The 70,251-nt window shown below is 50.3% G+C and overlaps 3 protein-coding genes across 4 annotated transcripts; all 3 read left to right on the plus strand.

Moving 5' to 3' along the window:
• The first annotated feature begins 9,080 nt into the window (after positions 1–9,080).
• LOC102462463 (trypsin-like) lies at positions 9,081–23,198 on the plus strand. The gene is made up of 6 exons (XM_075906921.1): positions 9,081–9,222; positions 10,144–10,232; positions 11,659–11,824; positions 14,985–15,238; positions 21,530–21,666; positions 22,147–23,198. The coding sequence occupies exons 2-6, from the start codon at positions 10,187–10,189 to the stop codon at positions 22,303–22,305; spliced, it is 762 nt and encodes a 253-aa protein (XP_075763036.1). The 5' UTR covers positions 9,081–9,222; positions 10,144–10,186; the 3' UTR covers positions 22,306–23,198.
• Positions 23,199–32,586: 9,388 nt separating this feature from the next.
• On the plus strand, positions 32,587–44,495 carry LOC142819471 (trypsin-3-like). Of its 2 annotated transcripts, none has more exons than XM_075906926.1 (6): positions 32,587–32,633; positions 33,552–33,640; positions 35,769–35,934; positions 39,182–39,435; positions 43,233–43,369; positions 43,945–44,495. In XM_075906926.1, the coding sequence occupies exons 2-6, from the start codon at positions 33,595–33,597 to the stop codon at positions 44,101–44,103; spliced, it is 762 nt and encodes a 253-aa protein (XP_075763041.1). In that variant the 5' UTR covers positions 32,587–32,633; positions 33,552–33,594; the 3' UTR covers positions 44,104–44,495. The 2 variants fall into 2 exon arrangements, with proteins under 2 accessions (XP_075763041.1, XP_075763042.1); XM_075906927.1 differs by lacking the exon at positions 32,587–32,633 and adding an exon at positions 32,640–32,795.
• A 14,605-nt stretch (positions 44,496–59,100) lies between these two features.
• LOC142819703 (trypsin-like) lies at positions 59,101–69,473 on the plus strand. Its single transcript, XM_075908262.1, has 5 exons — positions 59,101–59,131; positions 60,760–60,925; positions 64,112–64,365; positions 67,796–67,932; positions 68,476–69,473. Exons 1-5 carry the CDS (start codon positions 59,101–59,103, stop codon positions 68,632–68,634), a joined length of 747 nt encoding a protein of 248 aa, XP_075764377.1. The 3' UTR covers positions 68,635–69,473.
• Positions 69,474–70,251: the final 778 nt, after the last annotated feature.

Consider the following 70,251-nt stretch of genomic DNA (forward strand, 5'->3'; position numbering starts at 1 on the left):
GCCACTGCCTCAGAGACAGGGCCTAGGTGAATTAGCCTGGTAGACTTACAGATTCCTTGTCCTTTCACATAATCAACCTGGAACCATTCCTGTTTCAGCAACACACACTCCCCAAAAAGCAGGTCAAACTCAGGGTACGTCTACACTACAGCGCTAGTTCGAACTAACTTAGTTCGAATTAGTTAATTCGAACTAAGCTAGTTCGAACTAACGCATCTAGAACTAAAAACTAGTTCGAACTAGCGTTTTGCTAGTTCGAACTAGTAAGTCCACATTGAGTGGACTCTGAACAGGGCTTAAGGCTGGCCGGAAGCAGTGCCGGCAGGGCATAAAAGGAGGACTTAGAGCATGGAGATGCTGTCTCAGGCTAGCCGAGGGCTGCGCTTAAAGGGTCCCGACCCCCACCCCGGACACACAGTTCTCAGGGGTGCCCCGCTTGCAAAGAAGTTCTGGCTTGGAGTGCCCTGAGTGCCCACACTGAGCACATCACACCACTCGGCCATCACCCCGGCTGCACTTGCCGCAGGCTGCCATCTGGGGAGAGGGGGTAATTGGGGGGCAGCAGGAGAGCTTCCACCCCCAGAAGCCCGCAGAGCCAGCCCAGTCCTCGCCATCGGGGGCTCGTACCCCATACCTCCCTCACCTCCTTCCACTTACCCTTCCCTAGCCCCCCTTCTTATTGATGTACAAAATAAAGATAACGTTTCTTCCAACATTGACTCTGTCTTTATTGAACAAAACTGGGGGAGACTGGGAAAAGGAGGTGGGAGAGGGGAAGAGAAAGGCTGGGAGAGGGGAGGGCAACTAACATGATCAGGGGTTGGGAACAGGTCCCAGATGAAGAAAGGCTACAGAGACTGGGACTGTTCAGCTTAGAAAAGAGGAGACGGAGGGGGGACAGGATAGAGGTCTCTAAAAGCAGGGGTTGGGTGGAGAGGGTGCATTCAGAAAAGTTCTTCCTGAGTTCCCATAAAGAAGGACTAGAGGACACCAAAGGAAAGGAATGGGTAGCAGGCTTGAAACTAGTAAGAGAAAGTTGTTGTTCTTCACAAAGCAAATAGTTAACCTGTGGAACTCCTTGCTGCAGGAGGCTGTGAAGGCTACAACTAGAACAGAGTTTAAAGGGAAGTGAGATCAAGTCATGGAGGTTGGGTCCATGGAGTCCTATTAGCCAGAGGGTAGGAGTGGTGTCCCTGCCCAAAGTTTGTGGAAGGCTGGAGAGGGATGGCACGAGACAAATGGCTTGGTCATTGTCTTCGGTCCATCCCCTCCAGGGTCCCTAGGGTTGGCCGCTGTTGGCAGACAGGCTACTGGGCTAGATGGACCTTTGGTCTGACCCAGTACGGCCATTGTAAGCTCAGGGCTCAGTGTCGGGGGTCTCAGTGGACCCCCTTGATTTTCATGCACACCTGGTCCTGGGTGGCCAGGCTGGCAGCTCTCCTGCCCTAGACGGCCACTTTCCTGTGCCTAGTGCGGAGATCGTGGACGAGGTCCACGATGTCCGCACTAGCCCAGGAAGGTGCCCGCCTCTTGCGGTCCAGGGCAAGCTCCCGGGAGCCGCCAGCCTGGTCCCGGCAAGAGGGGGTGGGCTGGGGGGCATCGGGTGGGTGGCTCTGTGCCGTGCCAGGTGCAGGGTCTGCTAGCTGGGTGCTGGCAGGCTTGCACCTGGCACGGGCACCGTAGCCAGCCCGTGCCCCTTTAAGGGGTCCGGGGCCGGGAGGGGGGCATAGAGTTTCCCTGGTGTTGGCCAGAGTGGCCACCAGGGAAACCTGGGGAGGGCTAGCCTCCCACTAGTTCGAACTAAAGGGCTACACAGCCCTTAGTTCGAACTAGCTAGTTCGAACTAGGCGTTAGTCCTCGTAAAATGAGGTTTACCTAGTTCGAACTAAGCGCTCCGCTAGTTCGATTCAAATTCGAACTAGCGGAGCGCTAGTGTAGCGCATAGGAAAGTTAGTTCGAACTAACGTCCGTTAGTTCGAACTAACTTTCTAGTGTAGACATACCCTCAGTTACTTGGTCACTAGAGGGCTGTTTCATCTCCCTGGCTGCTTCCACCCCACCTGAAACACCCTCCAATACCTCTGCAACTTACCCTTGTCCACACAGGATCTTTCTAACTCCAAGTCACCTTCACCCCCTTCAGGCACAGCAAACTGCTGGCCAACCTCACCATAAGGATCCCCTTCCTTATGGCCTTCTGTAAGCAAAAACTCACCTTCCCCTGGCCCTGAAGTAGCATCTCCCTGCTGAGCCACCACCAACTCCTCCTGAGTTCCCTTAACCTTCTGAACAGGCAGGTCTCCACACAGCCCCCCTGCAGGAAAACACACAGACTCATCTGGGGGAGATCAGAGACATCTCCCTCCCCCTCGCAGCTTTCTAGACTGCTACACGCGTCCATACTGTCTGTAGGTACCACACTTACCACACTCTGCTGCTCCCCGGGTTTCCTGGCCAGGGCAGTACCCTCTTCACACAGAGTCACTCTCCTCCCTCCCAGCAACACACCAGCAACAGGAAACACACAAGCATCAGACTGGTCTGATCCCTGGGATCCTAACATGATGCTGACTGGACCCACCCCAGTCGCAGCATCACTCTCCCCAGCACACACAAACCGAGGGGCCTCTCCTTTCTGGGCTTCAGCTGTCAGCTGGCCCAGGGCAGCACAATTTTGCAGGACCCCCTTTTGGAGAAAAAATAGAAAAAGGTGTCAAATGCGCAAAATGAAGGCTATTTTCATATTAAATGTGAATTGTGTAAATTTGATAGAAACTTAATGTAGATGGATAATTTTTATTTTAATTATATTGTAAGTCATTCTTAAACAAAATTCTGCCTTAATAATTAAAAATTTTCATTTGTATTTAAGTCTCCTCCTTCTCCTGCCTCATTCTCTTTCTCTCCTCCTTCCCCTCCTGCCTCGCACACTCTCTTTCTCTTCTCTTCCCCTTCCTGTGATGCTCCAGCGCCTCACTCACCCTGCCCTATATCCACCGCTGCTGAGCTCCCTTAAATAAATCACCTTCAGCTTGTGCAGGTTTCATTTTACACCAGCCAACAACTCATCCCTCTCCAGAACTTGATCTTTTCCCTCAGCTAAAACTTCACTCTGGCCAGCCACTCCAGACTTCCCTGCTTACTGGGCTCTTCCTGCCCTGTGTCTGATTCCAGCCTCACCTCTGAGGCTTCAGGCAGACAAGCAGAAATCATACTTACAGCCACACAGCTCTCTCCCTCCAGCAAACCTGGCTCCCAATAGGACTGTATAGCCACAGAGAACATCTCAGGATCACACTCACCCCTTTCACAAACCTCCCTGTTAGCTACAGACAGCACAGAAGATTCACACTCATGCATGTTCTGGGGCTGGATTAAGGTATCAGCCCGATCACACATAGTAGCCACGCTATAATCACACCCCATACCCACACCGCTATACACTGAACTCCTGGAGGATTCAGTCTCTGTTGGTCTTCCACTCTCTGGGGCTGGAGTTTCCTGGGTTATTGAACAGTGACTGGAACATTCATGGGAGTAGGGTGGTTGGTTGGAACGTCCGGCTTCTTAGCTTTCACCATTTCAAGTGTGGCCTTCACTTTAGCAAGCCTCGCCTGTGCTTCCGCTTCTGCTTGCCTTCTCTTGGCCTCTCGTCGCTCACGCTTCTGCTCTGCTTCCACTTCTATTGCTGCTAGTTTTGCTTGTTTTCCTGCTTCTATTTGTGCTAGCCTTGCCAGATGTTCTTGTTGGGCGCTTTTCTCCTCGGCCTGTATCTGTCGGAGAAACTCCATCGCCTTCTCAGTTAGAAGTCTGCCAGCTACCTTACAGGCACTTCCTGCATAGAAGGCATTGGTGAGGGCAGAGGAGGGCTGCTATACCTTGCTCCTACCCTCTCCTTGGGGGTATGAATCTGCCCTAGAGCTGGACATCATGCCTTAACTAGCCTAGCTATCCAGTTATCCCTAAAGCTACAATAAAATAAACCTTTTGGGTAGGATGGTCTGTGTCTGACTTAAGCTTCACCTTCTGTCTGCCTCTCCCCAAGGCAGCACAGAAAACAAAAGCAAAGAAAAAAGAGCAAGAGAAAAAAACTGCAAAGCTTGCAACTCAAAACCTTTTAAAAATCCCGGGTTCTCAAAATAATTCCACAGCTATGCCACCGTGTCAAGTCTTTTCCCCCACTCTGGCATGATAAATGCAGAAGTGGGGGCCCGCAAAAGTACCCCAAAGCCTTCTTTCCAGGCTTTGGTATAAAGTTTCCCCCCCAAATCTTAAAACCCTAGATTTTGGGGATAAAAAATCCATTGCCACCACCCAAGTAATAATAAAGAAACCTGGGGAAATCTCAGCCCCCAAAAGTAAAAAACCAGGACACAGAAATTAACCAAGATCAGGTTCATAAAAAGAAAAGAGAAAGAACTTTTATTAGCACCACAATATTCCTGTGGCAAGTGTTGCATAAAAAAGCCTCATCCTGAGCTTACTTGATTTATTTACATGGATTTTCTGAAACTACACCAAACTGTAAGGTCTATCCATCTACACTGGCAGCTTTTTGCACAAGAACTCTTTTGCGGAAGAGTTCTTGTGCAAAACCTCTTCCAGAAGAGAGCATCTACACTGGTATGTACTTTTGCGCAAGAGCATCCTTGCCAGTGTAGACGTTCTCTTGCGCAAGAAAGCTCCAATGGCCATTTTAACCATCGGGCTTTCTTGCACAAGAAATTCATGTTCCCTGTCTACACTGGCCTCTTGTGCAAGAACAGTTGCACAAGAGGACTTATTTCTGAGCGGGAGCATCATAGTTCTTGCGCAAGAAGCATTGATTTCACACATTAGAATGTCACTGTTCTTGCGCAAGAACTCCCCGCCAGTGTAGACAGGCAGCAAGTTTTTGTGAAAAGCAGCTGCTTTTGCCCCAAATCTTGCCAATGTAGACATAGCCTAGGAGACTAGTTGCAAGCTGCTGAGCTGACGTCACTGTGGGCTAATGGTGCACTAGCACTGAGGCGCCTCCACCGTGAGCTGAACTTGCTGAAGAGCTGACGTCACTGTGTGCTGAGGGGAGCCTGGAGCTATACTGCTGAAGAGCTGACATCTGCTATGAGCTGAACCCACTGTTGCTGTGGGGAGCCTGACACTGTACTGCTGAGCTACTAGCAGAGCGGCTGGTGGGGACGAGTGGTGGGCGGCCGGTAGGAGCGGCAGCAGGCAGCCATGGAGCAGCTGCAGGAGCAACCAGCTGGCGGCCAGGGTCATGGGCTGAGATGGCTGGCGGAGCAGGGTAGTTTGAGGGACGGCTGGAGCGGCTCACGGGATGGTCTCCAGTGAGAATATTTTTGGGGTAACAACAAGCATAATGACTAGATGGAAAAGTCACAAATTAATATACTCATGGAGGGACCTCCCTCCCATGGGCTAAGACTTTAGTGGCAAAGGAGAGGAAAACCCATTTTTTAAATGCACAGACATCAGATTCCCATTCCAAAACCATAAAACAATAAAACCTAATGGATTTATCTAAACTTTACCCTACTTACACATAGCGAAGAGTCTTTTCTTGGAGGTAGACAAGATGTCTGTACCCCTTAATACCTGGAGAGAAACTGCCCAGGGACAAAGGAGGGAAAAAACAAAAGTTCTTTGGTCCCAGTTTGAAATTCATACCTACATTTCTATTGGCCGACTCTACCTGGCTTAGGTATAGTTAACCCGTTAGTCCCCAGGTTGCTGGCCATCTCTCATGATCATGACAGTCTTTTACATAGAAACATTTGTCCCTTTCTGATAAATTTTGATCCACACACATCCCAAATTTTCACGGGCCACACCCTGAATGAAAGGCGGCAGTGATTTTCCATGTTAAATGTTGGTTTTCTTAATATGTCCAGGAATGGTGATCGGTGGAATAAATAATTAAATTTTTCATGAGCTGACTTCCCATAGATACCACTGGATAGATACTACCAGTTAGGTTGGGGTGTACAGTGATTTCACATGCTTGGAGAAGCATTTCGTCTTTGTGTAGGGTAAAATTTGCCAACTTCCACCCTGCCATTAATTGTCTCTCCCTGTCTGTAAAGTTTTCCCTCAACAGTTTCCTTATTTCCAAAGGCAAATTTCTTTGTAGACCTTTCCAGATGATTTGAACAACCAATTGCTGGTTTATATCCTGGGCCTCTGTACAGCCTAATGCTAGGGACACATTTATATATGGAGATGTACCTATCTCAGGGTATGTCTACACTACAGCACTAATTCGAACTAACTTAATTCGAATTAGTTAATTCGAACTCAGCTAATTCGAACTAGTGCATCTAGACCTAAAAACTAGTTTGAATTAGCGTTTTGCTAATTTGAACCAGCATGTCCACACTGAGTGGACCCTGAACCGGGGTTAAGGCTGGCCGGAAGCAGTGCCGGCAGGGCATCAGATTAGGACTTAGAGCGTGGAGATGCTGTCTCAGGCTAGCCGAAGGCTGTGCTTAAAGGGACCTGACCCCCACCCCGGACAGACAGTTCTCAGAGGTTCCCCGCTTGCAAAGCAGTCCTGGCTCTGAGTGCCCACACTTGGCACATCACAGCACTCGGCCATCAGCCTGGCTGCACTTGCCGCAGGCTGCCATCCGGGGGGGGGGGGGGGGGCGGTCAATCGGGGGGCTGCAGGAGAGCTTCCACCCTGAGGAGCCCGCAGAGCCACCCAAGTCCTCCCCATCGGGGGCTCGTACCCCATTCTTCCCTCACCTCTTTCCACTTACCCCTCCCTAGCCCCCCTTCCTGATGTACAAAATAAAGGACACGTGTGTTCAAAAATCGAAACTCTCTTTATTGAACAAAGCTGGGGGAGACTGGGAAAAGGAGGTGGGAGAGCGGAAGAGAGAGGGTGGGAGAGGGGAGGGCAACTAAAAAGATCAGGGGTTTGGAACAGGTCCCATATGAAGAGAGGCTAAAGAGACTGGGACTTTTCAGCTTAAAAAGAGGAGACTGAGAGGGGATATGATAGAGGTCTATAAAAACATGAGTGGTGTGGAGAGGGTGCATAAAGAAAAGTTCTTCATTAGTTCCCATAATAGAAGGACTAGAGGACACCAAATGAAATGAATGGGTAGCAGGCTTCAAACTAATACCAGAAAGTTCTTCTTCACAAAGCAAATAGTCAACCTGTGGAACTCCTTGCTGCAGGAGGCTGTGAAGGCTAGAACTAGAACAGAGTTTAAAGAGAAGTGAGATCATTTCATGGAGGTTGGGTCCATGGAGTGCTATTAGCCAGGGAGTAGAAATGGTGTCCCTGGCCTCTGTTTGTGGAAGGCTGGAGATGGATGGCATGAGACAAATGGCTTGATCATTGTCTTCGGTCCATCCCCTCCAGGGTACTTAGTGTTGGCTGCTGTCGGAAGACAGGCTACTGGGCTAGATGGATCTTTGGTCTGACCCAGTACGGCCATTCTAAGCTCAGGGCTCAGGGTCGGGGGTCTCAGTGGACCACCTTGATTTTCATGCACACCTGCTCCTGGGTGGCCAGGCTCGCAGCTCTCCTGCCCTTGACGGCCACTTTCCTGTGCCTAGTGCGGAGGTCATGGATGAGGTCCACGATGTCTGCACTAGACCAGGTGGGTGCCCGCCTCTTGCGGGCCCAGGCAGGCTCCCGGGAGCCGCCAGCCTGGTCCCGGGAAGAGGCAGAGGGCTGGGTGGCAGCGGGTGGCTGGCTCCAGCTGTGCCAGGTGCAGGGTCTGCTGGCTGGGTGCTGGCAGGCTTGCACCTGGCACAGGAACCGTAGCCAGACATGCCCCTTTAAGGGTTCCGGGGCCGGGAGGGGGGCAGAAGAGTTTCCCTGGTGGTGCCCACAGTGGCCACCAAGGAAAGCTGGGGTGGGCTAGCCTCCCACTAGTTCTAATTAAGTGGCTACACAGCCCTTAATTCGAACTGCTTAATTCGAACTGGGCGTTAGTCCTCATGGAATGAGGTTTACCTAGTTTGAATTAAGTGCTCCGCTAATTATAATTAAGTTCGAACTAGCGGTTTGCTGAACTTTTGTTGCCCAGCCTGGCCTGCAAAGACGTCATCGACGCAGGGAAGGGGGTATTACTCTGCACACAACACTGACCTTAAAAGTGACCTTAAAATCTCTGCAAATCTGGTATTCGGACTCCATTTCTGTGTAGGTGCTCCAGGTCAGCTTCATCTTTTGGCCTGATGGCATATGGCACAATTCTGGCCTTCAGATATTTTGGCTGGCTGCTGGGTTTAATGTTCAGCTTCACAATGATTCCCCTCGTACTTCCCCGATCCTCTCCAAAACCAGCAGCATATTTCTTTAATACATCGGTCAGACCCGCTTCTGCTTTAGTCATCCGGTGCACGTCAGCGGGATCGTCCTACGCCATCATCTCCCCATGAAGGCTGGGTAATGGCCTTTCACCACAAACAGTGGCAATTCAGCCGTCTGTCCATTGAGCTCCACCTTAGCATCAGTAGTGCTCTGGAGGGGTACTGCTTCTCCCGCATACGTCTTCAGAACGATCTTTGTTGCCTTAAGTGGAAGGTGCTTTAGCTTTTCCTTATACCTCGTGTCTGACACCAATGAAACTGCTGCTCCGGTGTCCACTTCCATGCGTACAGGTTTGCCACCCAACAATGGGGTTATCCCGAATTCATGGGAGCCCCTGGCCAAAGACAAAACATCGCAGGGCCCTTCTCCTTCAGACGGGGTGTAACCTTGGTCATCAGGAGTCTGTTCGATGCAAATTTTCCTTTTTGTCCCATCAGACGGGGTGTCAGCTTGGCCATCAGACAACAGGCCATTTATCAGGAAGCAGGGCCTGGTTACCACAGTCGGGCCAGGCCAGGACACCAGGAAGGGAGGAGGAAAAACACATTCTGGAGCAGGGCGGGAGGTGCAGGGAGGCAGGTTTGGCCACTGCTGTTCCGAGAAGGTGCCGTTCCGAGGGCTTCCTGCCGGGTTCCCAACAGAGATGGGAGGAAAATCTGGTTCCCTTCCCCACTTCCCGGCACCAACCGATGGCAGCCAGGTGGCTGGGGGTGGAGGGAGACACCCAGTGGATAAAACATTGGTCATTTGTTTAGATCCACTGAGGACAGTGACTCACAGGGACGGCCTTTTCCCCAGCATATAAATGGACCCATACAGGAGGCTTCTCAGCTTTTTCCAAGTCACAACTGCTGGGGACTCGCTGGTCCTGAGGGCCCTGCCAGGAGCTACAGGTAACACGGGGCCCCTCCAGCCCCTGTCATCAGCATGTCTGGCGGGGGCGGGGGCATGTCAGACGGGTGCGCAGGAGGTTGCTGTGGCTTGGAGAGTGGTGCAGGGAGCTAGTCCAGGACATCCCGCTGTTACTGAGAAGATCATGGGGAGGCATCTCACTGCTATGAGGGTGATTATGGGCTGCCAGAGCATCACCCCATTTTCAGAGGATAGGGGCACTGCTGTTATTGGGGGTGGGGTGGGATGGGTTGCTCAGGGAGGACGGACGGTTTGGCAGCTTAACGGCTCTGCCGGTACTAGGGAGACATGGCTTCTAATCGCTGGGCTGCTGCTGCCTCCCTGTCGGACATCGGCCAAGTCACATAGCTGTTCTGTGCCTCAGTTTCCCAGCAGTGCAATGGGGACTGTAGCCCTGCCCAGCCTCACAAACAGTTGTGGGGTAAGCACAGCACCTGACCTGGGGTGCTGCCGTGATGGAAGCCACCCGGCACCAGAGAGCTATTCATTTCTGTGTTGTAGAGCTGCTGGGGGAAGTGGGGGCTCTGTTACTGTGGCAACGCATGAGAAGGGGAACTAGGAGGAGAGGGGTGGGCTCAGGCCAGCTCATGGAGATCTTTGCCGGCTGGCTTAAGATTTCATCCCTCCCCCCACAACAGATCAGAAGTTTCCATGGAACGTGCCCCTGGGGAAGCCTTGTGGTCGATGGAACCGAGTTGGGGGACACAGGCCCCTGAACCTGTTTTCCCAGTGTGTTTATCCATGTGGGGCTCTGCTATCGCCCTACGGTACAGGCAGGGTAGCTGCGGGGCAGGGAAACAGCTTGCTCACTCCTGACTCCTAGGCGAGCCCCTTACCTGTGTGTCACCCGTCCTCCTCAAGACACCCCCAGCCAACGATTCCCTGTTGCTCTCTCCCTGCAGTAAACCAGCGACGTCGACGACTCTTCCCATCACCACGGCCGCCATGCAGCTCCTGATCCTCGCCACGCTGGTCGCCGGGGCAGCAGCAGGTAGGGAAGAGCCTGGCGAGAAGCCACCGTTGGGTGGGGTGGGAGGGTTCTGCAGTTTCGACACAGGCCCTACAGGAGTGTCGCAGACATGGCACAAGAGAAGTTGCTTTTCAGGAAGCGCAGAGTTCCAGGAAGTGCCTAAATCGGTTCCACTGGTTGCGAAAGGGGATTAACATAGACAGGCCTCCTCGCTGATGAGCCTCCATTGCTTGTGGGGCCGTCTGGGAGCCCTGATTTCACAAGGGGTTTTCGTCCCGCGTCAGGACAGAAGGGAAGAATTTTGAAATTTCCCACAAACTGGAATGTTTTTGGGGGAGAAAAATCTGCTTCTCTGAGACGTCAATGTCTTTACATGCAAAGCTTTTGTAAAAACATACAGAGCAGAGCGCCATTTCGAATAGGACGCTAATTCTTTTAAGAAAAAAAAAATCATGCGTAGAAAACTATTTTTAAAATATCAAAATGGCTTTTTTCCAGTAATGTCAGATACACATCCCATGACTCACCAGGCACCACTAGATAAGGAGAAGCCAGTGCATCATGGGAGTCCCGGGCTAAGAGACATCCTGGGAGCTGTAGTTTGATTGTGGAGCCCGGCCCAGAGAGGTTGATTTGTTTGGATCTGATAAAAGAAGTCGCCTGGCTACCAGCTCATTTCCAGACATTTTCAGCTTCAGCCAAATGGCATTTTCCAATAGGAAGAAAAAAGTTTCAATTATTTGTTTTGCGGCAAAGCCGAGAAATGCCACTCGGTGACCGACTCTGGGCAGTGCTGAGCCTGTGCTAACGGTGATTTCCGGAGACCGATCATTTGATCAGCTTTTTCTTGGGTGCTTTTTCTTGGGAACAGCAAAAGGCGCTTTCCTGACTTTAGGGCCGCAGTTCCCAATCACTGGTCCACAGAGCGGTGGGGGGCCATGAACCCCTGCCAGGCCACACCCCCAGCTGCTAATGAGCCCCGCCCACCAGGGAGCTCCATTCCCTACAAGGTGCACACCTCTGTGTCCGCTAACAATTCTCCTCCCTCCCTCCCTGTCCCTGCCGGGCGAGCCTCACCAGGGTCTTGGTTCCAGCTCTGGCAGCAACCACACGGCCTGGCTGATGGGGCTGCATGGTGGGCGGCTGCCCCGTGTCCTTTCTGCTGCAGGGCCGAGCGTGCCAGGGGGAAGCACATCAGGAGAAAGACAGAGCCGCTCTCCCTGCCCCATGGCAAGCTGCGCAGAAATGGGGGTGTTGAACCCTGTGTGGCCTATGAGCCGGTTCTACCTAGGACAGCCTCAGGTCACCTCGTGCTCTGCACGGCTGTGCACAAGTGGCAGCTGACGGATGCTCATGGCCCTTCTGCTACCAGTCAATTCATTCGGCCGTGGCTGATGCTCACCCGGCCCCTGGCCGGCTGCTGGCTGACGTGAACCTCTCTCCACAGCAGCCTTACAACGAGTGGAACGCATAGTCCCTGGTGGGATGCCCTGCATCCCCGGCTCCCGGCCCTACCAAGTGGCTCTCGTGAAGGACGGCCACATCCTCTGCAGCGGGAGCCTGGTAGACAGGAAATGGGTGATGACTGCAGCAAGCTGCCGCAGAAACATCTGGTAAGTTGGCATGGAGGTGGGGGGAGGAAGGAGGAGGCCATGTCCCCAGTTCTTATCTTCTCCTTGGGGTCCCCCCGTCTGTGCCGACGTGTCCCACTGCCCCTCCCAAATCTCAGCCTAACCCTCCCGTTTTTCCAGCCCTTGCACCATTTTGTGGCTCTTCTCTGCACCCTTACATGTGGCTGCCCAGCCTGGAGGCGGCAGACCCGTATGGCTCTCCCCAGTGGTGTGGGCAGAAGGAAGCTCACCCCCCGGCACTTGCCAGCATCAGTCCTTGGAGCATCCCCCTGGTTCTTCAAAATACAGCACTATTCCGACCGGTCCCGTAACCCTCATGGTGCGGAATAGCGTACCCAGTATTTTGAAATAGATCTTGAAATAAAAATGCGTTTAAAGACACGGAATTGCTATTTTGAGATTCTTCTGGAATCCCAAAATAGCTCCGCTGTCTGGAGGTCCCCTCGCAGAATTCAGCCCAGAGGGGAGGGGAGAGTGTGAAGGACAGAGCTATCTTCAGGACAGGCCGTGTTTACAGAGCACTAGAAAGGTCACCTGCATTTTGAGAGCGCTTCCGCTTCAGCCAAACACCACACATTCATTCCAGGGATAACATTGTCATCAACTATTCCCCACATCCCCTCTCCATTCGGGGGTCTAGGCTTGGGCTGTGGGCTGATAGGAGTGTGATATCATAACAATGCACCTTGCACACAATTTTCAGAGGGGGAGCGGTGGGAGTCTGTCAGCAAAAACACCGAGGAATCATGTGGCACCTTAAGGACTCACCTTGGGAAGGCTCATGCCCAAATAAGTTAGTGAGTCTTTAAGATGCCACAGGACTCCTTGTTAATTATTCCTAACATTCTATTTACGATTTTATAGTCCTCAATCTTATCCCCTTCTTACTCTCCTCTTTTCTAAGCTAAAAAGTCCCAGTCTTTTAATCTCTCTTCATATGGGATCCCTTCCAAACCCCTCATTATTTGTTGCCCTTTTCTGAACCTTTTCCAGTGCCAATAGATCTTTTTTGTGATGAGGGGAGCACGTATGTACGCAGTAATCAAGATGTGGGCGTACTATGGTTTTATACAGAGGCAATAAGACATTTTCTGTCTTATTCTCTATCCCCTTTTTCATTATTCCTAACATTCTGTTTACTTTTTTGACTGCCGCTGCACACTGAGTGGATGTTTTCAGAGAACTATCCACAGGGATTCCAAGATCTCTCTCTTGAGTAGTTGTAGCTAAATGAGTCCCCATCATATTGTACTTGTAGTTGGGATGATTTTTTCCAAAGTGAATCGCTTTACATTGATCAACATTTAATTTCATTTGCTGTTTTGTTGCCCTTATGTGTGTGCACAGGTACCTTTTGGTCTCTGGGGTTACGGACATTCTCCATGTAGATCTATTTCAAAGGTGTTTGCTCCTGGGGTAACATCCTACAAGGCAGTTTACTTCCCGTCTGGCTAGCACCTTGTGAAAGGGCCAGTTTTTCAGGAGCCTTAGGCAGCCGGGTAGTTCATGTAAGCCTAGGGATGGAATTTATGATTTTGGGTGAAAACGGCTGCTTTGGTAATGAAAAAATGCCCCATAAATTCAGGACGTACTCAGCCGTGTGGGCTGGTTTGCCTGAGGACGGGCTTGCACATCACTGTGGGTTCCTCTCTGGGCTTCTCTCTCCTGTCCATGGAGGGCTTCTCCCTGCCTGCCCCCGCACTCCACATCCGACTGCTCTTCTCTGGCAGCAGCATGGGAGGGCCAGACTGGGGCCAGAGAGGAGCTCCCAGCCTCTGCAGCTCTGCTCCGACCTTCTTGAAGCCCCCAAGCAGCATGTGGAGGGAGGAGGAAAGAAGCCCCAAACCTCAGGCCACCAGGAGAAGCTGCGTGGAGGTGGACACCAGGGTAGCTGTGTGAATGGAGGTTGGGTGCTTGGTTATATACAGCTCCATCTTTCATAAACTGATCGGGGATCCTTTGCCCCTGGGTTTTGGCTTGGAGGGACCAGATGTCCCAGCAATATTGGGATAATCCCACTATAGAAGGTCTGCCCTCTGTATGCAACCCTACCCCCACCTGAAAAAACATGACCTGGCCTTTCACACTGTCCTCGGCTCCCCCTACTCATGAGACCCACTAAATATGGTTCGTTTTACTTTTGACTCATCCAGTGCACTATGGTCGCTCATCCCAAGTTACACCTCCATGTGGTAGCACTGAGAATGGCAAAGAGCAAATCTGGGTTAAAGAATTTCTACTTCTCCAGTAAATCCGAATGTCAGAGGAGAAAAGTTTATTTTGGTTGTTGCGAAAATGTTCTCAAAATAAACTAACAGGGCCCTCTGAGAGAAATAGGCTCAGAGGCAAATTATGATTAGTATGTTTTCATTTATTATTATTATCAGGGATAAACAAACTATTGAATCTACTCACCTGTGGCGAGTAGATTTCAACCTGGAGTCCCATTTACCAGCGGTGTGTGCATGCGCAGTGCGGGGCTGGCGAGTGGCTTTCGCCGCCGTTTGTCAAGCTCTGAATATTAATTATTATTATTATTCAAGTATGATAATGCCTGTTTAGCATAACTCAGGATGTATCTATACTGTACCCTTAACTGGAAATAATCTACACAACTTACATAGCTTATTTCGAGGTTATTTCAGATGGGTAAAGCTGGTCAGAAGAAACAGCCGTGTCAGCAACAGTGGCTAAGAATGTGAGGAAGGGGATTCATCAGACCAGGGAACAACTAATGAACTATATTGCGTAGGTGTGGCAGGAGAACAAAGCAGTTTATGTCCAGCCATTGGGCCTAAAAATAACTGGACCAACTATGCAGTGCACAATACCATGGAAATGGAGAACACATGCATAGGGTGAAACTTGTGTATAAAATAATCAATACTTGTATTTTTGTGTCTGTGGCCTGCCCCTTCCCCATGGCTCTGCTCAGTTCTGTGAAGGTGAAGTGTGTGCCAAGAAAAAACCAAGATCAGATGTCTCTTGAGTCAAACTGAGTCATACGGGACCCAAGATGGGGAGGTCTCAGAGGTCGCCTCTGCCCCAGGAAATCCACTCGTGGCCCAACACTACTTGCTTGCGTGCCATGAGCTTTGACTCGCCTCCCCTTGATCTCCTCCTTTGCCCTGTCTCCACGCAGGTCAGTGCGGGTGCATCTGGGGGATTATAATCTGAAGACGAACGAAGGCACAGAACAGATTCGAGGAGTTAAAAATATCATCGTGCACCCGGGGTATAATAGCCACCTTAAGGACAACGACTTCATGCTCCTGGAGTTGGATGAATCGGCTGAACTCAACAACAACGTGAAAACAATCGGCCTGGCGACCCAGTGTCCTGCGCCTGGAACAAAGTGCACTGTGTCAGGATGGGGCACCATCACGACCCCGCAACGTAAGGAGCCTTGGGAAGTGGAAGGGAAGGATTGAGGTTGGGCTCAGCGTCGGGAAGGGGGTTGATGATCGTTAGGGAGACCTTGCTAACGGGTTGTCAACAGTCTTTGGCTTCTCACACGGGACATTTTTTCAACTTGAAACAATTGTTGCTGCAAAATGGAGCTTCGACAACACCAACATCTGGGGAGATCTCACAAGAATATAAGAACATAAGAACGGCCAGACAGGGTCAGACCAAAGGTCCATCTAGCCCAGTGTCCTGACTGCCGACAGTGGCCAATGCCAGATGCCCCAGAGGGAGGGGTCACCCCAGGTAATCCTCACATGATCCCTCCCCTGTCACCCACCTCCAGAGAAACAGAGGCCAGGGACACCATTCCTACCCATGCTGGCTAATAGCCAGGGCTCGACAAATTGCTGAATCTACTTGCCCGTTGCAAGGAGATTTTAGCCGGTCGTGCTACAAGCCCCATTCACCAGCGCTTTGCGTATGCACAGTGCCAGTCTTGCGCATGCGCAGCGCGGGGCTGGCAAGTGGCGCTGGCCAGGGTTTGGCTACCCTGCTAATAGCCCTTGATGGACCTAACCTCCATGAATCTATCTAGCTCTTTTTTGAACCCTGTGAAAGTTCAAGCCTTCACCACATCCTATGGCAAGAAGTTCCACAGGTTGAGTGTGCACTGAGTCCAGAAAAACTTGCTTTTGTTTGTTTTAAACCTGAGGCCTATTAATTTTATTTCATGACCCCTAGTTCTTATATTGTGGGAATAAGTAAATATCTTATCCTTATGCAAATTGTTTCCATACCAGTTGTGATTGTATAGACCTCTATCAAATCACCCTCTTAATCTCCTCTTTTCTAAGCTAAAACGTCCCAGTCTTTTAATCTCTCTTTATATGGGACCCGTTTCAAACCCCTCATCATTTCTGTTGCCCTTTTCTGAACCTTTTCCTATGACAATAGATCTTTTTTGCGAAGAGGTGAGCACATCTGTACGCAGTATTCAAGATGTGGGCTTACTATGGTTTTATACAGAGGCAATAAGATATTTTCTGTCTTATTCTCTATCCTCTTTTTCACTATTACCAACATTCTGTTTACTTTTTTGACTGTCTCTGCACACTGAGTGGATGTTTTCAAAGAACTATCCACAAGGATTCCAAGATCTCTCTCTTGAGTAGTTGTAGCTAAATAAGTCCCCATCATATTGTACGTGTTGTTACCAGCAAAGGTGCACTAGTAAACCAATTTAGACTGGGGCCTGCTGACTATGTGGTAGATGCCTTTGTCCCAGAAGGAGATCCGGCCTGGAACCCACTGTATCTATCACCAGTGGATCTCTCAGATGTTAATAAACACAGACTCTGCTCTTATGTTTGAAAAATACAAACCTGTATTGAATACAACAGGTAATAAACACAACACTAAATCAATAACCAACCCCTCACCCTCTGAAAATAAAAGAGGACAGGAACAAAATACCTGTTGTACTCAGTCTGTCAGTGGTGGCTGATGTTCAGGACCTGCAACCCTTTAGCTGAGGTAGCTGTCAGGGGAGGAGCACTGAGGTGTCCTTGGTGAGGTATAGATGCTTGATGGTGTTAGCCTCTGCTTGTAAGGCTGACAGATGCGCGACTTGACCGAAGAGCAATGTTGAACACCAGGAGGGCCTTCACCACAGCTGATGCCGAAGGCTCTATGCCATCCCGATGATGTTGGGTTGGCTATCAGGTAGCTAGGGCTCACAGTACTGGGCTTTCACCATAGTGTGGGCCGAAGCACCCTGAAGGCGGCAGGAGTAGAACCAGGCAGGTTAGACTGGGCCTTCACCACGGTCTCCTCTGTGACATGACTCCTTCTTCTCCAGGTGTAGTGAGAAACTGCCGACCAGATCTTCTCAGGCTTCTAGGTTTTATGGAATCTAAGGCGGGAAACTCCCATGGTCTTGAGTGCAATCAGGGTGTAGTGCTGTGTGCAGACACGTGGTGCTGGGTGCAGATGACTGGTGCGGTGTGCAGGGACACGTGCTGTGTGCAAAGGGTGTTTTGGTGGCAAAAGTCCTCACAGTCGGTTGGGTTCCATTTTAAAGTCCCATCATGCACCAGAACTCCATTTTGGATTGTCCTTTTAGATTCAGTCTCCATTTTGTTTCAGTGCATTTTTGTTGTTATTAAATCCCTACTAACAGTGTAGTTGGGATTGTTTTTTCTAATATGCATAGCTTTACATTGATCAACAATTAATTTCATTTGCTGTTTTATTGCCTTATCACTTAGTTTGGTGAGATCTTTTTGAAGCTCTTCACAGTCTGCTTTGGTCTTAACTATCTTGGGCAGTTTGGCATCATCTGCAAATTTTGCTGCTTCACTGTTTACCCCTTTCTCTAGATCATTTATACATAACGGCTACGTCTACACTGGCCCCTTTTCCGGAAGGGGCATGGTAATTTTTGAGATCGTAATAGGGAAATCCGCGGGGGATTTAAATATCCCCCGCGGCATTTAAATAAAAATGTCCGCCGCTTTTTTCCGGCTTTTAGAAAAGCCAGAAAAGAGCGTCTACAGTGGCCAGATCCTCCGGAAAAAAGCCATTTTCTGGAGGATCTCTTATTCCTACTTCAAAGTAGGAATAAGAGATCCTCCGGAAAAGGGCTTTTTTCCAGAGGATCTCTTATTCCTACTTTGAAGTAGGAAAAAGAGATCCTCCGGAAAAGGGCTTTTTTTCCGGAGGATCTGGCCAGTGTAGACGCTCTTTTCTGGCTTTTCTAAAAGCCGGAAAAAAGCGGCGGACATTTTTATTTAAATGCCGCGGGGGATATTTAAATCCCCCGCGGATTTCCCTATTACGATCTCAAAAATTACCATGCCCCTTCCGGAAAAGGGACCAGTGTAGACGAGCCCAACTTGAATAGGATTGGTCCCAAGACCAATGGAGGCCCCCACTAGTTACCTCTCTCTGCTCAGAAAACTGACCATTTATTCTCACCCTTTGTTTCCTGTCTTTTAACCAGTTATCAGTCCATGAAAGGACCTTCCCTCTTATCGCATGACAACTCACTTTGCTTAACAGCCTTTGGAGAGGGACCTTCTCAAAAGCTTTCTGGAAATCTAAGTACATTACATCCACTGGATTCCGCTTGTCCACCTGTTTGTTGACCCCGTCAAAGAACTCTAGCCGATTAGTAAGGCATGATTTCCCTTTACAGAAACCATGTTGACTTCCCCCAACAAATTACGTTCATCTATGTGCCTGACAATTTTATTCTTTACTAGGGTTTCAACTAATTTACCCGGTACTGACTTTAGACTTACCGGTCTGTAATTGCCAGGATCATCTCTAGAGCCCTTTTTAAATATAGGCGTCACTTTAACTATCTTCCAGTCATTAGGTACGGAAGCTGATTTAAATGATAAGTTACAAACCAAAGTCAACAGTTCAGCAATTTCCCATTTGAGTTCTTTTAGAACCCTTGGATGTATGCCATCTGGTCCTGGGGGAAGCAGTCATTTAAGGTATCAAGAAATTGTACCTCTGCATCCCGTCCTGAGGTGACGTGGACCCAGTCAATATGGGGTTAGATTAAATCCCCCACTATTAGAGAGTTTTTTCTTTTGATAGCCTCTGTAATCTCCCTCAGCATTTCATAGCCACTATCACTGTTCTGCTCAGATGGTCTATAATATATCCCTTCCTTTATATTTTTAGTACTGGAGCATGGAATTACTACTCATAGGCTATGTCTACACTGGCGCGATCTTGCTCCAGAGCTATGCAAATGAGGCTATGCATGGAATATCACCGAGCCTTATTTGCATATCTAATGAGCTACCATTTTTGCAGAAGAGGCTCTTGCGCAAAAAGGAGCTGTCTACACTGCTCCTTCTTGCACAAGAAAACCCTCTTGCGCAATGCTGCTACAGTGATTATTTTCAGGAATATCGTCAATGTGCAAGTGGGTTTTCTTGTGCAAGAAGGGGCAGTGATGACAGCTCCTTTTTGTGCAAGAACCTCTTCCACAAAATGGCGGCTCATTAGATATGCAAATGAGGCTCAGCAAAAGTCCACACTTAGCCTCATTTGCATAGCTCTGGAGCAAGATGTCGCCAGTGTAGACATAGCCCTAGAGATTCTATGGACCATCGAAGGTCCTTTAAGATTCTTACTTCATTTGATTCTACCTTTTCTTTCACATATAGTGCCACTCCCCTCTCCCCAAGCACGACCTGTTCGATCCTTCTGATATATTTTGTATTCCGGTATGACTGTATATCTCATTTGTTTCAGAAAAAAATTACACACATACACACACACACACACACACACACACACACACAAACTTTGCATTTTGAATGCACAGAGACACAATGGCAGTTTTTTCTATACAATACATTTTCTTTGGAAATTTCCATTTGATTTCAGAGCAATTGTAAAACATTATGAAGTCTCATGTTATCTGCAACTTAAAAGCCCACTTCTTTGGGCTTAACTCACAGAAACTCATGACACTATGTATTTTTGGAAGTCTCTAATGTGCCGGAGGACTACTCGTTGGTTTTAAAATGTCACAGACATGTTTCTGGTCACAAGGAAAACTAAAATATCGCAACATTTGGTATCCCAAAATAACGACTTGTTTGACCTGAAAGGAGGGTTTTTTCTGGCTTTCTGTTAGTCAAATATCTCCTGTTTTAGAACAGGAATATGGGCAGATCCCAGATAGGTCAATGGGCCATAGCTCCACTGGAGTCAACTGGACAGATCTCAGCTGGGGTCAGTGGATGTTATATACCTAGACTTTAGCAAGGCTTTTGATACGGTCTCCCACAATATTCTTGCCAGCAAGTTAAGGGATTGTGGATTGGATAAATGGATGGTAAGATGGATAGAAAGATGGCTAGAAGGCCGGGCCCAGCGGGTACTGATCAATGGCTCAATGTCAGGATGGCGGTCGGTTTCTAGCGGAGTACCACAAGATTCGGTTCTAGGACCGGTTTTGTTCAATATCTTTATTAATGATCTGGATGAGGGGATGGATTGCACCCTCAGCAAGTTTGCAGATGACACTAAGCTGGGGGGAGAGGTAGATACGCTTAAGGGCAGAGATAGGGAAAAGAATGACTTAGACAAATTGGAGGATTGGGCCACTAGAAATCTGATGAGGTTCAACAAGGACAAGTGTAGAGTCCTGCACTTGGGATGGAAGAATCCCAAGCATAGCTACAAGCTGGGGACCAACCACTTAAGGAGTAGTTCTGCAGAAAAGGACCTGGGGGTTACAGTGGATGAGAAGCTAGATATGAGGCAACAGTGTGCCCTTGTAACCAAGAAGGCTAATGGCATATTAGGTTGCATTAAGAGGAGCATTGCCAGCAGATCCAGAGCTGTCATCATTCCCCTTTATTCAGCTTTGGTGAGGCCGCATCTGGAGTATTCTGGGCCCCCACTACAAAAAGGATGTGGACGCATTGGAGAGGGTCCAGCGGAGGGCAACCAAAATGATTAGGGGGCTGGAGCATATGACCCATGAGGAGAGGCTGAGGGACTTGGGTCTGTTTAGTCTGCAGAAGCGAAGAGTGAGGGGGGATTTGATAGCAGCCTTCAACTTCCTGAAGGGAGGTTCCAGAGAGGATGGAGAGAGGCTGTTCTCAGTAGTGACAGATGGCAGAACAAGGAGCAATGGTCTCAAGTTGTGGTGGGAGAGGTTCAGGTTGGATATTAGGAAAACTATTTCACTAGGAGTGTGGTGAAGCACTGGGATGGGTTACCTAGAGAAGTAGTGGAGTCTCCATCCCTAGAGGTGTTTAAGTCTCGGCTTGACAAAGCCCTGGCCAGGTTGATTTAGTTGGAATTGGTCCTTCCTAGAGCAGGGGGCTGGACTTGATGACCTTCTGAGGTCTCTTCCAGTTCTATGATTCTATGATTCTAATGGGCTGTAGCTCCACTGGAGTCAATGGGACAGATCCCAACAGGAGCCAATGCAGAATAGCTCCATTGAGGATAATGGGGCAGATCCCAGCTGGGGTCATTGGGCTATAGCTCTTATGGGGTCAACAGAGCCAGATCCTAGCTGGGGTTAAGGGGCTGTAGCTCCATTGGAGTCAATGGGCCAGATCCCAGCTGGGGTCAATGGTCCGTAGCTTCAGTGGGGTCAATGGAACCAGATCCTGAGCTGGGCTCAAGCAGCCGTCGTCCCATGGGGCTCAGTGGATCTATGCCAGTTGAGGGCCTTACACTAAATTTAAGTCTCTTGCACCCTACTCACAAGTGTGTTTTCCTGTCATTGCCCAGAGACCTTCCCCGATGAATTACAGTGCGCGGATATCTACAGCATCAGCCAGGACAGCTGCAAGGAGCGTTACAGGGGCTTGATCACAGAGAACATGCTCTGCGCCGGCGTGGAAGAGGGCGGCAGAGACTCATGCCAGGTAAGGGGCAACCTTGGAGATCGGGGCAGGTGCCGGGTGTCGGCGCTCACAGGGCTCGGTACTGTCCTATCCCCGGCGACCTCCAAATCCTTCCAGGCTGCTGCTGAGGGGCAGTCGTCAGTTCGTCTACTTGCCCCCTGGAAGAGCAGCCAGTCTGCCCCCCAGCTGCACCAAGGCCTAAATGCTCCAGTCACTTCTTTGGCCTGCCCTGACCCCCAGCACTGGTGGAGAAAACTGGGTTCACCCAAACCCATTTCTGCTCTTTACACCCTTCCTGTCTGTATGTCCCTGCTGCCCCATGTGGTATGTCTGTCTGGCTGTCACCCTCTGCTGAAGGGGATGGGCCTGTTGTGTGTCTGTGTGTGTGTATGTGTGTGTGTGTGTGTCTACTTCCCCCTGCTGGAGGGGCCGGGACCTCCCTGCTGTGCACATACACTTGGGTGTCCCTGTGTTTGCTGATACCTCCGTGTTTCTTTGCAGGGTGATTCCGGAGGCCCACTGGTCTGCGAGGGGATGCTGCAGGGCGTGGTCTCCTGGGGAACAGCCGTCTGTGCCCAGCCGGGACTGCCTGGGGTCTACGCCAATGTCTGCAAAGCCGTCCAGTGGGTGAGGGACACCATAGGGAACAGGCCCACTTAATAGGATGGAGGACTCATAGCACATCACGCCTGCCACAGTAACTCACCAACCCCCTCTCTCCGCCCCCGTCCCCGCCATGCCTTGCCTCATCTCACCACAGCACCCAGGGAATACCGAGTCAGGTGTGGAGAGATTGCTTGGATAGCACTGCGCCTGGGGTATTGTGGAGTGGCCAATCCAAAGCAGCCAGCAGTTACAACACAGACCTGACACAATCTAGCAACTGGATGAAAAATGTGCAAGTGGCATAAAAAGCCCAAATCAGCCTGGAGATTGTGAGATTGGTTTAGAAAACACGAGATCAGCTTGAAATTCTCTCAACTGGTTTCCAAAAACCATAAAAGCCCTGAATCAGCCTGGAGTGAACAGGAGCAGTTCAGAAATCCAAAGGCCGACTTTAAAAATCAAGAGATTTGCTTTAGAATCTCGGGATTGGCCGGACAACCACAAAACCTCTGTACTCATCACGAGATCCACCTGACGCCTGTGAGGTGGGTTTCCAGATGAAGAGAATGGATTAAACATTTGGTCCTGGTCTACACTAGGACCTTATTTTGAAATATCTGCCCCCATGGTCGAATTCCTAAGTGCTGCGCCCACACTAAGGGTATGTCTACAATGCCATCCTATTTTGAACTAGGGTAGCTAATGTAGGTATTCGACATTGCAAATAAAGCCCAGAATTTAAATACCCCGGGCTTCTTTTGCATGTTCTCGGGCATTGCCATTTTTAAATGCCCCGTAGTTCAAACTACCTGCTGCTACAGGCGGCATGGAGTAGATAGTTCAAATTAAAGCTCCTAATTCGAACTACTGTTATTCCCCATGAGGCTCCCATTCCATGAGAAAAACACACTTTTTGTGGGAGAGAGGGAGGGCGGATAGAGGGAGGGAAGGGGAGAAGGTGGGGGAGGGGAGAAGGAGCTCCATTGTGAATGGGTGTGAAAAGCTGACATTTTTAACCTCCAGCACAGCGAGAATGCTAAAAAAAATAAAAATGGTTTTGCTCATGGTGAAACGTTGCAGGTCTACAATAAAAGAATTTTATTCCTATAACCCTGCCTCCTTTGGCTGCATAAAATGTTTTGCAAAGGAGAAGAACCCATGCTTCAGGGCAGCGTTGGCATTTTGAAACATTAAGTTTTGGTTTTGATGTTACGTGAGGGTATGAAACCTAGTCTAAGAGAGAAGGAAAAACTTTCCAACTCTAAGCTGCAGCGGGGGAGATCTAGGTTGGAAAAACAATTTCCCTAGGAGGATGGGGAAGCTCTGAGATGGGTTCCCTGGCAGCAGCAGGCAGGCATTGCTGGGTGTAGGCTTTCTTTGTAAATGTGGAGCGTTGGGTGCAAACGCACCTCTCCCCCATACTACCCCAAGTAAGCTGCCTGAGGTGATCTGGGGCAGAGTGTTGATGCCCCCGCCTGACTCGCCCTCCCGGTGCTCTGGGGCTGGAGAGACAGGGCCAGGCTGGGCGGTGCTGCACACCCTGACTCCTCCCTGCCCCGGTGCTCCAAGGCTGAGCTGGGGTTGGCTGGCCATGTGACTTGGAGCACCTTCCACCGGGGCTGGGGAGGCTGCGGCCAGCGCGCACCCACTCCCCTCCCTTCCCTGTGGTTGGAAAGGGGGAGCACATGCATGGTGCACTGCCCTGCCTCGCAAGGGCGGGGAAGAGCGAGGCCTAGCAGAAGGGGTGGAGATGGGGGCGGGGCTTCCTCCCCCAGCCCTACCTTCACCAACCACCTTTGAAGCTGAGCCCCAGCCTCTTTCCTGGGGGAGCCGGGGAAATCAGCCTCAGCCTTGCCTTGGCCGACCAGATCACAGGGGAGGGAGGCTCGGGCAGTGTGAAACTCCTGCCTTCCCTTGGCCGGCCAGAGCACGCTTCCTTGGGGAACCATGGGAGGATGCGTTTGCACCCTTCCCACCGTCTGTGTACGCACCTGATACATCAAACATTCATCGTTGGGTTCCTTTGTCTTTCTCAAGGCTTTTCCCCATAAACGCAGAAGTGGGGGCCTGAAAAAGTACCCCAAAACCTTATCTTTCCAGGCTTTGGAATAAAGCTTCTGAAGACCAGATGGAGGGTGCCGCATGGCACTTATCTACCTCCCCTGGCATCTTCCTGGCCAGAAAAGGTCAGTGCAGGTCCCGTGATCCAACAACCTATCCCTGTGTCCCATGCTGGCAGCCCTTTGGCCCTGGCTGGTTTTCAGGTTTCAGTCACATTCCTGAGGAGGTGAGTATTGGCCCCTAGAGCTTTATTGGCTCCTTGCTAATTAGCACAGCCATTGGCTGAGCATTCCTGCCCATTGCTCTGGCCACTGTGACAGACCAGGCTGGGTCTGGGCACGGCTGAGGGCATCCGCTCAGGGCAAATTGCTCAAACTCAGGGCTTCTTTCAGCCCCAGACTGGAGACCTTCCCAAATAGGCCACAAACCAGACCCACAGACCTTCAGCTTCCGATCTGGCCAGCAAGAAGCCTCACAAGCAAAACCCCTCAGACGTCCCAGGTCTCTCTGTGCCCCAGTCAGCCCCGGGCCTGCACACAGGTGAGAGGTTATAGAACCCAATCTCACCAACTCCGAACGGGTTCTTCCTGTCCCAAGAAACCAGCCACAGTTCCCAGGTCAATTTACACTCTGGATCTTACCCACAAGATCACACTGGGACAGTTCTTTAGAATCCAAACTCCAAAGGGATATTAATAAAAGAGGGTATGTCTATACTACCACCCTAATTCGAACTAGGGTGGTTAATGTAGGCATTCGAACTTGCAAATGAAGCCCGGGATTTGAATTTCCCGGGCTTCATTTGCATGTTGTCGGGCGCCGCCATTTTTAAATGTCCGCTAGTTCAGACTCCGTGCCCGCGGCTACATGCGGCACGAACTAGGTAGTTCGGATTAGGCTTCCTATTCCTCATGGAACGAGGTGTACAGATAGTTCGGAATAGGAAGCCTAATCCGAACTACCTAGTTCGTGCCGCATGTAGCCACGGGCACGGAGTCTGAACTAGCGGACATTTAAAAATGGCGGCGCTCGGCAACATGCAAATGAAGCCCTGGAAATTCAAATCCCAGGCTTCATTTGCAAGTTCGAATGCCTACATTAGCCACCGTAGTTTGAACTAGGGTGTTAGTGTAGACATACCCAGAAAAGAAAAAGCGAAGAGTAAGGTTTTTAATGTGAACACTTGTCATACATCGATCACCGAGTGCGTGCTGCGGGCGGTTAGCAAAGACAGTACAAACAGCTCGCTTAACAGTCCTTAGTGTCAGCCTCTGAGGGTCCTTTGATGTTCCTTGTGTCTCCCAACTGGAGCTGGTCCCATCCAAGCAGTCCCATGCAAGCTGATTTGCATTTTTCCAGATGCAGATCTCGGGTCACTGTTCATGAGGCAGTGCTACTTAGCACAGCAGCCATTTACTGAATAAGCACGCTTCACAGTAGGCAGTCCACGCCCACTTAGTCCCTCCAGACAGAAACATTTTAACACACAAGAAGAGAGTCCATTCTATAACTTCACATACAACCATCACAGAAGTACACAAGTATCATACATAGAATCAACAGAGTATAAGCTTTCAGTAGACCCCTTACATGGGCCCCTTTGCACAAAATTTGTACCCAACACCCATTCGTGATTACAGCAACGCCCTTGCTCAGAGGTAAAGAAATTAAATTGATCCACGCCAGCTTTGGCAATGGTCTGAAATCCAGTTCACACTGGTACAATGTATGTATCCTCATTCCCCAAAATGTAGGCATCTTGGCCCTTAGCCATGAAAACAAAATGTAGTCCCACCCCGATGGTGCAGGAGATTGGAGGCAGCATGGCCCTGCCCCCCCAACGGCAGCTATGATGCCAGCAGGACGGCTCAAAGGAGGTCACCGGCGGAAGGAGAGAGGAGCGCGGGAAGGCTCCCGCAGAGGGAGGGAGAGGCTGGAGCAGAGAGACCCCGGTTCCTTAGCCGCAGGAGATAGGAAGGGACCCAGGGTGCGGTTGCGGAGGGCCTGTGGGTTGGTGCATTGCGGGGACCGAACCCCCACCAACCGAACCGTGGGAGGAACTCTTCCCCCCCGGGTCTTAGGGCCCTGGGTCGGGGCTCGGAGTGGGGATGGGCCCGAGCCCCCCTACCCCCCGATCGGTCGTGACACCGGCCAAGGCCAAGAAAGTACATGTACCGCGGAAAAAGGGTACTCAGTGTTGGAGGGAGCGCCGGGAAGGGCGTTGCACCCGAAAGGTGCTGGGCATGGCCCCTCCTTGCATGGAGGGCGGGTGGTGCCGAGCTGCTGTGGGCAGCCCAGGACGTGGACACCCGCTCACATACTGTAATAATAGAATAGGTTCAAGGAAACTGTTTGGCCCCGAACTGGAAAGAGAAGCTTGTGTTAATGTTGTTTGTAGGTATGCAGGATGGATCAGAGTGGAGCCAGGTGTGCCTGGGGTATCAGGAAAAGGAACATTAGGTGTTAGACAGAAAGTAATTGAGATAACCAGGGAGATATGGACAGGAGATTGCTGAGACTTGATATGGAAATGAAGTTACCTGACTAGTCTCATGAGAATCATGTGAGTTTTGCCCCCTTTTGGAATCCTGTTAATTTTGCTTTCTTTTGTCTGTTTAAGTCAAGGGGTTTGAGCCTTGCATGGTGCTCACATTAGCAGAGCGGCTTTGCTAATAAACAGCGTGGTCTGACAAAATTGTGAGTCCTGAGTCTGACTTTGATACCATGCACATTGCACATTGTGACACTTCTTAGTAACAGCAGTACAGTGGTTACAACGGTTGACATCAGCAATGGGAATAAACCCATGGCAAGTGTACCCTGACAATGTTGGGCTTTTTGATTGAAAAAGCTGTAGCCTTCCTGGGCAAACACGAGTCTTGCCCCTCCCCCTTGCCCTGTGTGCTCAACTTTAGAATTCCCTATCCCAAAGACAAAGGGCTGGCCGGTGTATCTCCCTTGCTCACAGTGGCTGTGGAATTTCCTTGCTCCCTCCAGCTAATCAGGTAATGCCCAGTCCTGACACTAATCTGGCCCCCTGCTGCTTTCAATCTAGTTTTCCATCTAGTTTTCCAAGTGGGCCACTGCCTCAGTACAGGCGAAGATCTACCACCCCGCCCCTTTCTTGAAGCCCCGCCCCTTCCTTGAAGCCCCGCCCTCTCTATTTTCCTGTCCATCACTTGCTCTCCTCAGCCCTTATACACTCTGTTAAAGAGTTTATTTTTAAATTATGCAATATATAAAAGTAAAATCACATATTTATAGTTATGAAATAAATGGCCTGTTTTTAATTCATGCTATTTAAATGTCAAATGAAGCCTTTACAATTATACATTTTGTTCTCTGCTATTTTGTAAATCTAAAATCAAGTATTGATAATTATATATTTGTCCTTCCAATAACAAAGTCTCAGTGTGACACCTGTGACTGAACAGTATCTGCCAGTGTCTTGAAGTCTGGGCTGTAGTCTGAGATTGCTAGTCGTATACAGTCCATCAGATGGGCATCTGTGATCCTGCGCTCAGCCTGAGAAGCTTGCTTCAGCACAGCTGGAGCTAGACGCAGCCTCCCTGGGCTGAGCGCAGGGCAGCCGGGCTGGAGGGAAGAGAAGTGGCTGCCTGGCCAGCTGGCCATGGTGCTCAGCCCAAGCTCCACTTGGGCAGGTGCAGAGGAGAAGCCGCCGATCAGCTGGAGCGCGGGGCAGCCTCTTTCAGCTGAAAGCCACAGTCAGCTGGCTGGGGTGTTTCAGCCCTCCCGACCTCCCAGCTCCCACCATTGCTCGCAGCTACTCACCTGTGTTGTTGCTCGGTGAGTAGCTGCTCCTCTGATGAGGAAATCGATTGTAAATGTACTGCCCAGGCGCACAGTTCAGAGAGGTCTTCCTGGAATCAACCGCTGATCTGTTTCAGCAGCGGCTGACTTGGGGACTCCTGGGGAAGAGCAGCTGGGGTGCTGCTGGGTTGGTCCTGTAGCGCCGTCCTTTGGCGCTGCGGGACCAACCCGGCAGCACTCCAGCTGGTCTGCCCCACGCGTCCCCAAGAGCAGCTGGGGTGCTGCCGGGTTGGTCCCGCAGCCCCAAGAGGCAGCGCTACGGGACCAACCCGGCAGCACCCCAGCTGCCCTATTGCAGGCATCCCCGATTCAGCTGCTGCTGAAACTGACCAGCAGCGGCTGAATCAGGGACGCCTGGGGCAGAGCCAGACTATCGTAAGGGCAGCCTATAAGAGGTCTGGGGTTGCATCCCCTCCCACCCCACTCCAGACCCCTCATAGCCCCCCCTTCTGATAGTCCGGCATATCTGATAATCCGGCACCCTCCGGGTTCTAAAGGTGCCGGATTATCGGAAGTTTACTGTAATAATAAAGAAACCTTGAGAAATCTCAGCCCCCAAAAGTAAAATCCCAGGACACAAAATTAACCAATACCAAGTTAATAAAAAGAAAAGAAAAAGAATTTTTATTATCACCACAATATTTCTGTTGCAAGCATAATGACTAGATGGAAAAGTCACAAATTAATATACTCATGGAGGGACCCTCCCCACCGTGGGCCAAGACTTTAGTTGCAAAAGAGAGGAAAACCCATTTTTTAAATGTACAGACATCAGAATCCCATTCCCAAACCATAAAACAATAAAACCTAATGGATTTATCTAAACTTTACCCTACTTACACATAGTGAAGAGTCTTTTCTTGGAGACTGACATGATGTCTGTCCCCCTCAGTAGCTGGAGAGAAACTGCCCAGGGAGAAAGGAGGGAAAAAACCAAAAAATTATTTTGTCCCAGTTTAAAATTCTTACCAACATTCCTATTGACCGACTCTACCTGGCTTAGGTATAGTTAACCCTTCAGTCCCCAGGCTGCCGGCCATCTCTCATGATCATGACAGTCTTTTACATAGAAACATTTGTCCCTTTCTGATAAATTTTCATCCACACACATCCCAAATTTTAACGGGCCACACACTGAATGAAAGGTGGCAGTGATTTTCCATATTAAATGTTGGTTTTCTTAATATGTCCAGGAATGGCGATCGGTGGAATAAATAATTAAATTTTTCATGAGCTGGCTTCCCATAGACACCACTGGATAGATTCTACCAGTTACGTTGGTGTGTACAGTGATTTCATATGCTTGGAGAACCGTTTCATCTTTGTGTAGAGTAAAATTTGCCAACTTCCACCCTGCCATTAATTGTCTCTCCCTGTCTGTAATGTTTTCCCTCAACAGATTCCTTATTTCCAAAGGCAAATTTCCTTGTACACCTTTCCAATGATTTGAATGACCAATTTCTGGCTTATTTCCTGGGCCTCTGTACAGGCTAATGCTAGGGACATATTTATAAATGGAGATGTAAGGAACCCTAATGCCCTTTATGCATCACAATAATCAACACCTCTTGGGACTTCTTTATATATAATGGAGATTGCCTATCTCCTAGAACTGGAAGGGACCTTGAAAGGTCATTGAGTCCAGTCCCTTGCCTTCTCAGCAGGACTAAGTACGATCCCTGACAAAGTTTTGCCCCAAATTCCTAAATGGCCTCCGCAAGGATTGAACTCACAACCCTGGGTTTAGCAGGCCAATGCTCAAAACACTGAGCTATCCCTCCCCGTTGACATCTTCTTAATGTGTATCTGTAAATATGCTTGACTCAGATCACTCTTACTGAATTTTTGTCTCCTAGCCTGGCCCGCAAAGACGTCATCGATGAAGAGAAGGGGGTGTTACTCTGCACAAAACTACGGGGGTAATAGTGACCTGAAAATCTCCGCAAATCTGAATGGAACCATCCTTCTTCAATATTGGTACAATTGGGCTGTGTCTACACTGGCGGGTTCTTGCCCCAGAAATATGCAAAAAAAGCAAAGCGTGGAATATCGCTGAGCCTCATTTGCATATCTAATGAACTGCCATTTTTGCAGAAGAGGCTTTTGCGCCAGAAGGAGCGTCTACACTGCCCCTTCTTGTGCAAGAAAAGCCATATGGCATCCTCCCGGCTTTCAGATATTTTGGCTGGCTGCCAGGTTTAATGTTTAGTTTCACAATGATTCTCCTCGTACTTCCCCGATCCTCTCCAAAACCAGCAGCATGTTTCTTTAATACATCGGTCAGACCTGTTTCTGCTTTAGTCATCCTGTGCACGGCTGCCCCGTTCAGCAGGATCTTCCTACGCCACGATTTCCCCACGAACAGTGGCAATTCAGCCGTCTGTCCATTGAGCTCCACCTTCACATCAGTTGTGCTCTGGAGGGGTACCGCTTCTCCCGCATGCTCTTCAGAACGGTCTTTTTTGACTTAAGCGGAAGGTGCTTTAGCTTTTCCTTATACCTCGTGTCTGACACCAACGAAGCTGCTGCACTGGTGTCCACTTCCATAGGTACAGGTTTGCTGCCCAACAATGGGGTTACCCACATATTCATGGGAGCCGCCCAGCAAAGACAAAACATAGCGGGGCCCTTCTCCTTCAGACGGGGTGTCACCTTGGTCATCGGGAGTCTGCTCCATGGGAGGCAGATTTTCCTTTTTGTCCCGCCAGACCACCGGCCGTTTTTCCGACAAAGCTCTGTAGTGTAGACATACTGTGTTGCTGTCGGTTCTCACCCCCACCTTCCAGAACAGCAAAAGGTTTGTTTTCTTATATTGACTTCTACTTCTGCTGCTGCTGGAGGCAGCACAGGTATCCCACCCTCCTCGCCGCTTTGTTATATCCTGTGGAGTTGCACAATTGAGGAAGAATCACTGGAGAGACAGAGAGCCTGAGCAGTTGCAAGTGTCCATTTATTTCATAACAAAGAATTAACTAGAACCAGCCCAACCCGGCTGGACTGACCCTTAGTGACCTAACTCAGGTATTATAACAACAAGATCTATATCTACAACCCCAATACACAATAATCTCCTCACATGCACCCTGGAATCTTGGGGGGCAGCGGGTCGTGCAGCAGTTGCTTTTAAAATGGGGAGATGTGCGTCCCCCTCACCTTTCCCTGGCTGTAGAGGTGAGTGCCAGAGGGCAAAGGGACGAGAGGAGCGGAAGGGCATGGAGTATCTCGGGGCAGTGGTGGCATGAGAGTGGGGCTTCAGGAGAAGGTGTAGGGAGTGGGGTCTTGAGGGCAGTAGTAGAAAGGTGTGGTGTGGTGGGGGGGGGACTTCACAGAGTCTCAGGAGCATGGGGTGTCATGTGGGGGAACCGCGGTGAGAAGAGGTGGTGAGGGGCAGATGTACCAGGGCCAGGAGCGGTGCCAGGGTGGGGCATGGATGTCTTCCCCCTACTTTTCGGGAACTTACAACACCACTGTCTCCACGCTGAAACAGGAAGTGCCCAGGTTCCTTCCAGACTCATGTCCGTGTCCAAATTCTGTGGCTGCTGCCAGAGGATCATTTTTGCCTTTGGCCAGAGGCAGGTCCACAATTCGGCAACTGTAGTGCTCTGAAAAGCTGTATCTAGACAATTGTTTCTCAACCTTTGTTTATAAAGTTCCCATTTGAAAAAAAAAAAAAAAAAAAAAGATAAGTTCCCTCAGTACCTACTGTTGTCAGGATAGTGATAGACCATCTTGTTAGTCTTTAAAGTGCTACATTGTCCTGCATTTTACTGTTGTCAAACACACACAATTTTTTTCTACCCTTCAACACATTTGTTGAAACAACTTAATCGTAGACTGGTGGAGTTACATCTGGCTGCAGATGGAGGTGCAGTCAGGGGGTCCCCGACGTGCCTTCACACCCCCCCAGACTTCTCTCGAGTACCCCTAAGGGTATTCGTATCACTGGAGAGGGGGTCAGGTGTGGGTTATGGGCTGTATGACCTAGCGCTCGGGAATTCGACTGGGCAACCATCCCAGAAATCAGAGTCCGAGGCAGCCCCAGGGTAAACCCAGCGCCGAATATCAGTAAGCAGGGCCTGTTTACCCGCAGTTGAGGACACCCACAGTCGGGTCAGGTCAGGACACCAGGAAGAGAGGAGGAAAGACACATTCCGGAGCAGGGCGGGAGGTGCAGGGAGGCAGGTTTGGCCACTGCAGTTCCGAGAAGGTGCCGTTCCAAGGGCTTCCTGCCGGTTTCCCAACAGGGTAAAGGCTGGCTCCCTCCCCCACTCCCCGGCACCAGCCGATAGCAGCCAGGTGTCTGGGGGCGGAGGGAGGCTCCTAGGGGCTAAAACATTGATCATCTGCTTACATCCAGTCATGACAGTGACTCACAGGGACGGCCCGTTTCTCAGGATATAAAGTGGCCCATTCCGGAGGCTTCTCAGCTTTTTCCAAGTCATAACCGCTGGGGACTCATCTGCACACGAGGGCTCTGCCAGGAGCTACAGGTAAAGCGGGGCCAGTCTGGCCCCCATCGTCAGCATATGTGGCTGGCGGCGGGGGCATGTCGATGGGTGCACAGGAGGTTCCTGCGGCTTCGGGAGTGGTGCAGAGAGGAGGTCCAGGATATCCCACTGTTACTGAGAAGATCATGGGGAGGCATCTCGCTGGTACGGGAGTGATTACGGGCTGCTAGAGCATCACCCCATTTTCGGGGGACTGCTGTTATTGGGGGTGGGGTGCAATGAGGTGCTCAGGAAGGACGGACGGTTTGGCAGTTTAGCGGCTCACCTGGTACTAGGGAGACATGGCTTCTAATCACTGGGCTGCCGCTACCTCCCTGTTGGACATCGGCCAAGTCACGTAGCTGCTCTGTTCCCAGCAGTGCAATGGGGACCGTAGCCCTGCCCAGCCTCACAAACGGTTGTGGGATAAGCACAGCACATGATCTGGGGTGCTGCCGTGATGGGAGCCACCTGGCACCGGAGAGCTATTCATTTCTCTGTTGTAGAGCTGCTGGGGGAAGTGGGGGCTCTGTTACTGTGGCAACGCATGAGAAGGGGAACTAGGAGGAGAGGGGTGGGCTCAGGCCAGCTCATGGAGATCTTCGCCAGCTGGCTTAAGATTTCATCCCTCCCCCCACAACAGATCAGATCTTTCCATTGAACGTGCCCCTGGGGGAGCCTCCGAGTGAAAGTGGACGATGGAGCTGAGTTGGGGGAGACTGGCCCCCCTTGACACCACACGATCCCAGTGTGTTTATCCATGAGGGGCTCTGCTATCGCCCTACGGTACAGGCAGGGTAGCTGCGGGGCAGGGAAACAGCTTGCTCACGCCTGACTCCTTAGCGAGCACTTTACCTGAGGGTCACCCGTCCCCCTCAAAACACCCCCGGCCAACGATTCCCTGTCGCTCTCTCCCTGCAGTAAACCAGCGACGTCGCCGACTGTTCCCATCGCCACGGCCACCATGCAGCTCCTGATCCTCGCCGTGCTGGTCGCCGGGGCAGCAGCAGGTAGGGAAGAGCCTGGCGAGAAGCCACCGTTGGGAGGTGGGGGAGGGTTCTGCAGTTTCGCCACAGGCCCTACAGGGTCCAGAGTGACTTAGACAAATTGGAGGATTGGGCCACTAGAAATCTGATGAGGTTAAACAAGGACAAGTGCAGAGTCTTGCACTTGGTACAGAAGAATCCCAAGCATAGTTACAAGCTGGAGACCAACCACTTAAGGAGTAGTTCTGCAGAAAAGGACCTGAGGGTTACAGTGGATGAGAAGCTGGATATGAGTCAATAGGGGGCCCTTGTAGCCAAGAAGGCTAATGGCATATTAAGTTGCATTAAGAGGAGCATTGCCAGCAGACCCAGAGATGTCATCATTCCCCTTTATTCAGCTCTGGGGAGGCCACATCTGGAGTATTGTGTCCAGTTCGGGGCCCCCCACTACAAAAAGGGTGTGGACGCAATGGAGAGGGTCCAGCGGAGAGGGGGCTGGAGCATATGACTTATGCGGAAAGGCTGAGGGACTTGGGTCTGTTTAGTCTGCAGAAGCGAAGAGTGAGGGGGGATTTGATAGCAGCCTTCAACTTCCTGAAGGGAGGTTCCAAAGAGGATGGAGAGAGGCTGTTCTCACTAGTGACAGATGGCAGAACAAGGAGCAATGGTCTCAAGTTGTGGTGGGAGAGGTCCAGGTTGGATATTAGGAAAAACTATTTTACTAGTAGGGTGGTGAAGCACTGGAATGGGTTACCTAGGGAAGTAGTGGAGTCTCCATCCCTAGAGGTGTTTACGTCTCAGCTTGACAAAGCCCTGGCTGGGTTGAATTATTCGTGATCGGTCCTGCCTAGAGCAGGAGGCTGGACTTGATGACTTTCTGAGGTCTCTTCCAGTTCTATGATTCCATGAGTGTCTTAGATGTGGCATAAGAGAAGTTGCTTCTCAGGAAGCGCAGAGTTCCAGGAAGTGTCTAAATCGGTTCCACTGGTTGCGAAAGGGGATTAACATAGACAGGCCTCCTCGCTGATGAGCCTCCATTGCTTGTGGGGCCGGCCGGCAGCCCTGATTTCACAAGGGGTTTTCATCCCGCGTCAGGACAGAAGGGAAGAATTTTGAAATTTCCCACAAACTGGAATGTTTTTGGGGGAGAAAAATCTGCTTCTCTGAGACGTCAATGTCTTTACATGCAAAGCTTTTGTAAAAACATACAGAGCAGAGCGCCATTTCGAATAGGACGCTAATTCTTTTAAGAAAAAAAATCATGTGTATAAAACTATTTTAAAAAAATCAAAATGGCTTTTTTCCAATAATGTCAGATGACACATCCCATGACTCACCAGGCACCACTAGATAAGGAGAAGCCAGTGCATCATGGGAGTCCCGGGCTTTGAGGCATCCTGGGAGCTGTAGTTTGATTGTGGAGCCCGGCCCATAGAGGTTGATTTGTTTGGATGTGATAAAAGAAGTCACCTGGCTACCAGCTCATTTCCAGACACTTTCAGCTTCAGCCAAATGGCATTTTCCAATAGGAAGAAAAAAGTTTCAATTATTTGTATTGTGGCAAAGCCGAGAAATGCCACTCGGTGACCGACTCTGGGCACTGCTGAGCCTGAGCTAACGGTGATTTCCAGAGACCGATCATTTGATCAGCTCTGGAGGCTTTTTCTTGGGAACAGCAAAAGGCGCTTTCCTGACTCTAGGGCCGCAGTTCCCAATCACTGGTCCACAGAGCGGTGGAGGGCCATGAACCCCTGCCAGGCCACACTCCCAGCTGCTAATGAGCCCCGCCCACCGGGGAGCTCCATTCCCTATAAGGTGCGCGCCTCTGTGCCCGCTAACAATTCTCCTCCCTCCCTCCCCCGGCGAGTGGCGCTGCAGACTGCCCTGTGTGCTGTGGCTGCAGCCGGGCCGTGGTGAGGCTGTCCCTGCCGGGGGAGCCTCACCAGGGCCTTGGTTCCAGCTCCGATGGCAACCACGTGGCCTGGATGATGGAGCTGCATGGTGGGCGGCTGCCCCGTGTCCTTTCTGCTGCAGAGCTGAGCAGCTCACAGAAGTTCATGGCCCTTCTGCCACCAGTCAATTCATTCGGCCGTGGCTGATGCTCACCCTGGCCCCTGGCCGGCTGCTGGCTGACATGAACCTCTCTCCACAGCATCCTTACAGGGAGTGGAACGCATAGTCTTTGGTGGGAAGCCCTGCATCCCCGGCTCCCGGCCCTACCAAGTGGCTCTCATGAAGGACGGCCACATCCACTGTGGCGGGAGCCTGGTAGAGAAGAAGTGGGTGATGACTGCCGCGCACTGCAACAAAGACCTCGGGTACGTTGGCATGGAGGTGGGGGGAGGAAGGAGGAGGCCACGTCCCCAGTTCTTATCTTCTCCTTGGGGTCCCCCCGTCTGTGCCCACGTCTCCCACTGCCCCTCCGAAATCTCAGCCTAACCCTCCCGTTTTTCCAGCCCTCGCACCATTTTGTGGCTCTTCTCTGCATCCTTAGATGTGGCTGCCCAGCCCGGAGGCGGCAGGCCCGTATGGCTCCCCCAATGGTGTGGACAGAAGGAAACTCGCCCCCACGCTTGTCAGCATCAGTCCTTGGAGCATCCCCCTGGTTCTTCAAAATACAGCACTATTCCGACCGGCCCCTTCTTAGTCTCCTCTTTTCTAAGCTAAAAAGTCCCAGTCTCTTAATCTCTCTTCATATGGGATCCCTTCCAACCCCCTCATTATTTGTTGCCCTTTTCTCAACCTTTTCCAATGCCAATAGATCTTTTTGCGATGAGGGGAGCACGTCTGTACGCACTAATCAAGATGTGGGCGTACTATGGTTTTATACAGAGGCAATAAGACATTTTCTGTCTTATTCTCTATCCCCCTTTTCAATTATTCCTAACATTCTGTTTACTTTTTTGACTGCCGCTGCACACTGAGTGGATGTTTTCAGAGAACTATCCACAGGGATTTCAAGATCTCTCTCTTGAGTAGTTGTAGCCAAATCAGTCCCCATCATATTGTACGTGTAGTTGGGCTTATTTTTTTCCAAAGTGAATCGCTTTACATTGATCAACATTTAATTTCATTTGCTGTTTAGTTGCCCTTATGTGTGCACAGATACCTTTTGGTCTCTGGGGTTACGGACATTCTCCATGTAGCTCTATTTCAAAGGTGTTTGCTCCTGGGGTAACATCCCACAAGGCAGTTTACTTCCCGTCTGGCCAGCACCTTGTGTAAGGGCAGTTTTTTCAAGAGCCTTATGCAGCCGGGTAGTTCATGTAAGCCTAGGGACGGAATTCCTGATTTGGGGTGAAAACGGCTGCTTTGGTAATGACAAAATGCCCCACAAATTCAGGATGTACTCAGCCGTGTGGGCTGGTTTGCCTGAGGATGGGGTTGCACATCACTGTGGGTTCCTCTCTGGGCTTCTCTCTCCACTCCATGGAGAGCTTCTCCCTGTCTGCCCCCGCACTCCGCATCCGCCTGCTCTTCTCTGGCAGCAGCATGGGAGGGCTTCTTGCTGCCAGACTGGGGCCAGAGAGGAGCTCCCAGCCTCGGCAGCTCTGCTCCGACCTGCAAGAAGGCCCCAAGCAGCATGTGGGAGGAGGAGGAAGGAAGCCCCGAGCCCAGGCCTCCAGGAGAAGGGGGTGGACACCAGACTCCCAGAAGAAGCTGCGTAAATGGAGGTTGGGTGCTTAGTTGTATACAGCCCCATCTTTCATAAACTGATCCTGGATCCTTTGCCCCTGGGTTTTGGCTTGGAGGGACCAGATGTCCCAGCAATATTGGGATCATCCCAATATAGAAGGTCTGCCCTCTGTATGCAACCCTACCCCCGCCTGAAAAACATGACCTGGCCTTTCACACTGTCCTCGGCTCCCCCTACTCATGAGACCCACTAAATATGGTTCGTTTTACTTTTGACTCATCCAGTGCACTATGGTCGCTCATCCCAAGTTACACCTCCGTGTGGTAGCACTGAGAATGGCAAAGAGCAAATCTGGGTTAAAGAATTTCTACTAATCCGAATGTCAGGGGAGAAAAGTTTATTTTGGTTGTTGCGAAAATGTTTGCAAAATAAACTAATAGGGCCCTCATAAAGAAATAGGATCAGATGCAAATTGTAGCATGTTTGAAAAGGTTGACAAGAGATATTGAAATTTTTAAACATAAGATTAGTATGTTTTCATTTATTATTATTATCAGGGCTCAACAAACTATTGAATCTACTCGCCCGTGGCGAGTAGATTACAACCTGGAGTCCCGTTTACCGGCGGTGCGTGCATGCGCAGTGCGGGGCTGGCGAGCGGCTTTCGTCACCATTTGTCAAGCCCTGATCATTAATTCTCATAGACTCATAGACTCATAGACTTTAACGCCAGAAGGGACCATTATGATCATATAGTCTGACCCCCTGCACAGTGCAGGCCACAGAATCTCACCCACCCCTCCTACAATAATCCTCTCACCTATGTCTCAGATATTGAAGCCTTCAAATACTTTGAAGGCCCCAAGATGCAGAGAATCCTACAGCTGTGATCTGTGCCCCATGCTACCGAGGAAGACAAAAAACCTCCTGGGTCTCTGCCAATCTACCCTGGAGGAAAATTCCTTCCCAACACCAAATATGGCGATCAGCTAAACCCTGAGCATGTGGGCAAAACTCACCATCCAGACACCCAGAAAGTTCCCTATAGTAACTCCTATCATCCCTCCATTGACCTATTTCCCACTGATAATGAATGGTCAATTAGTTACCAAGATCATGTTCTCAAACCATCCCCTTATCATAGAACTGGAAGAGACGTCAGAAGGTCATCAAGTCCAGTCCCCTGCTCTACGCAGGACCAATCCCATCTAAATCAACCCGGCCAGGGCTTTCTCAAGCCGGGATTTAAACACCTCTAGGGATGGAGACTCCACTATTATTATTATTATTATTATTATTATTATTATTATTATTATTATACAAGTATGATAATGCCTGTTTAGTGTCACTCAGGATGTATCTACACTGCACCCTTAACTGGAACTACACAACTTACATAGCTTATTTCGAGGTTATTTCAGCCGGGTAAAACCGGGCAGAAGAAGCAGCCGTGTCAGCAACAGTGGCTAAGAATGTGAGGAAGGGGAATCGTCAGACCGGGGAACAACTAACGAACTATATTGCGTAGGTGTGGCAGGAGAACAAAGCAGTTTATGTCCAGCCATTGGGTCTAAAAATAACTGAACCAACTATGCAGTGCACAATACCATGGAAATGGAGGATACATGCATAGGGTGAAACTTGTTTATAAAGTAACCAATACTTGTATTTTTGTGTCTGTGGCCTGCCCCATACACGCCCTTCCCCATGGCTCTGCTCAGTTCTGTGAAGGCGAAGTGTGTGCCAAGAAAAAACCAAGATCAGATGTGTCTGGAGTCAAAGTGAGCCGTACGGGACCCAAGCTGGCGAGGTCTCAGAGGCCGCCTCTGCCCCAGGAAATCCACTGGTGGCCCAACACTACTTGCTTGTGTGCCACGAACTTTGACTCGCCTCCCCTTGATCTCCTCCTTTGCCCTGTCTCCACGCAGGTCAGTGCGGGTGCATCTGGGGGATTATAATCTGAAGACGAACGAAGGCACAGAACAGATTCGAGGAGTTAAAAATGTCATCGTGCACCCGGGGTATAATAGCCGCCTTCAGGACAACGACTTCATGCTCCTGGAGTTGGATGAACCAGCTCAACTCAATAGCAACGTGAGCACAATCAGCCTGGCAACCCAGTGTCTTGCGCCTGGAACAAGGTGCACCGTGTCAGGATGGGGCACCGTCACGACCCCCGAAAGTAAGCGGCTCTGGGGCATAGAAGGGAGGGATTGAGGTTGGGCTCAGCGTCGGGAAGGGGGTTGATGATTGTTAGGGAGACCTTGCTAACGGGTTGTCAACAGTCTTTGGCTTCTCACACGGGACATTTTTCAACTTGAAACAATTATTGCTGCAAAATGCAGCTTCGACAACACCAACATCTGGGGAGATCTCACAAGAATATAAGAACATAAGAACGGCCAGACAGGGTCAGACCAAAGGTCCATCTAGCCCAGTGTCCTGTCTGCCGACAGTGGCCAATGCCAGATGCCTCAGAGGGAGGGGTCACCCCAGGTAATCCTCACATGATCCCTCCCCTGTCACCCACCTCCAGAGAAACAGAGGCCAGGGACACCATTCCTACCCATGCTGGCTAATAGCCAGAGCTTGACAAATTGCTGAATCTACTCGCCCGTGGCAAGGAGATTTTAGTTGGTCGTGCTACGAGCCCCATTCACCAGAGCTTTGTGCGTGCACAGTGCCAGTCTTGCGTACGCGCAGCGCATGGCTGGCAAGTGGCTCTGGCTGGTGTTTGCTTGCCCTACTAATAACCCTTGAGGGACCTAACCTCCATGAATCTATCTAGCTCTTTTTTGAACCCTGTGAAAGTTCTAGCCTTCACCGCATCCTATGGCAAGAAGCTCCACAGGTTGAGTGTGCACTGAGTCCAGAAAAACTTCCTTTTGTTTGTTTTAAACCTGAGGCCTATTAATTTTATTTCGTGACCCCTAGTTCTTATATTGTGGGAATAAGTAAATAACTTATCCTTATTCAAATTGTTTCCATACCAGTCATGATTGTATAGACCTCTATCAAATCACCCTTTTAATCTCCTCTTTTCTAAGATAAAAAGTCCCAGTCTTTTAATCTCTCTTCATATGGGACCCGCTCCAAACCCCTCATCATTTCTGTTGCTCTTTTCTGAACCTTTTCCAAAGACAATAGATCTTTTTTGCGAAGAGGTGAGCATGTCTCTAAGCAGTATTCAAGATGCGGGCTTACTATGGTTTTATACAGAGGCAATAAGATATTTTCTGTCTTATTCTCTGTCCCTTTTTTCATTATTATTAACATTCTGTTTACTTTTTTGACTGCCTCTGCAGACTGAGTGGATGTTTTCAGAGAACTATCCACAAGGATTCCAAGATCTCTCTCTTGAGTAGTTGTAGCTAAGTGAGTCCCCATCATAGTGTACGTGTAGTTGGGATTATTTTTTCCAAAGTAAAAATACATTGATCAACATTTAATTTCATTTGCTGTTTTATTGCCTAATCACTTAGTTTGGTGAGATCTTTTTGAAGCTCTTCACAGTCTGCTTTGATCTTAACTATCTTGGGCAGTTTAGCATCATCTGTAAATTTTGCTGCTTCACTATTTACCCCTTTCTCTAGAGTTATACATAACTTGAATAGGATTGGTCCCAGGACGAATGGGGGGACGCCCACTAGTTACCTCTCTCTGCTCAGAAAACTGACCATTTATTCTCACCCTTTGTTTCCTGTCTGTTAACCAGTTATCAGTCCATGAAGGGACCTTCCCGCTTATCTCATGACAACTCACTTTGCTTACAACCTTTGGTGAGGGACCTTCTCAAAAGCTTCTGGAAATCTAAGTACATTACATCCACTGGATTCCGCTTGTCCACCTGTTTGTTGACCCCGTCAAAGACCTCTAGCCGATTAGTAAGGCATGATTTCCCTTTACAGAAACCATGTTGACTTTCCCTCAACAAATTACGTTCATCTATGTACCCGACATTTTTAATCTTTACTAGGGTTTCAACTAATTTACCCGGTACTGACGTTAGACTTACCGGTCTCTAATTGCCAGGATCATCTCTAGAGCCCTTTTTAAATATAGGCGTCACTTTAACTATCTTCCAGTCATTAGGCAGGGAAGCTGATTTAAATGATAAGTTACAAACCACAGTTAACAGTTCAGCAGTTTCCCATTTGAGTTCTTTTAGAACTCTTGGGTGAATGCCATCTGGCCCCGGGGAGTTATACTGTTTATTTTATCCAGAATAGCCTTTCCCCTTGTAGGTTCCAGAACCAGCTGCTCCAAGAAGCAGTCATTTAAGGTATCAAGAAATTGTACCTCTGCATCCCGTCCTGAGGTGACGTGGACCCAGTCAATATGGGGTTAGATTAAATCCCCCACTATTAGAGAGTTTTTTATTTCGATAGCCTCTGTAATCTCCCTCAGCATTTCATAGCCACTGTCACTGTCCTGCTCAGATGGTCTATAATATATCCCTTCCTTTATATTTTTAGTACTGGAGCATGGAATTACTACTCATGGGCTATGTCTACACTGGCGCGATCCTGTGCCAGAGCTATGCAAATGAGGTTAAGCGTGGAATATCGCTGAGCCTCGTTTGCATATCTAATGAGCCACCATTGTTGCAGAAGAGGCTCTTGTGCAAGAAGGAGCTGTCTACACTGCCCATTCTTGCGCAAGAAAAACCCTCTTGCGCAATGCTGCTACAGTGATTATTTTCAGGAATATCGTCAATGTGCAAGTGGATTTTCTTGTGCAAGAAGGGGCAGTGATGACAGCTCCTTTTTGCGCAAGAACCTCTTCCACAAAATGGCGGCTCATTAGATATGCAAATGAGGCTCAGCGATATTCCACACTTAGCCTCATTTGCATAGCTCTGGAGCACGATCTCGCTGGTGTAGACATAGCCCTAGAGATTCTATGGACCATCGAAGGTCCTTTAAGATTCTTACTTCATTTGATTCTACATTTTCTTTCACATATAGTGCCACTCCCCTCCCCCCAAGCACGACCTGTTCAATCCTTCCGATATATTTTGTATTCCGGTATGACTGTATATCTCATTTGTTTCAGAAAAAAATCACACACACACACACACACACACACACACACACACACACACACACACACACACACACACACTTTGCATTTTGAAAGCATGGAGACACAATGGCATTTTTTTCTATTCGATACATTTTCTTTGTAAATTTCCTTTCCTTTTGATTTCAAAGCACTTTTAAAACATTATGAAGTCTCATGTTACCTGTAACTTAAAAGCCCACTACTTTGGGTTTAACCCACAGAAACTCATGACACTGTGTATTTTTGGAAGTCTCTAACGTGCCACAGGACTTCTCGTTGGCTTTAAAATGTCACAGACATGCTTCCAGTCACAAGGAAAACTAAAATATCGCAACATTTGGTATCTAAAAATAACAACTCTTTTGACCTGAAATGAGGGTTTTTTCTGGGTTTTCTGTTAGTCAAATATCTCCTGTTTTAGAAAAGGAATATGGGCAGATCCCAGCTGGGTCAATGGACCAGAGCTCCACTGGAGTCAACTGGACAGATCCCAGCTGGAGTTAATGGGCCAGAGCTCCACTGGAGTCAATGGGACAGATCCCAAGAGGAACCAATGCAGAATAGCTCCATTGAGGTCAATGGGGCAGATCCCAGCTGGGGTCAATGGGCTTTAGCTCCTCTGGGATCAACAGAGCCAGATCCTAGCTGGGGTTAATGGGCCGTAGCTCCATTGGGGTCATTGGGCCAGATAGTAGCTGGGGTTAATGGGCTGTAGCTCCAGTGGAGTCAATGGGCCAGATACCAGCTGGGGTTAATGGGCCGTAGCATCAGTGGGGTAGTGGGACCAGATCCTGAGCTGGGCTCAAGCAGACATCGTTCCATTGGGGTCAGTGGATCTATGCCAGTTGAGGGCCTTACACTAAATTTAAGTCTCTTGCACCCTCCTCACAAGCGTGTTTTCCTGTCATTGCCCAGAGACCTTCCCCGATGAATTACAGTGCGCAGAGCTCTACAGCATCAGCGAGGACAGCTGCAAGGAGCGTTACAGGGGCTTGATCACAGAGAACATGCTCTGCGCCGGCGTGGAAGAGGGCGGGAGAAGCTCATGCCAGGTAAGGGGCAACCTTGGAGATTGGGGCAGGTGCCGGGTGTCGGCGCTCACAGGGCTCGGTACTGTCCTATTCCCGGCGACCTCCAAATCCTTCCAGGCTGCTGCTGAGGGGCAGTCGCCAGCCCTCCCACTTGCCCCCTGGAAGAGCAGCCAGTCTGCTCCCCAGCTGCACCAAGGCCTAAATGCTCCAGCCACTTCTTTGGCCTGCCCTGACCCCCAGCACTGGTGGAGAAAACTGGGTTCGCCCAAACCCATTTCTGCTCTTTACACCCTTCCTCTCTGTATGTCCCTGCTGCCCCATGTGGTATGTCTGTCTGGCTGTCACCCTCTGCTAAAGGGGATGGGCCTGTTGTGTGTCTCTGTGTGTGTATGGGTCTGAGTGTCTGTGTCACCCCCCGCTAGAGGGGATGGGAGTTCTGTGTGTGTGTGTGTGTGTGTGTGTGTGTGTGTGTGTGTGTGTGTGTGTGTGTGTGTGTGTTTGTCTACTACCCCCTTCTGGAGGGGCCGGGCCCTGCTCGCTGTGCACACACGCTTGGGTGTCCCTGTGTTTGCTGATACCTCCGTGTTTCTTTGTAGGGTGATTCCGGAGGCCCACTGGTCTGCGAGGGGATGCTGCATGGCGTGATCTCCTGGGGAACACCTATTTGTGCCCAGCGGGGACTGCCTGGGGTCTACGCCAATGTCTGCAAAGCCGTCCAGTGGGTGAGGGACACCATAAGGGACAGGCCCACCTAATGGGACTGAGGATTCACAGCACATCATGCCTGCCACAGTAACCCACCAGGCCCCTCCTCTTGTCCCCGCCATGCCTCTCCTCACCTCACCACAGCACCGGGGGGATACTGAGTGGAGTGTGGAGAGATTGCTCGGGCAGCACTGTGCTGGGGGTATCGCAGAGTGGCCAATCCAAAGCAGCCAGCAGTTACAACACAGACCTGACACAATCCAGCAACTGGATGAAAAATGTGCAAGTGGCATAAAAAACCCAAATCAGCCTGGAGATTGTGAGATTGGTTTAGAAAACACAAGATCAGCTTGAAATTCTCTCAACTGGTTTCCCAAAACCATAAAAGCCCTGAATCAGCCTGGAGTGAACAGGAGCAGTTCAGAAATCCAAAGGCCAATTTGAAAAATCAAGAGATTTGCTTTAGAATCTCGGGATTGGCCGGACAACCACAAAACCTCTGTACTCACCACAAGATCCACCTGACGACTGTGAGGTGGGTTTCCAGATGAAGAGAGTGGATTAAACATTTGGTCCTGGTCTACACTAGGACCTTATTTTGAAATATCTGCCCCCATGGTCGAATTCCTAAGTGCTGCGCCCACACTAAGACCCCGGAGGGTGGCTAATGTAGGCATTCGAACTTGCAAATGAATCCCAAGATTTAAATACCCCGGGCTTCTTTTGCATGTTCTGGGGCATCGCCATTTTTAAATGCCCCGTAGTTCAAACTACCTGCCCGTGGCTACAGGCGGCATGGAGTAGGTAGTTCAAATTAAAGCTCCTAATTCGAACTACCGTTATTCCTCATGAGGCTCCCATTCCATGAGAAAAACACACTTTTTGTGGGAGAGAGGGAGGGCGGATAGAGGGAGGGAAGGGGAGAAGGTGAAGGAGGGGAGAAGGAGCTCCATTGTGAATGGGTGTGAAAAGCTGACATGTTTAACCTCCAACATAGCAAGAATGCAAAAAAAAAAAAAAAAAGGTTTTACTCAATGTGAAACGTTGCAGGTCTACAATAAAAGTATTTTATTCCTATAACCCTGCCTCCTTTGGCTTCATAAAATGTTTTGCAAAGGAGAAGAACCCATGCTTCAGGGCAGCGTTGGCATTTTGAATCCTTAAGTTTTGGTTTTGATGTTTCATGAGGGTGTGAAACCTAGTCTAAGAGCAGAGGAAAAACTTTCCAACTCTAAGCTGCAGTGGGGGAGATCTATGTTGGAAAAACAATTTCCCTAGGAGGATGGGGAAGCTCTGGGATGGGTTCCCTGGCAGCAGCAGGCAGGCATTGCTGGGTGTAGGCTTTCTTTGTGAATGGGGAGCATTGGGACGCAAACGCACCTGTCACCTATACTCCCCCAAGTAAGCTGCCTGAGGTGATCTGGGGCGGAGTGTTGTTGCCCCCGCCGGACTTGCCCTCCCAGTGCTCTGGGGCTGGAGAGACTGGGCCAGGCTGGGCGGTGCTGCACACCCTGACTCCTCCCTGCCCCGGTGCTCCAAGGCTGGGCTGTGGTTGGTCGGCCATGTGACTTGGAGCACCTTCCACCGGGGCTGGGGAGGCTGCAGCGAGCGCGCACCCACTCCCCTCCCTTGCCTGTGGTTGGAAAGGGGGAGCACATACACCGTGCACTGCCCTGCCTCGCAGGGGCGGGGAAGGGCGGGGCCTAGCAGAAGGGGCGGAGATGGGGGCGGGGCTTCCTCCCCCAGCCCTACCTTCACCGACCACCCACGAAGCCCAGCTCCGGCCTCTCTCCTTGGGGAATCGGGGAAATCAGCCTCAGCCTTGCCTTGGCCGACCAGATCACGGGGGAGGGAGGCTCGGGCAATGTGAAACTCCTGCCTTCCCTTGGCCGGCCAGAGCACGCTTCCTTGGGGAACCATGGGAGGATGCGTTTGCACCCTTCCCACCGTCTGTGTACGCACCTGATACATCAAACATCCATCGTTGGGTTCCTTTGTCTTTCTCAAGGCTTTTCCCCATAAACGCAGAAGTGGGGGCCTGAAAAAGTACCCAAAACCTTATCTTTCCAGGCTTTGGAATAAAGCTTCTGAAGATCAGCTGGAGGGTGCCGCATGGCACTTATCTACCTCCCCTGGCATCTTCCTGGCCAGAAAAGGTCACTGCAGGTCCCGTGGTCCAACAACCTATCCCTGTGTCCCATGCTGGCAGCCCTTTGGCCCTGGCTGCTTTGCAGGTTTCAGTCACATTCCTGAGGAGGTGAGTATTGGCCCCTAGAGCTTCATTGTCTCCTTGCTAATTAGCACAGCCATTGGCTGAGCATTCCTGCCCATTGCTCTGGCCACTGTGACAGACCAGGCTGAGTCTGGGCACGGCTGAGGGCATCCGCTCAGGGCAAATTGCTCAAACTCAGGGCTTCTTTCAGCCCCAGACTTGAGACCTTTCCAAATAGGCCATAAACCAGACCCACAGACCTTCAGCTTCCGATCTGGCCAGCCAGAAGCCTCACGAGCAAAACCCCTCAGACACCTCAGCTTTCCCTGTGCCCCAATCAGCCCCGGGCCTGCACACAGGTGAGAGGTTACAGAACCCAATCTCACCAACTCCAAACGGGTTCTTCCAGTCCCAAGAAACCAGCCACAGTTCCCAGGTCAATTTACACTCTGGATCTTACCCACAAGATCACACTGGGCCAGTCATTTAGAATCCAAACTCCAAAGGGACATTAATAAAAGAAAGAAAAAGCGGAGAGTAAGGTTGTTAATGCGAACACTTGTCATACATCGATCACCGAGTGCGTGCTGCGGGTGGTTAGCAAAGAAAGTACAAACTGCTCGCTTAACAGTCCTTAGTGTCAGCCTCCGAGGGCCCTTCGATGCTCCTTGTGTCTCCCAACTGGAGCTGGTCCCATCCAAGCAGTCCCATGCAAGCTGGTTTGCATTTTTCCAGATGCAGGTCTCGGGTCACTGTTCATGAGGCAGTGCTACTTAGCACAGCCATTTACTGAATAAGCACGCTTCACAGTAGACAGTCCACGCCCACTTAGTCCCTCCAGACAGAAACATTTTAACACACAAGAAGAGAGTCCGTTCCTTAACTTCACATACAACCATCACAGAAGTACACAAGTATCATACATAGAATCCACAGAGTACAAGCTTTCAGTAGACCCCTTACACGGGCCCCTTTGCACAACATTTGGGCCCAACACCCATTCGTGATTACAGCAACACCCTTGCTCAAAGTTAAAGAAATTAAATTGATCTACGCCAGCTTTGGCAATGGTCTGAAATCCAATTCACACTGGTACAATGTATGAATCCTTATTCCCCATAATATAGGCATCTTGGCCCTTAGCCATGAAAACAAAATGGAGTCATGCCTCGGTTTCCCTTTTCCACATAGCACAACAATCCTGGGATGCCCCTTCTCAGGTGAGATGCTCCAAACTCAATTAAAGGTATTAACAGTGAAATGTCAGTATCACCAGGTTTTTTACATACTGTGTGTCCTTGGGTAAATTTCTTAACAGTTTCCAGGGCCCTTGCACAAAATCATTGTGAAAGTAGAAAGAATTATATTGTAAGAGAAAGATGAATTATACTGTGTGACGGGGACGCTCCGGCTCCCCGCTCCAAGGCCGCACCCTTCCTTTCCCTCTGAGGTGCCGTGGCTCCGATGCTGCTGCACTTGCAGCCGGGTGGCATTTGGCCGGATGCCAGAGGCTCCACGCCGAATGGGGGAGGAGTGGAGCCGACGGGGAAGAGCGGGGAGGAGGCTCGACCACAGCTTCCCAGCAAGGGCAGGCCCACCCTGATGGCGCCGGAGATTGGAGGCAGCACGGCCCCATCCCTCCGACATCAGCTACGATGCCGGCAGGACGGCTCAAAGGAGACTGCCGGCGGAAGGAGAGAGGAGCGCGGGAAGGCTCCCGCAGAGGGAGGGAGAGGCTGGAGCAGAGAGACCCCGGTTCCTTAGCCGCAAGAGATAGGAAGGGACCCAGGGTGCGGCCGCGGAGGGCCTGTGGGTTGGTGCATTGCGGGGACCGAACCCCCACCAACCGAACCGTGGGAGGAACTCTTCCCCCCCAGGTCTTAGGGCCCTGGGTCGGGGCTTGGAGTGGGGATGGGCCCGAGCCTCCCTACCCCCGATCGGTCGTGACACCAGCCAAGGCCAAGAAAGTACGTGTACCGCGGAAAAAGGGTACTCAGGGTTGGAGGGAGCGCCGGGAAGGGCGTTGCACCCGAAAAGTGCTGGGCATGGCCCCTCCCTGCATGGAGGGCGGGTGGTGCCGAGCTGCTGTGGGCAGCCCGGGACGTGGACACCTGGTCACATACTGTAATAATAGAATAGACTCAAGGAAACTGTTTGTCCCCGAACTGGAAAGAGAAGATTGTGTTAATGTTGTTTGTAGGTATGCAGGATGGATCAGAGTGGAGCCAGGTGTGTCTGGGATATCAGGAAAAGGAACATTAGGTGTTAGGCAGAAAGTAATTGAGATAACCAGGGAGATATGGACAGGAGATTGCTGAGACTTGATATGGAAATGAAGTTACCTGACTAGTCTCATGGGAATCATGTGAGTTTTGCCCCCTTTTGAAATCCTGTTAATTTTGCTTTCTTTTGTCTGTTTAAATCAAGGGGTTTGAGCCTTTTAAGGTGCTCACATTTTCTGGGCATATTAGCAGAAAATAAAGTGGCTTTGCTAATAAACAGCGTGGTCTGACAAAATTGTGAGTCCTGAGTCTGACTTTGATACCATGCACATTGCACATTGTGACGTTGTACAGTGGTTACAACGGTTGACATCAGCAATGGGAATAAACCCATGGCAAGTGTACCCTGACAATGTTGGGCTGTTTGATTTAAAAAGCTGTAGCCTTCCTGGGCAAACACGAGTCTTGCCCCTCCCCATTGCCCAGAATGCTCAACTTTAGAATTCCCTATCCCAAAGACAAAGGGCTGGCTGGGTGTATCTCCCTTGCTCACAGTGGCTGTGGAATTTCCTTGCTCCCTCCAGCTAATCGCGTAATACCCAGTCCTGACACTAATCTGGCCCCCTGATGCTTTCAATCTAGTTTTCCATCTAGTTTTCCAAGTGGGCCACTGCCTCAGAGACAGGGCCTAGGTGAACTAGCCTGGTAGACTTACAGATTCCTTGTCCTTTCACATAATCAACCTGGAACCATTCCTGTTTCAGCAACACACGCTCCCCAGCATGCGGGTCAAACACAGTCACTTGGTCCCCAGAGGGCTGTTTCATCTCCCTGGCTGCTTCCACCCCACCTGAAACACCCTCCAATACCTCTGCAACTTACCCTTGTCTACACAGGATCTTTCTAACTCCAAGTCACCTTCACCCCCTTCAGGCACAGCAAACTGCTGCCCAACCTCACCATAAGGATCCTCTTCCTTATGGCCTTCTGCAAGCCAAAGCTCACCTTTCCCTGGCCCTGCAGTAGCCTCTCCCTGCTGAGCCACCACCAACTCCTCCTGAGTTCCCTTAACCTTCTGAACAGGCAGGTCTCCACACAGCCCCCCTGCAGGAAAACACACAGACTCATCTGGGGAAGATCAGAGACATCTCCCTCCCCCTCGCAGCTTTCTAGACTGCTACACTCGTCCATACTGTCTGTAGGTACCGCACTTACCACACCCTGCTGCTCCCCAGGTGTCCTGGCCAGGGCAGTACCCTGATCACACAGAGTCACTCTCCTCCCTCCCAGCAACACACCAGCAACAGGCGACACACAAGCACCAGACTGGTCTGATCCCTGGGACCCTAACATGATGCTGACTGGACCCACCCCAGTCGCAGCATCACTCTCCCAGCAGACACAAACCGAGGGGCCTCCCCTTTCTGGGCTTCAGCTGTCCCCAGAGCTGAATGTGGGCCCACAGCTCTCTCCTCAGCCGTTCCAGGCTGACGGGCACCTCCTGCAGACAGAGAGCTGGGAAGAAACCCTTCCCTTCAGGCCTGCTGCCCCTCCCAGCAGCCACACTGCCAGGGTCCACACACTGAGCTCCCTCAAACAAATCACCTTCAGCTTGTGCAGTTTTACAAACCTCCCCAGCAGGGCCGGCCCGAGCCATTTTGGCACCCCGGGCCCAGGCACGCGGCACCACCCCCTGGGCAGAAGTCACACGCGCAGGCCTGCCCCTGGGGCGTGGGCAGCCTATGTCTGCACTGGCGGGTTATTGCGCAAGAATATCTCCTGCACAAGCCAACGTCCACACTGGCCAGAACCGCATCGTAAGAACGCTGAGCTCTTGCACAAGAAAGCGTCCACAGTGGCGGGAAGCCCTTGCGCAAGAACGTGTCTCCCAAAAAAATTCGGCCATGTCGAGAGGTTACCAGCAGCGTCTGTGGGCATTAGCCGTACCCCCACGGGCACACGCGCTTAAAGGGACTCCTGGACGGCCGTTTCCCTGTGGCTGCGTGCTCAGGCATCCCTTTCGAGGGAGCGAGAGCCACAGCAGCGCCTGTCACCTCTGTTCCTGGCAAGTGCCCCGGGCACCCTCGCTGCCAACTTCACAGCCATGGAGCTGGAGGAGGACCCCAGCCAGCAACGTCCCCTCATGGCCATTATTGAGGCTGTGGAGCTCCTCCACCAGGGAGCCACAGTGCTCCAGCAGGAGCCATGGACGGGACCCGCATACCTATCCGGGCACCAGAGCACCAAGCGGCCCAGTTTATTAACCGAAAGAGCTATTACTTGGTGATGCTCCAAGTGCTTGTGGACCACCAGGGACGGTTCATGGACATATATGTGGGCCCACAGCTCTCTCCTCAGCCGTTCCAGGCTGACGGGCACCTCCTGCAGACAGAGAGCTGGGAAGAAACCCTTCCCCCTCAGGCCTGCTGCCCCTCCCAACAGCCACACTGCCGGGCCCACAAAGCCCAAATCTTCCAGCACTCAGGCCTGTGTCACAGGGTGGAGGCAGGCACCTACTTCCCCCAGCAGGACTTCAGCATTGGGGCAGTTAGGATGCCAGTCTGCATCGTGGCGGATGCGGCCTACCCCCTGATGGCCTGGCTGATGCGGCCATACACAGGCCGACTGGACCACAGCCAGGCCACCTTCAATGCACACCTTGACAGGGCCCGCAGCCCCGTTGAATACGCCTTCGGTGCCTCCTTACCCGCCTGGACATGGGGGTGCAGCGTGTCCCGGAGGCCATCGCAGCGTGCTGTGTGCTGCATAACATTATTGAGGGGATGGAGGAGGCCTTCCTCCCAGGGTGGATGGCTGGAGATGGCCAGGCCTAACTGCAGCCCCAGACGGCTGCCACCCGACAGGCGAACCGCGATGGGGTGCGAGTCCGGGAAGTCTTCCGGGTGATGCTGGACTGGATTCCACAGTAGGCTGTGCCTATTCCTCCAAGCACAGGGCTTTCTCCATGCCTCCACCTCCTACACCCATCACCACCCCTTCTCGCTACTCTTCCCTCACCTCCTAAGCAACAGAATGTACTTAGTTAGGAAAAGGCACTTTTATTTCCAAAGAGAAGGGGGGTGGACTGTGGGCAAGAGAGGGTCTGAACTGGGAGCGGGGAGGAGGCTGGGTCTGGACTGGGCGGGCCTCATGGCTGGGAAAGGAGGCTTCTCCCTCCCCCGCGAGTGCACAGGCACTGGTGCCCCTCGTGCTGGGTTGGGGCAGGCTGCACCAGGAGATGCTGAGGATGGGGGACCTCAGGAGGGGGCATGGGCAAGGCAGGGGAAGAAGCGGGGGGAGAGCTGGGAGTGGCAGAGGGGGGCCTGGTAGCATTGGGCTGCTGCACAAGGCCCATTTGGTCTGCAATGGTGTCCAGGATATTGCAAACACAGTCGCAGCACTCCAGGTAGGGGGGTTCCCAAGGCGGGGCCCCCCCAGAGGAAGCTATAGTGTCCCAGAGGTGGCCATGGGCATGTGCTGTGTGCAGCAACCTTTAAGCTATGTGGGGTCAGGCTTGCACCTGTGGGTTTGGCCTACTCCTGGCCAGACGCTCCCCCCAGGTCTGGTCGAGCAGAATCCCCGGGGTCCCAGGCGTGTGCTGTGGTTAGCTGCCGCTTCTCTGTGCCACTTGGTCTGGCTGCACGTAGGGTTGCCAGATGGTTTCAACAACAATACTGGACTCACTTGACATTACATCACTATCTACATTCCATCTTAGTTAGAAAATACCGGACGTTTCTATTTTCTCATTTATATCCTCTCAATTTGTTTCCCAAACAGAAAGCTCAAGAACTAGACTGTCCGGTTCAAAAATGGACACCTGGCAACCATAGCTATCTCCAGCAGCCTCCAGATAGCCCGTCTGCCAGTCGGCCCCTGCATTAGGGTGTACCGAGGCATACCCGGCTCACCCTGTGCACACCCCTATGCTCGCCAGATGTTCTTGTTGGGTGCGCTTCTCCTCAGCCTCTATGTGTAGGCCCGCATAGAAGGCATTGGTGAGGGGAGACGAGGGCTGCTATACCTTGCTCCTACCCTCTCCTTGGGGGTATGAATCTGCCCTAGAGCTGGACATCATGCCTTAACTAGCCTAGCTATCCAGTCATCCCAAAAGCTATAACAAAATAAACCGTTTGGGTAGGATGGTCTGTGTCTGGCTTAAGCTTCACCTTCTGTCTGCCTCTCCCCAACGCAGCACAGAAAACAAAAGAAACGAAAAAAAAGCAAGAGAAAAAAACTGCAAAGCTTGCAACTCAAACCCTGTGTCCTTTTAAACATCCTGGGTTCTCAAAATAATCCCACCACTGTGCCACCATGTCATGGCTTTTTCCCCACTCTCCATGATAAATGGAGAAGTGGGGTCCTGCAAAAGTACCCCAGAACCTTATCTTTCCAGACTTTAGTGTAAAGCTTCCCACCAAAATCTTAACACCCTAGATTTTGGGGATAAAACATCTGTTGCCACCACCCAAGTAATAATAAAGAAACCTTGGGAAATCTCAGCCCCCAAAAGTAACATCCCAGGACACAAAAATTAACCAATACCAAGTTAATAAAAAGAAAAGAGAAAGAACTTTTCTTATCACTACAATATTCCTGTTGCAAGCATAATGACTAGATGGAAAAGTCACAAATTAATATACTCATGGAGGGGACCCCCCCTCATGGGCCACGACCTTAGTTGCAAAAGAGAGAAAAACCCATTTTTTAAATGTACAGACATCAGAATCCCATTCCCAAACCATAAAACAATAAAACCTAATGGATTTATCTAAACTTTACCCTACTTACACATAGTGAAGAGTCTTTTCTTGGAGACTGACATAATGTCTGCCCCCCTCAGTAGCTGGAGAGAAACTGCCCAGGGAGAAAGGAGGGAAAAAACAAAAAAATTATTTTGTCTTACCAACATTCCTATTGGCTGACTCTACCTGGCTTAGGTATAGTTAACCCTTCAGTCCCCAGGCTGCTGGCCATCTCTCATGATCATGACAGTCTTTTACATAGAAACATTTGTCCCTTTCTGATAAATTTTGATCCACACACATCCCAAATTTTCACGGGCCACACGCTGAATGAAAGGCGGCAGTGATTTTCCATATTAAATGTTGGTTTTCTTAATATGTCCAGGAATGGCGATCGGTGGAATAAATAATTACATTTTTCATGAGCTGGCTAACCATAGACACCACTGGATAGATTCTACCAGTTACGTTGGTGTGTACAGTGATTTCATATGCTTGGAGAACCGCTCCATCTTTGTGTAGGGTAAAATTTGCCAACTTCCACCCTGCCATTAATTTTCTCTCCCTGTCTGTAATGTTTTCCCTCAACAGATTCCTTATTTCCAAAGGCAAATTTCCCTGTAGACCTTTCCAATGATTTGAATGAGCAATTTCTGGCTTATTTCCTGGGCCTGTGTACAGGCTAATGCTAGGGACACATTTCTATATGGAGTTGTACCTATCTCAGAGAACTGGACGGGACCTTCATCCTTTTTATGTATCACAATAGTCAACAGCTCTTGGGACTTCTCCTCAATGTGCATCTGTAAATATGCTTGACTCAGATCGATCTTACCGAACTTTTGTATCCCAGCCTGGTCCGCAAAGACGTCATCGACGCAGGGAAGGGGGCATTACTCTGCACACAACACTGGGTTAACAGTGACCTTAACATCTCTGCAAATCTGAATGGAACCATCTTTCTTCAAAATTAGAACAATTGGGCTACATCTACACTGGCGGGTTCTTGCCCCAGAAATATGCAAATAAGGCTAAGCGTGGAATATCACTGAGCCTCATTTGCATATCTAATGAGCTGCCATTTTTGCGGAAGAGGCTCTTGCGCCAGAAGGAACGTCTACACTGCCCCTTCTTGTGCAAGAAAAACCCTCTTGCGCAATGCCGTTACGCTGATTATTTTCAGGAAGAACAGCATTGTGCAAGAGGGTTTTTCTTGCGCAAGGGGCAGTGTGGACGCGCCTTCTGGCACAAGAGCTTCTTCCACAAAAATGGCAGCTCATTAGATATGCAAATGAGGCTCCGCGATATTCCATGCTTAGCCTTATTTGCATATTTCTGGCGCAAGAACCCGCCAGTGTAGACATAGTCTTGGAGTTGCCCATAGACTATGGGTAGCTGGTATTAGGATTCCATTGGTGTGTACGTGCTCCAGGGAAGCTTCAACTTTTGGCCTGATGGCATATGGCATCCTTCTGGCCTTCAGATATTTTGGCTGGCTGCCAGGTTTAATGTTCAGCTTCACAATGATTCCCCTCGTACTTCCCCGATCCTCTCCAAAACCAGCAGCATGTTTCCTTCATACATCGGTCAGACCTGTTTCTGCTTTAGTCATCCGGTGCACGGCTGCCCCGTTCAGCAGGATCTTCCTACGCCACGATTTCCCCATGAACAGTGGCAATTCAGCCGTCTGTCCATTGAGCTCCACCTTCACATCAGTAGTGCTCTGGAGGGGTACCGCTTCTCCTGTATACGTCTTCAGAATGATCTTTGTTGCCTTAAGCAGAAGGTGCTTTAGCTTTTCCTTATCCATTGTGTCTGACACCAACGAAGCTGCTGCACTGGTGTCCACTTCCATGCGTACAGTTTTGCCGCCCAACAATGGGGTTACCCCGTATTCACGGGAGCCCCCCGGCCAAAGACAAAACATAGCGGGGCCCTTCTCCTTCAGACGGGGTGTCACCTTGGTCATCCGGAGTCTGTTCGATGGGAGGCAGATCTTCCTTTTTTTCCCGCCAGACCACAGGCCGCTTTTTGCCAAAACTCTGTAGTGTCGACAGACTGTGTTGCTGTCGGTTCTCACCCCCACCTTCCAGAACAGCAAAAGGTTTGTTTTCTTATATTGACTTCTACTTCTTCTGTTGCTAGAGGCAGCACAGGTATCCCACCCTCCTCGCCGCTTTGTTATATCTTGTGGAGTTCCACAATTGAGGAAGAATCACTGGAGACACAGAGAGCCTGAGCAGTTGCAAATGTCCATTTTTTTCATAGCAAAGAATTAACTGGAACCAGCCCAACCCAGCTGGGCTGACCTAACTCAGGTACTATAACAACAAGATCTATAGCAACAACCCCAATACACAATAATCTCCTCACATGCGCCCTGGAACATTGCGGGGCAGCGGGTCGTGCAGCAGTTGCTTTTAAAATGGGGAGATGTGCGTCCCCCTCACCTTTCCCTGGCTGTAGAGGTGAGTGCCAGAGGGCAAAGGGAGGAGAGGAGCAGAAGGGCACGGAGTATCTGGGGGCAGTGGTGGCATGAGAGTGGGGCTTCAGGAGAAGGTGTAGGGAGTGGGGTCTTGAGGGCAGTAGTAGAAAGGTGTGGTGTGGTGGGGGGGGACTTCACAGAGTCTCAGGAGCATGGGGTGTCATGTGGGGGAACCACGGTGAGAAGAGGTGGTGAGGGGCAGATGTACCAGGGCCAGGAGCGGAGCCAGGGTGGGGCATGGATGTCTTCCCCCTACTTTTAGGGAACTTACAACACCACTGTCTCCGCGCTGAGACAGGAAGTGCCCAGGTTTCTTCCAGACTCATGTCTGTGTCCAAATTCTGTGGCTGCTGCCAGAGGATCATTTTTGCCTTTGGCCAGAGGCAGGTCCACAATTTGGCAACTGTAGTGCTCCGAAAAGCTGTATCTAGACAATTGTTTCTCAACCTTTGTTTATAAAGTACCCATTTGAAAAAAAAAAAAGATAAGTTCCCTCAGTACCTACTGTTGTCAGACACACACAATTTTTTCTACCCTTCAACAGATTTGTTGAAACAACTTAATCATAGACTGGTGGGCTGTGTCTACACTGGCATGAATTTCCGAAAAAGCTTAAAACGGAATACTATTCCGTTTTCAGGTTTTCTGGAAAAGGAGCGTCTACATTGGCAGGCTGCTTTCCTGGAAAAGCCCTTTTCCCGGAAAAGCGTCTGTGGCCAATGTAGACGCGCTTTTCCGGTAAAGAGCTCCGATCGCCATTTTCGCAATCGGGGCTTTTTTCTGGAAAAGACTACTGGGCTGTCTACACTGGCCCTTTTCCAGGACAGTGTTCAGGAATAAGGACTTATGCCCGAGCGGGAGCAGAATAGTTTTTCCGGAATAGCGGCTGTTTTTGTGCAGTAGAGCATCGTTGCTTTTCCAGAAATTCAAGGGCTAGTGTAGACAGCTTGCAGCTTATTCCGGAAAAGCAGCTGATTTTCCAGAATAAGTGGCCCAGTGTAGACACAGCCATGGAGTTACATCTGGCTGCAGATGGAGGTGCGGAGTCAGGGGGTCCCCGACGTGCCTTCACCCTCTCCCCCCTAGACTTCTCTCGAGTACCCCTAAGGGTACTCGTATCACTGGTTGAGAAACACGGGGCTATGCCCCTCGCTGCCCCCCGCAAAGAGAGGGGGTCAGGTGTGGGTTATGGGCTGTCTGACCTAGCCCTCGGGAATGCGACTGGGCCGCCATCCTGGAAGTCAGAGTCCGAGGCAGCCCCAGGGTAAACCCAGCGCTGAATATCAGGAAGCAGGGCCTGGTTACCCGCAGTTGAGGACACCCACAGTCGGGCCAGGTCAGGACACCAGGAAGAGAGGAGGAAAGACACATTCCGGAGCAGGGCAGGAGGTGCAGGGAGGCAGGTTTGGCCACTGCAGTTCCGAGAAGGTGCCGTTCCAAGGGCTTCCTGCCGGATTCCCAACAGGGTAAAGGCTAGTTCCCTCCCCCACTCTCCAGCACCAGCCGATAGCAGCCAGGTGTCTCGGGGTGGAGGGAGGCTCCTAGGGGCTAAAATATTGATCATCTGCTTAGATCCAGTCATGACAGTGACTCACAGGGATGGCCCGTTTCTAGGGATATAAAGTGGCCCATTCCGGAGGCTTCTCAGCTTTTTCCAAGTCACAACCGCTGGGGACTCGTCTGCTCCCGAGGGCTCTGCCAGGAGCTACAGGTAAAGCGGGGCCAGTCCGGACCCCATAATCAGCATATGTGGCTGGGGGCGGGGGCATGTCGATGGGTGCACAGGAGGTTCCTGCGGCTTCGGGAGTGGTGCAGAGAGGAGGTCCAGGACATCCCACTGTTACTGACAAGATCATGGGGAGGCATCTCGCTGCTACAGGGGTGATTATGGGCTGCCAGAGCATCACCCAGTTTTCGGGGGACTGCTGTTATTGGGGGTGGGGTGCAATGGGGTTCTCAGGAAGAACGGACGGTTTGGCAGCTTAGCGGCTCAGCTGGTACTAGGGAGACATGGCTTCTAATCACTGGGCTGCCACTGCCTCCCTGTCGGACATTGGCCTAGTCACGTAGCTGCTCCGTGCCTCAGTTTCCCAGCAGTGCAATGGGGACAATAGCCCTGCCCAGCATCACAAATGGTTGCGGGTTAAGCACAGCACATGATCTGGGGTGCTGCCGTGATGGAAGCCACCTGGCACCGGAGAGCTATTCATTTCTCTGTTGTAGAGCTGCTGGGGGAAGTGGGGGCTCTGTTACTGCGGCAACGCATGAGAAGGGGAACTAGGATGAGAGGGTGGGCTCAGGCCAGCTCATGGAGATCTTTGCCGGCTGGCTTAAGATTTCATCCCTCCCCCCACAACAGGTCAGATGGTTCCATGGAACGTGCCCCTGGGGACGCCTCTGGGTGGAAGAGGAGGATGGAGCTGAGTTGGGGGAGACTGGCCCCCCCTTGACACCACACGATCCCAGTGTGTTTATCCATGAGGGGCTCTGCTATCGCCCTACGGTACAGGCAGGGTAGCTGCGGGGCAGGGAAACAGCTTGCTCATGCCTGACTCCTTAGCAAGCCCCTTACCTGTGTGTCACCCGTCCCCCTCAAAACACCCCCGGCCAACGATTCACTGTCGCTCTCTCCCTGCAGTAAACCAGCGACGTCGCCGACTGTTCCCATCACCACGGCCACCATGCAGCTCCTGATCCTCACCATGCTGGTCGCCGGGGCAGCAGCAGGTAGGGAAGAGCCTGGCGAGAAGCCACCGTTGGGAGGTGGGGGAGGGTTCTGCAGTTTCACCACAGGCCCTACAGGGTCCAGAGTGACTTAGACAAATTGGAGGATTGGGCCACTAGAAATCTGATGAGGTTAAACAAGGACAAGTGCAGAGTCCTGCACTTGGTACAGAAGAATCCCAAGCATTGTTACAAGCTGGGAACCAACCACTTAAGGAGTAGTTCTGCAGAAAAGGACCTGGGGGTTACAGTGAATGAGAAGCTGGATATGAGTCAATAGGGGGCCCTTGTAGCCAAGAAGGCTAATGGCATATTAGGTTGCATTAAGAGGAGCATTGCCAGCAGATCCAGAGATGTCATTATTCCCCTTTATTCAGCTCTGCGGAGGCCACATCTGGAGTATTGTGTCCAGTTCTGGGCCCCCCACTACAAAAAGGATGTGGACGCATTGGAGAGGGTCCAGCAGAGGGCAACCAAAATGATTAGGGGGCTGGAGCATATGACCCATGAGGAGAGGCTGAGGGAGTTGGGTCTGTTTAGTCTGCAGAAGCGAAGAGTGAGGGGGGATTTGATAGCAGCCTTCAACTTCCTGAAGGGAGGTTCCAAAGAGGATGGAGAGAGGCTGTTCTCACTAGTGAGAGATGGCAGAACAAGGACCAATGGTCTCAAGTTGTGGTGGGAGAGTTTCAGGTTAGATATTTGGAAAAACTATTTCACTAGAAGGGTGGTGAAGCACTGGAATGGGTTACCTAGGGAAGTAGTGGAGTCTCCATCCCTAGAGGTGTTTACGTCTAAGCTTGACAAAGCCCTGGCTGGGTTGAATTATTTGGGATTGGTCCTGCCTAGAGCAGGGGGCTGGACTTGATGACCTTCTGAGGTCTCTTCCAGTTCTATGATTCTCTGATTCTATGAGAGTCTTAGACATGGCATAAGAGAAGTTGCTTCTCAGGAAGTGCAGAGTTCCAGGAAGTACCTAAATCGGTTCCACTGGTTGCGAAAGGGGATTAACATAGACAGGCCTCGTCGCTGATGAGCCTCCATTGCTTGTGGGGCCGGCCGGCAGCCCTGATTTCACAAGGGGTTTTCATCCCGCGTCAGGACAGAAGGGAAGAATTTTGAAATTTCCCACAAACTGGAATGTTTTTGGGGGAGAAAAATCTGCTTCTCCGAGACGTCAAATGTCTTTACATGCAAAGCTTTTGTAAAAACATACAGAGCAGAGCGCCATTTCGAATAGGACGCTAATTCTTTTAAGAAAAAAAATCATGTGTATAAAACTATTTTTGAAAAATCAAAATGGCTTTTTTCCAGTAATGTCAGATGACACATCCCATGACTCACCAGGCACCACTAGATAAGGAGAAACCAGTGCATCATGGGATTCCCAGGCTATGAGGCATCCTGGGAGATGTAGTTTGATTGTGGAGGCCGGCCCATAGAGGTTGATTTCTTTGGATCTGATAAAAGAAGTCACCTGGCTACCAGCTCATTTCCAGACACTTTCAGCTTCAGCCAAATGGCATTTTCCAATAGGAAGAAAAAAGTTTCAATTATTTGTATTGCGGCAAAGCCGAGAAACGCCACTCGGTGACCGACTCTGGGCACTGCTGAGCCTGTGCTAACGGTGATTTCCAGAGACCGATCATTTGATCAGCTCTGGGGGCTTTTTCTTGGAAACAGCAAAAGGCACTTTCCTGACTCTAGGGCCGCAGTTCCCAATCACTGGTCCACAGAGCGGTGGGGGGCCATGAACCCCTGCCAGGCCACACCCCCGGCTGCTAACGAGCCCCGCCCACCGGGGAGCTCCATTCCCTATAAGGTGCGCACCTCTGTGCCCGCTAACAATTCTCCTCCCTCCCTCCCCTGGCGAGAGGCGCTGCAGACTGCCCTGTGTGCTGTGGCTGCAGCCGGGCCGCGGTGAGGCTGTCCCTGCCAGAGGAGCATCACCAGAGCCTTGGTTCCAGCTCTGGCAGCAACCACGTGGCCTGGCTGATGTGGCTGCATGGTGGGCGGTTGCCCCGTGTCCTTTCTGCTGCAGAGCCGAGCGGGCCAGGGGCAGGCACATCAGGAGAAAGACAGAGCCGCTCTCCCTGCCCCATGGCAAATTGCGCAGAAATGGGGGTGTTGAACCCCATGTGGCCTATGAGCCGGTTCTGCCTGGGACAGCCTCAGGTCACCTCGTGCTCTGCATGGCTGTGCACAAGTGGCAGCTCGCAGAAGCTCATGGCCCTTCTGCCACCAGTCAATTCATTTGGCCGTGGCTGATGCTCACCCCGGCCCCTGGCCGGCTGCTGACTGACGTGAACCTCTCTCCACAGCAGCCTTACAGGGAGTGGAACGCATTATCATTGGTGGGAAGCCCTGCATTGCCAGCTCCCGGCCCTATCAAGTGGCTCTCGTGAAGGACGGCCACATCCACTGCGGCGGGAGCCTGGTAGACAAGAAGTGGGTGTTGACTGCTGCGCACTGCAACAAAGACCTCGGGTACGTTGGCATGGAGGTGGGGGGAGGAAGGAGGAGGCCACATCCCCAGTTCTTATCTTCTCCTTGGGGTCCCCCCGTCTGTGCCCACGTCTCCCACTGCCCCTCCCAAATCTCAGCCTCACCCTCCCGTTTTTCCAGTCCTTGCACCATTTTGTGGCTCTTCTCTGCACCCTTAGATGTGGCTGCTCAGCCCGGAGGCGGCAGGCCCGCATGGCTCTCCCCAGTGGTGTGGGCAGAAGGAAACTCGCCCCCACGCTTGTCAGCATCAGTCCTTGGAGCATCCCCCTGGTTCTTCAAAATACAGCACTATTCCGACCGGCCCCTTCTTAGTCTCCTCTTTTCTAAGCTAAAAAGTCCCAGTCTTTTAATCTCTCTTCATATGGGATCCCTTCCAAACCCCTCATTATTTGTTGCCCTTTTCTCAACCTTTTCCAATGCCAATAGATCTTTTTGCGATGAGGGGAGCACGTCTGTACGCAGTAATCAAGATGCGGGTGTACTATGGTTTTATACAGAGGCAATAAGATATTTTCTGTCTTATTCTCTATCCCCCTTTTCAATTATTCCTAACATTCTGTTTACCTTTTTGACTGCCGCTGCACACTGAGTGGATGTTTTCAGAGAACTATCCACAGGGATTCCAAGATCTCTCTCTTGAGTAGTTGTAGCCAAATGAGTCCCCATCATATTGTACGTGTAGTTGGGATTGTTTTTTTCCAAAGTGAATCGCTTTACATTGATCAACATTTAATTTCATTTGCTGTTTAGTTGCCCTTATGTGTGTGCACAGGTACCTTTTGGTCTCTGGGGTTACGGACATTCTCCATGTAGCTCTATTTCAAAGGTGTTTGCTCCTGGGGTAACATCCCACAAGGCAGTTTACTTCCCGTCTGGCCAGCACCTTGTGTAAGGGCAGTTTTTTCAAGAGCCTTATGCAGCCGGGTAGTTCATGTAAGCCTAGGGACGGAATTCCTGATTTTGGGTGAAAACGGCTGCTTTGGTAATGACAAAATGCCCCACAAATTCAGGATGCACTCAGCCGTGTGGGCTGGTTTGCCTGAGGATGGGCTTGCATATCACTGTGGGTTCCTCTCTGGGCTTCTCTCTCCACTCCATGGAGAGCTTCTCCCTGTCTGCCCCCGCACTCCGCATCTGTCTGCTCTTCTCTGGCAGCAGCATGGGAGGGCTCCTTGCTGCCAGACTGGGGCCAGAGAGGAGCTCCCAGCCTCGGCAGCTCTGCTCCGACCTGCAAGAAGGCCCCAGGCAGCATGTGGGGGGAGGAGGAAGGAAGCCCCGAGCCCCAGGCCACCAGGAGAAGGGGGTGGACACCAGACTCCCAGAAGAAGCTGCATGAATGGAGGTTGGGTGCTTAGTTGTATACAGCCCCATCTTTCATAAACTGATCCTGGATCCTTTGCCCCTGGGTTTTGGCTTGGAGGGACCAGATGTCCCAGCAATATTGGGATCATCCCAATATAGAAGGTCTGCCCTCTGTATGCAACCCTACCCCCGCCTGAAAAACATGACCTGGCCTTTCACACTGTCCTCGGCTCCCCCTACTCACGAGACCCACTAAATATGGTTCGTTTTACTTTTGACTCATCCAGTGCACTATGGTCGCTCATCCCAAGTTACACCTCCGTGTGGTAGCACTGAGAATGGCAAAGAGCAAATCTGGGTTAAAGAATTTCTACTAATCCGAATGTCAGGGGAGAAAAGTTTATTTTGGTTGTTGCGAAAATGTTCGCAAAATAAACTAATAGGGCCCTCATAAAGAAATAGGCTCAGATGCAAATTGTAGCATGTTTGAAAAGGTTGACAAGAGATATTGACATTTTTAAACATATGATTAGTATGTTTTCATTTATTATTATTATCAGGGCTCAACAAACTATTGAATCTACTCGCCCGTGGTGAGTAGATTTCAACCTGGAGTCCCATTGACTGGGCTGACGAGCGGCTTTCGTCACCGTTTGTCAAGCCCTGATCATTAATTCTCATAGACTCATAGACTTTAAGGTCAGAAGGGACCATTATGATCATCTAGTCTGACCCCCTGCACAGTGCAGGCCACAGAATCTCATCCACTCCTCCTAGAATAATCCTCTCACATATGTCTCAGATATTGAAGCCTTCAAATACTTTGAAGGCCCCAAGATGCAGAGAATCCTACAGCTGTGATCTCTGCCCCATGCTACCGAGGAAGACAAAAAACCTCCAGGGTCTCTGCCCATCTACCCTGGAGGAAAATTCCTTCCCAACACCAAATATGGCAATCAGCTAAACCCTGAGCATGTGTTCAAGACTCACCAGCCAGACACCCAGAAAGTTCTCTATAGTAACTCCATTGACCTATTTCCCACTGATAATGAATGGTCAATTAGTTACCAAGATCATGTTCTCAAACCATCCCCTTATAGAACTGGAAGAGACATCAGAAGGTCATCAAGTGCAGCCCCCTGCTCTAGGAAGGACCAATCCCATCTAAATCAACCCGGCCAGGGCTTTGTCAAGCCAGGACTTAAACACCTCTAGGGATGGAGACTCCACTATTATTATTATTATTATTATTATTATACAAGTATGATAATGCCTGTTTAGCGTAACTCAGGATGTATCTACACTGCACCCTTGACTGGAACTACACAACTTACATAGCTTATTTCGAGGTTATTTCAGCCGGGTAAAACCGGGCAGAAGAAGCAGCCGTGTCAGCAAAAGTGGCTAAGAATGTGAGGAAGGGGAATCGTCAGACCGGGGAACAACTAAAGAACTATATTGCGTAGGTGTGGCAGGAGAACAAAGCAGTTTATGTCCAGCCATTGGGTCTAAAAATAACTGAACCAACTATGCATTGCACAATACCATGGAAATGGAGGATACATGCATAGGGTGAAACTTGTGTATAAAGTAACCAATACTTGTATTTTTGTGTCTGTGGCCTGCCCCATACACGCCCTTCCCCATGGCTCTGCTCAGTTCTGTGAAGGCGAAGTGTGTGCCAAGAAAAAACCAAGATCAGATGTGTCTGGAGTCAAAGTGAGCCGTACGGGACCCAAGCTGGCGAGGTCTCAGAGGTCGCCTCTGCCCCAGGAAATCCACTCGTGGCCCAACACTACTTGCTTGTGTGCCACGAACTTTGACTCGCCTCCCCTTGATCTCCTCCTTTGCCCTGTCTCCACGCAGGTCAGTGCGGGTGCATCTGGGGGATTATAATCTGAAGACGAACGAAGGCACAGAACAGATTCGAGGAGTTAAAAATATCATCATGCACCCGGGGTATAATAGCCACCTTAAGGACAATGACTTCATGCTCCTGGAGTTGGATGAACCGGCTGAACTCAATAGCAACGTGAGCACAATCAGCCTGGCAACCCAGTGTCTTGCGCCTGGAACAAAGTGCACCGTGTCAGGATGGGGCACCGTCACGACCCCCGAAAGTAAGCGGCTCTGGGGCATGGAAGGGAGGGATTGAGGTTGGGCTCAGCGTCGGGAAAGGGGTTGATGATCGTTAGGGAGACCTTGCTAACGGGTTGTCAACAGTCTTTGGCTTCTCACACGGGACATTTTTCAACTTGAAACAATTGTTGCTGCAAAATGCAGTTTCGACAACACCAACATCTGGGGAGATCTCACAAGAATATAAGAACATAAGAACGGCCAGACAGGATCGGACCAAAGGTCCATCTAGCCCAGTGTCCTGACTTCCGACAGTGGCCAATGCCAGATGCCTCAGAGAGAGAGGTCACCCCAGGTAATCCTCACATGATCTCTCCCCTGTCACCCACCTCTAGAGAAACAGAGGCCAGGGACACCATTCCTACCCATGCTGACTAATAGCCAGGGCTCGACAAATCACTGAATCTACTCGCCCATGGCAAGGAGATTTTAGTTGGTCGTGCTACAAGCCCCATTCACCAGCGCTTTGCACGTGCACAGTGCCAATCTTGCACATGCACAGAGCGTGGCTGGCAAGTGGCTCTGGCCGGGGTTTGGCTACCCTGCTAATAGCCATTGATGGACCTAACCTCCATGAATCTATCTAGCTCTTTTTTGAACCCTGTGAAAGTTCTAGCCTTCACCACATCCTATGGCAAGAAGTTCCACAGGTTGAGTGTGCACTGAGTCCAGAAAAACTTGCTTTTGTTTGTTTTAAACCTGAGGCCTATTAATTTTATTTCATGACCCCTAGTTCTTATATTGTGGGAATAAGTAAATAACTTATCCTTATTCAAATTGTTTCCATACCAGTCATGATTGTATAGACCTCTATCAAATCACCCTTTTAATCTCCTCTTTTCTAAGATAAAAAGTCCCAGTCTTTTAATCTCTCTTCATATGGGACGAGGTGTACAGATAGTTAGGATTAGGAAGCCTAATCCGAACTATCTAGTCCGTGCCGCGTGTAGCCGTGCGGCACGGGGTTCGCACTATCCGGCTTTTAAAAATGGCGGCGCCGGCTTTATGCTAATGAAGGCCGGGAAATTCAAATCCCGGGCTTCATTAGCAAGTTCGGTATGCATACATTACCCCCCTAGTTCGAACTAGGGGGGTAGTGTAGACATACCCTTAGTTTGGTGAGATCTTTTTGAAGCTCTTCACAGTCTGCTTTGATCTTAACTATCTTGGGCAGTTTGGCATCATCTGTAAATTTTGCTGCTTCACTATTTACCCCGTTCTCTAGATTTATACATAACTTGAATAGGATTGGTCCCAGGACAAATGGGGGGACGCCCACTAGTTACCTCTCTCTGCTCAGAAAACTGACCATTTATTCTCACCCTTTGTTTCCTGTCTGTTAACCAGTTATCAGTCCATGAAAGGACCTTCCCGCTTATCTCATGACAACTCACTTTGCTTACAACCTTTGGTGAGGGACCTTCTCAAAAGCTTTCTGGAAATCTAAGTACATTACATCCACTGGATTCTGCTTGTCCACCTGTTTGTTGACCCCATCAAAGACCTCTAGCCGATTAGTAAGGCATGATTTCCCTTTACAGAAATCATGTTGACTTTCCCCCAACAAATTATGTTCATCTAAGTACCCGACAATTTTATTCTTTACTAGGGTTTCAACTAATTTACCTGGTACTGACGTTAGACTTACCGGTCTCTAATTGCCAGGATCATCTCTAGAGCCCTTTTTAAATATAGGCGTCACTTTAATACCTTCCAGTCATTAGGTAGGGAAGCTGATTTAAATGATAAGTTACAAACCACAGTTAACAGTTCAGCAGTTTCCCATTTGAGTTCTTTTAGAACTCTTGGGTGAATGCCATCTGGCCCCGGGGAGTTATACTGTTTATTTTATCCAGAATAGCCTTTCCCCTTGTAGGTTCCAGAACCAGCTGCTCCAAGAAGCAGTCATTTAAGGTATGAAGAAATTGTACCTCTGCATCCCATCCTGAGGTGACGTGGACCCAGTCAATATGGGGTTAGATTAAATCCCCACCTATTAGAGAGTTTTTTATTTTGATAGCCTCTGTAATCTCTCTCAGCATTTCATAGCCACTATCACTGTCCTGCTCAGATGGTCTATAATATATCCCTTCCTTTATATTTTTAGTACTGAAGCATGGAATTACTACTCATAGGCTATGTCTACACTGGCGTGATCTTGCGCCAGAGCTATGCAAATGAGGTTAAGCGTGGAATATCGCTGAGCCTCGTTTGCATATCTAATGAGCCACCATTGCTGCAGAAGAGGCTCTTGCGCAATGCTGCTACAGTGATTATTTTCATGAATATCGTCAATGTGCAAGTGGGTTTTCTTGTGCAAGACGGGGCAGTGATGAAAGTTCCTTTTTGCGCAAGAGCCTCTTCCGCAAAAATGACGGCTCATTAGATATGCAAATGAGGCTAAGCGATATTCCACGCTTAGCCTCATTTGCATAGCTCTGGAGCAAGATCTCGCCTGTGTAGACATAGCCCTAGAGATTCTATGGACCATCGAAGGTCCTTTAAGATTCTTACTTCATTTGATTCTACATTTTCTTTCACATATAGTGCCACTCCCCTCTCCCCAAGCACGACCTGTTCGATCCTTCCGATATATTTTGTATTCCGGTATGACTGTATATCTCATTTGTTTCAGAAAAAAATCACACACACACACACACACACACACACACACGGAGACACAATGGCATTTTTTTCTATTCGATACATTTTCTTTGGAAATTTCCTTTCCTTTTGATTTCAAAGCACTTTTAAAACATTATGAAGTCTCATGTTACCTGTAACTTAAAAGCCCACTTCTTTGGGTTTAACCCACAGAAACTCATGACACTGTGTATTTTTGGAAGTCTCTAATGTGCCACAGGACTACTCGTTGGTTTTAAAATGTCACAGACATGTTTCCAGTCACAAGGAAAACTAAAATATCGCAACATTTGGTATCTAAAAATAACAACTCTTTTGACCTGAAATGAGGGTTTTTTCTGGGTTTTCTGTTAGTCTAATATCTCCTGTTTTAGAAAAGGAATATGGGCAGATCCCAGCTGGGTCAATGGGCTGTAGCTCCACTGGAGTCAACTGGACAGATCCCAGCTGGGGTTAATGGGCCAGAGCTCCACTGGAGTCAACTGGACAGATCCCAGCTGGGGTCAATGGGCCAGAGCTCCACTGGAGTCAATGGGACAGATCCCAAGAGGAACCAATGCAGAATAGCTACATTGAGGTCAATGGGGCAGATCCCAGCTGGGGTCAATGGGCCGTAGCTTCAGTGGGGTCAATGGGTCCAGATCCTGAGCTTGGCTCAAGAAGCCATCGTTCCATTGGGGTCAGTGGATCTATGCCAGCTGAGGGCCTTACACTAAGGTTAAGTCTCTTGCACCCTCCTCACAAGCGTGTTTTCCTGTCATTGCCCAGAGACCTTCCCCGATGAATTACAGTGCGCAGATATCTACAGTGTCAGCAAGGACAGCTGCAAGGAGCGTTACAGGGGCTCGATCACAGAGAACATGCTCTGCGCCGGCGTGGAAGAGGGCGGCAGAGACGCATGCCAGGTAAGGGGCAACCTTGGAGATCGGGGCAGGTGCCGGGTGTCGGCGCTCACAGGGCTCGGTACTGTCCTATCCCCGGCAACCTCCAAATCCTTCCAGGCTGCTGCTGAGGGGCAGTCGCCAGCTTGTCTACTTGCCCCCTGGAAGAGCAGCCAGTCTGCCCCCCAGCTGCACCAAGGCCTAAATGCTCCAGTCACTTCTTTGGCCTGCCCTGACCCCCAGCACTGGTGGAGAAAACTGGGTTCGCCTGACCCCATTTCTGCTCTTTACACCCTTCCTGTCTGTATGTCCCTGCTGCCCCATGTGGTAGGTCTGTCTGGCTGTCGCCCTCTGCTGGAGGGGATGGGCCTGTTGTGTGTCTGTGTGCGTGTATGTGTCTGAGTGTCTGTGTCACCCCCTGCTAGAGGGGATGGGAGTTCTGTGTGTGTGTGTGTGTGTGTGTGTGTGTGTGTCTATTGCCCCCTGCTGGAGGGGCCGGGCCCTGCTCGCTGTGCACACACGCTTGGGTGTCCCTGTGTTTGCTGATACCTCCATGTTTCTTTGTAGGGTGATTCCGGAGGCCCACTGGTCTGCGAGGGGATGCTGCATGGCGTGATCTCCTGGGGAACAGACGTATGTGCCCAGCGGGGATATCCTGGGGTCTACGCCAATGTCTGCAAAGCCGTCCAGTGGGTGAGGGACACCATAAGGGACAGGCCCACCTAATGGGAGTGAGGACTCACAGCACAGCACGCCTGCCACAGTAACCCACCAACCCCCTCCCCTGCTCCCCACCATGCCTCTCCTCACCTCATCACAGCACCGGGGGGATACTGAGTGGAGTGTGGAGAGATTGCTCGGGCAGCACTGCACTGGGGGTATTGAGGAGCGGCCAATCCAAAGCAGCCAGCAGTTACAACACAGACCTGACACAATCCAGCAACTGGATGAAAAATGTGCAAGTGGCATAAAAAGCCCAAATAAGCCTGGAGATTGTGAGATTGGTTTAGAAAACACGAGATCAGCTTGAAATTCTCTCAACTGGTTTCCAAAAACCATAAAAGCCCTGAATCAGCCTGGAGTGAACAGGAGCAGTTCAGAAATCCAAAGGCCAATTTGAAAAATCAAGAGATTTGCTTTAGAATCTCGGGATTGGCCGGACAACCACAAAACCTCTGTACTCACCACAAGATCCACCTGACGACTGTGAGGTGGGTTTCCAGATGAAAAGAGTGGATTAAACATTTGGTCCTGGTCTACACTAGGACCTTATTTTGAAATATGTGCCCCCATGGTCGAATTCCTAAGTGCTGCACCCACACTAAGGGTATGTCTACAATGCCACCCTAGTTTGAACTACAGTAGCTAATGTAGGCATTTGACCTTGCAAATTAAGCCCAGGATTTAAATATCCTTGGCTTCTTTTGCATGTTCCCGAACATCCACATTTTTAAATGCCCCGTAGTTCGAACTACCTGCCCGCGGCTACAGGCGGAATTAAGCTCCTAATTCGAACTACCGTTATTCCTCATGAGGCTCCCATTCCATGAGAAATACACACATTTTGCGGGAGAGAGGGAGGGCGGATAGAGGGAGGGGAGGACAGGGGGAAAGGTTGGGGAGGGGAGAAGGAGCTCCATTGTGAATGGGTGTGAAAAGCTGACATGTTTAACCTCCAGCACAGCGAGAATGCTAAAAAAAAAATGGCCTTGCTCATGATGAAACGTTGCAGGTCTACAATAAAAGTATTTTATTCCTATAACCCTGCCTCCTTTGGCTGCATAAAATGTTTTGCAAAAGAAAAGAACCCAGGCTTCAGGGCAGCGTTGGCATTTTGAATCATAAAGGCTTTATTTTCCGAAAGATCCCATCTAGACTGGCGCTTTTCTCCGGCAAAGCCCCGAGCTGGAAAAAAGCGGCAGCCATGTTCATGCAAATGCCGCGGGGGATATTTAAATCCCCGCGGCATCTGCAATTCCAACTGGTCTTATTAGCATCCCTTTTCCTGAAAAGGGTGCCAATGTAGACACAGCCTAGGTGTTAGACAGAAAGTAATTGAGATAACCAGGGAGATATGGACAGGAGATTGCTGAGACTTGATATGGAAATGAAGTTACCTGACTAGTCTCATGGGAATCATGTGAGTTTTGTCCCCTTTTGTAATCCTGTTAATTTTGCTTTCTCTTGTCTGTTTAAATCAGGGGGTTTGAGCCTTGTATGGTGCTCACATTTTCTGGGCATATTAGCATGGCGGCTTTGCTAATAAACAGCGTGGTCTGACAAAATTGTGAGTCCTGAGTCTGACTTTGATACCATGCACATTGCACATTGTGACACTTCTTA

This window comes from Pelodiscus sinensis, chromosome 24 (assembly GCF_049634645.1).
Source record: "Pelodiscus sinensis isolate JC-2024 chromosome 24, ASM4963464v1, whole genome shotgun sequence".
NCBI lineage: Eukaryota > Metazoa > Chordata > Testudines > Trionychidae > Pelodiscus > Pelodiscus sinensis.

Coding starts and splice junctions, on each gene's coding strand:
- LOC102462463 (XM_075906921.1), top strand. CDS start 10,187: ATGCAGCTCCTGATCCTCGCCACGCTGGTCGCCGGGGCAGCAGCAG. Junction 10,233..11,658: donor GGTCGCCGGGGCAGCAGCAG/GTAGGGAAGAGC, acceptor CTCTCTCCACAG/CAGCCTTACAACGAGTGGAA. Junction 21,667..22,146: donor GCGGCAGAGACTCATGCCAG/GTAAGGGGCAAC, acceptor GTTTCTTTGCAG/GGTGATTCCGGAGGCCCACT.
- LOC142819703 (XM_075908262.1), top strand. CDS start 59,101: ATGGTCTCAAGTTGTGGTGGGAGAGTTTCAG. Junction 64,366..67,795: donor CACCGTCACGACCCCCGAAA/GTAAGCGGCTCT, acceptor GTCATTGCCCAG/AGACCTTCCCCGATGAATTA. Junction 67,933..68,475: donor GCGGCAGAGACGCATGCCAG/GTAAGGGGCAAC, acceptor GTTTCTTTGTAG/GGTGATTCCGGAGGCCCACT.
- LOC142819471 (XM_075906926.1), top strand. CDS start 33,595: ATGCAGCTCCTGATCCTCGCCGTGCTGGTCGCCGGGGCAGCAGCAG. Junction 33,641..35,768: donor GGTCGCCGGGGCAGCAGCAG/GTAGGGAAGAGC, acceptor CTCTCTCCACAG/CATCCTTACAGGGAGTGGAA. Junction 35,935..39,181: donor CACTGCAACAAAGACCTCGG/GTACGTTGGCAT, acceptor GTCTCCACGCAG/GTCAGTGCGGGTGCATCTGG.